At 43.9% G+C, this 72,089-nt stretch overlaps 1 protein-coding gene across 13 annotated transcripts; it reads right to left on the bottom strand.

Annotated features, from left to right (window-relative positions):
* Positions 1–9,318: 9,318 nt before the first annotated feature.
* On the bottom strand, positions 9,319–49,565 carry Aqp9 (aquaporin 9). Of its 13 annotated transcripts, none has more exons than XM_039082097.2 (10): positions 49,456–49,565; positions 48,350–48,484; positions 45,395–45,507; positions 44,307–44,482; positions 43,880–44,053; positions 22,964–23,090; positions 18,496–18,633; positions 16,314–16,432; positions 12,732–12,949; positions 9,319–9,860 (listed from the first exon to the last, which is right to left on the bottom strand). In XM_039082097.2, the coding sequence occupies exons 5-10, from the start codon at positions 43,988–43,990 to the stop codon at positions 9,686–9,688; spliced, it is 888 nt and encodes a 295-aa protein (XP_038938025.1). In that variant the 5' UTR covers positions 43,991–44,053; positions 44,307–44,482; positions 45,395–45,507; positions 48,350–48,484; positions 49,456–49,565; the 3' UTR covers positions 9,319–9,685. The 13 variants fall into 13 exon arrangements, with proteins under 13 accessions (XP_038938025.1, XP_006243424.1, XP_063122154.1 ...); XM_006243362.3 differs by having other exon boundaries at positions 44,307–44,581; XM_063266084.1 differs by having other exon boundaries at positions 44,307–44,581; positions 45,395–45,436; positions 48,328–48,484.
* Positions 49,566–72,089: the final 22,524 nt, after the last annotated feature.

Here is a 72,089-nt window from a genome sequence, read left to right on the forward strand (position 1 = left end):
CTAGTTATCCTCTGACCTCCTTACATGTGCTATGGCATGGGCACACTCATACCAGTTTCCTAAGGTTATCTGTGTTGCATGTATACCCATGCTTCATTCATTTTACAGCTGAGTAATATTCCGTTGTGTGAAGACATTAATTGTATGACTATCAGTTGATGGTTGTTTGAACTGCTTTCAGAGTTTCGTTTAAATATTTATTTATTATATATACGTAGCTGTCTTCAGACACACCAGAAGAGGGCATCAAATTTCATTACAGATGGTTGTGAGCCACCATGTGGCTGCTGGGATTTGAACTCAGGACCAGTGCTCTTAACCTCTGAGCCATCTCTCCAGTCCTGCTTTTGGGCTTTTTTGTGACTATGAATAATGTTATTTCTCAACTATCATGCTACGGTGCCACACATCTGCACATAACATGTGTTTTGGAGTCCCTTGGTCTAAACATAGGAATAGAATTGGAAGGCACTATGCTGTGCTGAATTGTTGAACTGTGGTTGGAGTCTCACTGTTTCAGACTAACTGTGCCTTGTTTTGTGACCTGGCATGTGGTCTCTTCCAGGGTTCTGTGTTCATTTTAATCCTTTTAGCCATTTTACCTTGCTGTTGTTGGCTTTGGAGCTCCAGAAAAGTTTGTTACCATGGCCTATTCACCGAGTTCTCCAAATCTTGAATTTCCTTGTTGATATTCTGTGTGATTGATCTACTTGCCATTAATGAAATAGTTCCTCTTTCGTGGCATGGTCTCTGGTAGCTCAGCCAAGCCTCAGTGAAGGGCCCTGCATCCCTGCATATATGGGTAGAGAAATTGAGCTCAGTAACTATAAAGAACAAAAGGGTGGGTATGAGGTTGGGAATGGGAAGGAGTGGAGGGTAAATATGATCAGAAAACATCTGTGTGTATGTGTGTATGTGTGAGTTGTGTGTATGTGTAATTCTCAAAGAAAATATATTGTAAATGAAATGTTAAGCCTTCAACTACCATTACTGAATGTTTTTATTTTTCCTTCGATTCTGCCATGCTTTCCTTCATGTATTTTGAGGGTCTGTTCTTAGGAACATATATGTTCTTCCTTATCTCAGCGTTTTTCAAAGGCCTGTTTCATGACACAAACTCGAACATGTCAGTTTTCTTTTGACACTGCATGCATGCCCTCTACCTTTTACCCCGTCTATCTGTGACTTCCAGCCAATAGCATGTGACCTGTATAACCTATAGAAAGCATGGTGTTGATGGTATTTATCTATCATTCTATAGATTGATCTATTTGGGGGCAGAGTCTTGCTGGGGAGTTCGGAATCGTCTTGAATGTTGGATCCTCTTTCTTTTGCCTTCCAGCTGCTGAGATTTCTACAGCTGTGGGACAGCACACCCAGCAGTTCCCAGTGCTGGGTGAGAGAGCAGCCTTACCATTTAGAAGATATTCTACATAATCTATTTCAAGTACAAGTTTTGATGTTTTGACATATGTGCACATCCATTAAAAACTCCAACCCAATCAAAATATATAACATTCCCCTCTTCCCAAGCCCCATCATAAATGGTGCACCCTCCCATCTCTGACACTTTAATTTGCTGCAATTTCTGTCACCGTGGGGCACTTTATTGTTCTCGAACACTGTAATAGTTGAATCATGATGCACTTCTTATATCCGACTCATTTTGCTCAGCATGTTTTAATATTTTTCATGCTGTGATTTTAATAGCATGTTATTTTCTATTACTAAGTCTTCTCTTGTCAATGTACATCAAGAATTGTGTATCCTCTTCCCTGTTCATGGACACGTGTAGTCTGTCCACGAACAGAGGTTGGAGCTTTGATGAATAAAGATGCCATGAACATTTTGTACAACGATGCTTATGTGTCAATATTATGACCCCTCCTGGATCCTGTGAGTAGAATTTAGAGATCACAGAGCAGACCTGTGTTTAAATTTATAAGATATTTTTAAAAACTCACTTGGACCATGGGACACCTCTCCTAGCAGTGGGTTACAGTTACTGTGTCCCAGATCTTGCCATTTGGAGTGACCTATGAGTTTTGGAGGAAATCACCTTAGTTCTTGACACAGTCTTTCAGGATTAAAATTACAGGATAGAGAACTGTTAGTTTAATGTGAACTTCTTTGATATGTCTGGTAAATATTTAAATACCTATTCTAATGAGATGTCAAGTCCATGGTCCATTTTAAAAGTCAGTTTGTTGCAGCTGTAGCTACTCATAAGTGTGTATGCACATGCATGCACGCACTCATGTATGCACTCACGCACGTGTATACGCCTGTGCATGAACCTGGGTTTTTTGCTTGCCTATATACATGTCCACTTTAATGTGCAATGCCTAGGAAGACTGGAAGAGTGCATTGGACCCCCTGGAACAGGAGTTACAAATGATTGCAAGCTGCCATGTGGGTGCCATTTATTTTCATAATATTTTTTAATGGTTAGAAGCTTTACATTTTACCAAAGTCCAACTGTCCTGTTTTTATAGCATCACATTAAGTGCAAAACCCAAGCTGTACTGTAGTTTGTTCTAGATGCTTTACAGATCGAGCTTCTGTACTTGGGCCCGTGACCCATATTGCATCGTATGTTGTGGACTTTGTTTTCGTGTGCTCCTCTCTTTGTAGCTAGTTAATGGCATTTGGTGATAGCACCTGACTTTCCCAGGAGGGTACCTTTGGCTCCCTCATTGAAAATCAGTAGTTACACAAGTGTGGGTCAAATTCTGATCCCTTTGTATCCACTAATCTATTTGTCCTGTCTCATACCTACAGATGCCTGTCCTGGTTAGCATGACTTTACAGAACTGAAAGTTTCAGACTTTACGTCTGAAAATTAGACGGTGAAAATTCTCCGATTTTGTGCCTCTCTTTTCAAGTCTTTTGGAGAGTAGCATCTTGAGATACGGGCTCACTCTGCAGCCCAGGCTGACCTCAAACTCATGATCCTCTTGTTTCAGTCTCTGCAGTGTCTGACATCAGGCCGGGTTCTATATAGTTATACACAGCCTTCAGCCTTTGACTCCTTTTTAAAGACCTACTGAATATTTTACTAGTATTCAATTATCTCTGTGAATAATTTTTACAATTTAAACAATTTTTAATGTTTAAATAATTAGGTAAGCAGGAACTGGGTTGATTTCTTATCGATATTGAGCTCTGTAATGAACTGGGTGCAGGTGCCAAACCTCATCCAGCCTTGTGCGCCAGGTAATGTTAGCAAACACACACTCTTGGGGATACTGTGGGGGAGGGGAGCTTCAAATTCTTACATGTCAGAATGTGAAATAATAGAATTAGGAGACACTAAGATGGTAACGAACTCTAGGGAAGGTTTAAGGGCTCCATGGTTTTTCAACATCCTATAGGACATCATCCCATTTACTAGATAAAGAGGGGTTAGAGGTTCTCGTAGTGAGGCCACTGGAGACAACCTCTTTCAAGTCTGACCTCTTAAGCACCACTCCCTACAGTCTCCGGATGTGAGCACTCAGAGACCCTCGTGGTCTTATTTGAAGATCACTCGTTTGGCCCTTGGCTTCGTGCTGAGAACAGGTTACAGGGGAGATGAGGTATGGTCCTCCCTGCTCTCCAGATCCACAGAACAGATTTTGGGCTGTGACAATATTGTTTGTAAGTCAGAATCTCATCTGAGGACATCACCAGGCAAGAGCCAATTGAGGCTTAGCAAGATCCTTGCTTTCCTTTGCACCAAGCTTTGGGATTGGAAGCAGGGTGCTACTTTTGCAATGTCTTGGTTTGCAAGATCTGAAGTCCTAAGAATAAATGTGTAAATGACTATCAGATAAAAAGCTGTGGTGACTTGAGAGTTTCTAGGTTCTCATTATAATAAGCTATAGTGTCTCACAAAGGGATAGATTCAGGGCATGCTTTTAAAGTTTAAGCATTTCATGAAATACAGACTTGTAACGAAAATTACTGAAGACATTATTGGGGCTGGAGGGGCGTCAGCAGATAAGACCACAGCTTGCTTCTTAGCATGTTCATCTGGTGGCTCATGGTTGCCTTAACTCCAGTTCCAGGGGTCTGACACCCCCTTTTGGCCTCCATGACCACTGGAACACATGAACAAACACATACATACACACAAATAGCATACACACACCACACATACACACATATCACATACCACATGCATGCACACATACACACATACTAGACACACATACCACACACACACACACACATCACATACCACATGTACCACATACATGCACACATACACCCATACTAGACACACATATACACCACATACACACACATCACATACCACATGTACCATATGGATATACATAAACACCCCATACTACACACCATCCACATGGATATACACACAGACACACCACATACCATATACACCACACACTACATGCATACACACACACACACCATACTACACACACACACACACACACACACACACACACACACACACCACATACACATAAGTACCACACAAGTATAATGGTTGATATTATCAACTTGGCTGGGCCTAGAATTACCTAGGAGTCAAATCCCTAGACATAGCTGTGAGGTGGTTTCCAGATTGGGCTGAGGTAGGAAGACCTACCCTCAAGAGGAGTGGCATCTTTCCACGAGGACAAGGCTCAGACTTGAGAAAGCAAGGTGGGTATAGCATTCACCACCTTCTCCTTCCTGACCGTGGCTGCAGCATGACCAGTTAACTCCAACAGCTGTGCCTCCTTCACCGTCACGGACTGTAGCCCTCAAACTGTGAACAAAGTGCAGCCTTAAATTGCTTCTGTCAGGGGTTTCATCCCAGTGACCCAAAGAGACTGATACAAATACATCACAGGCTCTCTGAGGTAATGGTGTGGGACTTTGCCGCTGTCTTTGCCCTGGTGAGAGGCCCTGCCATGAGCATATCACTGTGACTGAGGACCTGAACTCTAAAGTGTCCTTCTCAACCTCCAGACATCCAAAGGCGCCCACCCACTCCCAGCAAGCACGGGTGCTGAATGTCAAGAAGGATTGCAGTGCGACCAGGCTAGAAATGCCTTCGGGTGCTCAACTGGGGAGGAAGCAAGAGGCCACACCACTGAGCCATCTCTCCAGTACCCCTCCCCCCACACCTCTCCCATGGATTTTTCTTAGGATACAACAAATCATATCCCTAAAATCATATGTGAAGAATATAACCCACCATGTCACCTGCGATCTTCAAACACTTATTTTCATTTTTTTATTTTCTGTGGCTGCTGTCTAGTCAAAACAAAATGTAGCCCTTGAGGGAGCCCAGACGACTCGTCTGCTCATAGCTTGGTGGAGTCTCTCGATGCCTGCGGTTTATTTGTGCTCACTAGGTATGAGCCCTCTCTCACAGAAGAGATGCCTTTCATGAGCTACTCCATCCATGATACCAGGGGTTAGACCTTGGTTGCTTGGTTATCTATCTGCAATAATCTGTCTTCAGTTATCTTTTATTTTTATGCAGACATAGAGGGTCCACACAGTGATTCTGATTAGGACGATCATGATTTATGTACACGGGCTATAATTAGTAAACCTGTTACCCCAGAGAATTCCCAGTTTGAGAGTTGACATACAGCATTTTGTTGTGATGCTCGGGGGGGGGGGGGGGGTGCGGTGGGGGTGGGGAGATGGTCAATTCTGTTTGTCCAAATTCATATTTTAAGAAATCTGTGCAAAGTGGCCTGAGTTTGAATTAATGCAGCCTGTTTCTGTTCTTGAAACTTTCATTAAGTTTTTATCAGTAACACGAACCATGACAGGGTGTTCAGAAGATGGCCCATCTCCCTTGTAGAATTTTTCTTTTCCTTAACACCTTCTCCCCTCTGTATTCACAGCAGCCCCACTTCGTTTTTGGATACCACACAAGATTCTTTTGAACATTTGCTTTTTATGGCTAAATGAAGCTTCTAAATCATTCTCCGTAATCAGAAATTACAATTCTTTTCCCATGATGATATCACCAGATGCATATGAGCAACTTAAGTTGTAATTTAATGTCTTAAGGATTAAATTAAAAAGTGTTTTAGTTCTACTTATCCTGTCCAACGGTGGGGTAAGTGGGCAGTCCAGACAGAAGAGCTGGCAAGGTTGAGTGAGTTCAGACTCCAGGAACCTCAGAGATTTGAGGTCAGCAGGGGTCGAACCATTCCCTACCCATTTTTGTGGTTCCATTGCTCTGGAACATGGTAATCATGACACTGAGAGGACCGTGGCAGTCAGTCTGGTGGAAAACTGTAGTCCTTCCCCATGCAAATAGAGTACCACTAGCATCTCAGACTGAGCCAATAGGAAACGCCCACCCCGTAATTCCCACCCTACTCCTCAGTGTTTATATAGTCCCTGTCCACATGGAATAGACCATAAAAGTTATTTCACCAAGAATCATCTGAGAGCGGCTGTTTTACTGAGCTGTAACCCCGGGAAGAGTTCTGTCTTTCTAAGCATTTATTGCTGGGCCTTGGACCTGCCCGGCTGGCTGAGCTCACGCTGCTGCTCCTGCAGTAGCAGGATCTCGGCTACCTGCCCCACATGAGCTGTCCAAACCTCCTCACGTCTCTTTTGAGAGCTGTAAGGCTTCCAGCACTCCTGTCTGGACCCCAGCCCTGTGGTACCTATTCATCTAGGCTCCACTTTGCCCCTCTTGGCAGACAACGAATGACATCCAACAACTAAATATTGGCTGAGGTATTTGCTGGATAAGAACCAAGCTCTGAGACCTCAATGGTTGGGGAAATCACAGAAAAATTCTAGTTTTGACATTAAATGCTCCTAGGAACTTGGCTCTGCTCCTGACTTCTGATGTAGACTCTGTGGCTTCATAGACATTTTCTTGGTGAAGAACCCTACAGAGGTCAACCTTATCCACGGTAGACCTGGGACAGGAGTGGACCTGAGTGTACAACAATGGAGTTTTTTTTCCACTGAAGAAATAAAGTTCATAGATATGAGAAACAATGCTATAAAAACAAGGTTTTAAGAAATACATCTGGTGGTCAGGATGCCTATGACAAACTTGTGACCTTTCTGAGAGATACATTTAATGTCAGGAAGACGATAAAGTTTTGGTGATCAAGATTCTGACTAAGCTAATTAAGACAAAAACAAACAAACAAACAAACAAACAAAAAACTGTTCTCGGAAAGACCCCCTACTCCTCCCTGTGGTAAATTCCGAGAACAACCGCAAAATGTCATACTGACCCTGCCTGACCACCCTGTTCACCCCCCCTCCAAGAGATGTGCCAACTTAGCCCTTCTCAGTAATTCACCAAGGCCAGGTACAGGGCTGGATGAGGAAAGTGACCAATTGAGCCAAGAACAGCCCCTTGAGCAGGCCAGCCAATACCTGACCGGATCCTTTGTCCTGTGTTCCACCAATGAGAATAGGCCAGCTAATCCTGTTGCTGAAGTCTGCCCTCTGTAAGGAATAAAAGTTGTGTGTTTTTTGGGTTTGGGTTGCCTCTCCCTGCATGGATGAGCAACCCCATGTATGTGGATTAAAAACCTTATACCCTCATGCAATTGCAGCAGTCACTTTGTCAACCTGTGCTCTGTGGGTGGCACTCCTGAGGTAAGGCCACCATGGGGTCTTACACCATCATCAAGATAGCCTTCCCGGGATAGAGTCCCAATAGTGTACACATCCACTTCATAATCTTGGGTCATTAGTCATCCAGTGATATCTAGTGAGCACCTGCCTGGGTCATCATATACTCCACAATCTACCCTGAAAGCTCTAATTTTAAATAACCTTTTGCTCTGAGAGTTAAATCCCACCCCAAGGGCCTATTCTGGCTTGTTTAGCATCTCTATTCCTTAAAGAACTTGACTCCAGAGCACAGGGCCTCAGGGTCTCCTGATTTTCTCTCCTCACCCTTTCCAACTCCAGGGTCTCTCAGCCTGGGCATAACCGACATGAGTTTGATACTGTCTTGCTGTGATGACACCTCTAGCCATTAGCATTCTTCCCCATTTCTAGTTGTGAAAACTACCAACATCTCCAGGTGTTCCAAGACATCTGAGTAGAAGGAAGAAATCAAAGTTGCCACTAGTGAGAACCATGATGCTGTCATCCAGTAGGAACCTATGGCACAGAGAACACCAACAAGCCCGTTGTGACAATTACACATGGCTTTCAAGGAAGACTTAGGTTCATTAGGTTCCACCCAGTCTATGTTTCCAGTCCTTAATGCATGCTGGAGTCACCTGAGCTAACTGGGAATAAATATTTTCTAAACTTCCCATGGGATATTCAATTCCTAGACAGTAACCAACAAACGCTGAGCTAAGTATGTTTGGTAGCCATCAAATGGGGGGGAAAAATGACCTTAAACACAATAATATCCCGCCCCAAATTTTTTTAAACTAGAAAATATCTAGGTAATTTCAGACTCAGAAAATGAATCTATATGCCCACAGGTTGTACAGCACAGGGTATCAGAGAGGCTTCTCATTCATTTCTTGTTGGTCTTTGCAAAGCACCTGGGAAAACTTGCTGTGTTTAGGAACACCGGGCCTTAAATGGTTTCAGTGAAAGCACACGCGTGCTGGAAGCTGCCGTGCCCCTTTCACAGAAGCCTGAGCGGGCTGTCAAACACCCTCAGTCAACCAGCAGGCTTCAGGAGGGCATGCGGCACCGTTCAAAGTACCCTGCGAGGAAGGGGCAGCTTGCTCAACTCAATTTACGTGAGATTCTCATTTGAAAAGAATGCTGTGGTCATTTACCTCAGACCATTGCTGTTGGGGTCAAATTGGATAACATGTGTGAAAGTGTCTGGGAGTCTGAAAGCCTGAGCTCATCCTTTTGTCCTAGGGACTTTGTCTACCTCCAACTTTAGTCCACCAGGCTGGCTTCCACTGGCTTTTATCTTGGGCTTCTGAGGACAGGGGCAAGTGTAGCCACAGACTATTAAAAAGGTCTCTCCTCGAGTGAGCCATTAGGGAAACACATTTGTGCTAAAAGACAGAGCGATGTATTTTTCCCGACCAAGGTTACAATCATATTTTAGGTTATTATAGACTTAAAGACCTGGAAATTAATTGATACCATCTAAAATGCAGAGGAGCAAGAGATTAATCTGACAAATGGTTTCCATTAAAAAGAAAGCCATTTAGCTCCCCAAATTTATCTTGTGTCCTGAGGTTTCTAAATGCCACCGTGTTCTTCCCAGCTGCCTTCTGCTGCTTTCTATAGCCCTAGGTTGGGAGAATATCAGTATTTATGTAGTGATGGTGCCCAGCTCGGTAGAGTGTTAACCCTTTGCTCCTGTTTCATAGGTGTTAAGCACAACCACGGGCCTTTCAGTTTTAGAATGTTGTATTTATAGATTGTGAAGACAGAGCCTTTGATGACACAATTTCATACAGGGTAAAAAAAGGTCTCTGAGGCTATCCAGCCAAGCACATGGTCAAGTTTCAAAATTCTTAGCAATCACCTAGGAGTAAGGACTTCCATCAAATACCCATCATAAACAGTCAGTGCTATTCTGGGGAGGGGTGACTGGTGGAGTTTTCCACGGATGCCTTTGTAATTTTTTTGTCCCAGTTGGCTAGAGAAAACTAGCAGACAGGTAGATTCCCCCGCCCCAAGTCTGCATAGGCACACAGGTGACATCTTCTCTGAAGAAAGAACTGGATGAACGGTAACTGCAGATCTGGCCATCCCACTACATGATGACACTGAGCTCGTGTTTCTCTAGGTTGTTCTCAGATGGCTCTGCCTTCATGTCTGGGTCGAGCTTCGAGTGATGCATTTGGATAAAAAGAATGTAGATAAGACCTCCCAGGAAAGCACCAATCATAGGACCCACGACAGGTATCCACCAGAAGTTATTTCCAACTCTGAAAGCAAACAAGAAACCAGTGAGACATGTCTTAGTCACCTTTGTATCTCCATCCTGTTTTTCACTCTTGTGTCCATACCTCTCCTGACTTGATAATTGACTATAAGCCCATCCACTGCAGCATGGCCAATACCATCCTGGACTACACAGTATACCTGATAACAGGGACCATTCCTGTGTCCTAATGACACCAGGGAATGATTGTACCCTATTTATTTTCCTTTTAGAAAACATGGTACTTGGGCAAATGAGATAGTTCAGTGGGTAAAGTGCTTCCTGCCAAGCCTGATGACCTGCCTTCTATCCCCAGAACTCATATGTTGTTGGAAGGAGAGGACCAACTCTTGCAAGCTGTCTTTGGACTGCCACATACATGCATAGTGGTATGTGGACCCACATAGGTGCATAGTGGTGTGTGGACCCACATAGGTACATAGTGGTGTGTGTACACCCGCCACCCATCCTATACACCCCCTCCAGTAAAATGTAATGCATTAAAAATATATATGATTTCATGAATCCGTGGCCAAAATTTGAGGGCCTCTAGAGAGGCTATTCTGTAACTGTCTTTCCTATATTGTGAGATATGAAGCTTGGGGGTTATGAATGAAACAAAAGGGAGGAACTCAGAATGTGAGAAAATTCCCAGAACTCTTGAGTTAATGCTGACCAAATAGTGAGTTCAACCAAATAGTGAATGAAGGAAGTCTAAAGCAGTATGTGAATTATCTCCTAAATTACCTATGAACTATGGCTAAAACCATGCATATCTTTCATGGCATAGCCCACAGGTGCACTCTGTAAGGTTTCACTCTGTAAAATAGTGTGTTGTGTTCACCCTTTTCCTGCAGAACCCCACTACCACCACCACCACCTCCACCACCTCCACCACCACCATCACCACCACCTCCTCCACCTCCACCACCACCTCCACCTCCACCTCCACCTCCACCACCACCACCATGAGGGTGTGCACATGCTAGCAAAGATGTGGCTCCAGGAGATAGTGGTGGCCTTGTAAGATTTGTTTCAAAAAAGAAGGAAAATCTATTTAAGCAATTCCACAGGAGCGGCTTCTACGATCACTCGGGAAAAACAAAGCATACAAAGTATATTATTTAAAGACGTATATGTCAGGGAAAACTATTTCTAAAAATCAGGAGAGTGACAAACATTTGTAATAGTCCAGGGAAAGCAGGAGGGCAGGAGGTGCAGACGGGTGCCGTTGAGGATTTCACAGCATTCTCACTAGATTCTGGAGTCCTAGTGAGGCCATGATTGAGCTTGATAACCAGACTGTCCCTTGTGGCTGTTTTGTTTAGAGCAGATTTTGTCTGTTTCACATAGGGTCAAACTCTGCAGTCCAGGGTGTCCTGGAACTTATGTAGCTCAAGCTTCCCTCAAACTTGGATGGATTACAGCCTTCATACCTGGTTTGTTTACAGCAGCAGACTTTGACCAGAGGGGACAATAGAGGATATAAACAGAAAGCAAGAGCTCGGTCCTGGTCTCCAGAAGAGCTGGTCTCAATCCCGGGCAGTCTAGAAGGTGTCTGAGCTCCAGTGCCTTTCATCACTAGGAGCCTGTCACTAGTGGGGGACACTGTCCTGTCTTTGGTTACCAATGTAGATTGGATGGGAGAGCACAGCAGCCACCAGATGCCACTCTTTATTTTGTGCAAGATGTAGCTGGACCCACCACTGTCTCAGGGTCCACCCCACCCCCACTCCATCCCCAAATCACAAATTCAGATGTGTCCTGCTGTGAGAAGTAGGTAAAAGGTGGCTGCTTTCTCCTCAGGGTTTAAGAGACCTTTCCAGAAGGTCTGGAGGTAAGAATGCTATCCCTGTAGCAGCCTTTTTTAGTAAGGCTCAGTAAGTCTAAGATATTTGCAAAGATACAACCCTTCCTGTCATCGGTGGGATCCTGTCTGCTTTATCTCGAGCTGGACACATCATGTCAGAAGCACAAGTCCTAAGTGGAGGTGCTCAGATGTTGGTCCTGTCTCTGCACACACACACACACACACACACACACACACACACACACACACACACACAGACACAGACACAGACACACACACACACACACACACACACACACACACACACACACACACACACGGTACCCATTATTTACACTATGTTCCTAGACTGCCAGGAATGTACACATGTACACAAGTGTGTGTGTGTGTGTGTGTGTGTGTGTCTTTGTGTCTTTGTGTCTTTGTGTCTGTGGGTGTGTATACTCAAGTGTGAGGGTATGTCTGGAGCCCATATTAGGTACCCATGTATAGATTCTCTCCCTATATTCTCTGCTTTATTTTTCTTAAGAAGGGACTCTCACTGAAGTAGAAGCTTCCCTTTCAGCTAGGCTGGCTGTCCAGAGGCCAGCAAGCTCTCTGGATATCCCACTGCTGGAATTACAGGCACACGCAGCCATGCCTTGGGGCATGGATTTTATCCTTCTAATCTCTGTCTTCAACTCATCTTATATGGTATGCCCAGTTAATTTTGACCAGTTGCCCTTGTAAACACACCAAACATGTTTCCCAAATCCTAGTGTGCCTGCTGATTTGGAAATGTCCTTCTCTATCACAGTGACTTCTGCATAGTTAGTGCCCAATAAAACTCTGCTGAGAGAACTCTCAGGAGTCCCTGGGCAACATCAGATATTGATTCTAGACTTGACTCGGTCACAAAGTCAATCTGTAGCCAAGTTGTATAACAAAAATGGTTCACGTTTAACCAGAGTGTCCATAGCCTCTGCTCTCTGGTCCACATGCTCCTACGTCTCCAAGTCATAGCTCAGTCCTCTTTCCTGAAACACTCGTCCATCCTTTTCTCTCTGCTCTGCCATTGGTACTTACGTGAAGACCTCAAACCCCCATCCTGCCAGTGCAGTGAAGAGCCTGGGACTGAGGTCTCGAGCTGGGTTCATGGCACAGCCAGAGTTGAGTCCGAGAGAACAGGAAAGGACAATGATCAGGAGGCCAATGACAACAGGCTCCAGGCCTCTGGGGACACCCAGGTTTCTGGAGTCAAACATGGCAAAGACGATCAGAAGGAGGAACATGGTAGACACCACCTGGAGTGGGGGGAAAATGTTCCATGGTTCAGTCTGTCTTCTGCTCACTCAAAGTCACCTGTTCTATTATGAGATGAAAATGACAGGGGTCTGAAACCCAGAGCCAGCACCACAGTTAAGAGCAGTGGCTGCTCCTGCAGAGGGCATGGGCTCAGTTCTCAGCACCTATACGGCAGCCCACAGCCATCTGTAACTTCAGTTTCCAGGGACCTGACGCCCTCTTCTGACCTCCACAAGCATTGTAAGCATGTAGTGCACAGATTCATCCACCTAAAATAAATAAACCTTAAAAAAAAAATAAAAAGTGAAACTAGAGACAACCAACAGAGTGGACAGCCGTGTGGCTCTTCCTTCCACAGACAGCTAGAAGCAGACACTGACAGAGTCGTCCACTGCAGATTTGGTACCTGCCAAAGGTCGTGCGGTTGTCTCAGCTGCAGAGGAGACTGGTCCTCAGCTACCACACTGTCTGTCAAGCTGCTAGTCAGCAACACTGAGAGACAAGGGGCTGGTTTAGACTGGCTGTAAAGACAGCAAGTGGGAAAGCGACGGACGAACAAGCAAAGCGGATGGACAGAAGTTTCTTAATGGGAAAATCACAGTGATGAAAGGAGAAGGGAAATCTGCTTTGTAACAAAGAAACACACACAAACAGTAGCAGAGTTAGAGGACACACATTCTTCCGGGTTTTTCTAGTGAAGCTTAACACATGCCATGCCCCTGAAAGGTAAGCCTGTGGTAACGTATCCAAGTTCACGCATACAATTCAATAGGTCCGACTCATTCCACAGAAATAATCCAAACTATGGAAAATTATTTTTAAAATGTATCTATGGTTTCTCATGATGGAAACTGGAAGCCATTTAAGCAAACATTGGTAATGGAAAAGGCGGCTACATTACAGGGTGTCTATCACTAAACTTACTACAGAGACACAGAAATCTCTAAACAGCACCAGTAGGATGGCCCAGGATGTGTGCTCTGAATCAGTGGTAGGAATAATAAGCTTTTCCCATGAGGCAAGGTGGTTTGACCTGCAGCAAAGTATGCCTGCTATTGTGTAAGGGGCATTCTTGTTATAGACCAAGGAAAACTGGAGAGACAAAACAAGTCTGTTCAGGGTGCATCGTAGGTGCTGGAGGGAGTGTTTGTCAGTTGGTTATTGTGAAAAAGGAGATAAGAATGTTTCTGGGCTGACAGATACTACTGTGCCTTGACTGTTAGATCCCAAAAGAAGAGCTAGCAGAACCTGAAAGCTTTTCAATTTTTCTAAAGAAGGCAGTGTCCACCAATATGTCATCAGAAAGCCCTTAAAGAAGGGAAGAAGTCCGGGATCAAAGCGCCTAAGATTCAGCATCCTGTTGCTAGCAGTGTACGCCCTGCAACACAAATGCAAACACACTGCTCTGAGGAAACAACCCATCAAGAAAGCTCAGGAGGAGGCTACAGAATGTGCCAACGCTATGACTGAGAGAGTGGGGACAGAGTTCCAGGAACAGATGGCCGAGAGAGTGGAGCTGGCCTCACTCGGTGCTTCTGCTTCTAGGTCAGAGCCCAGTCAAACGTACGTCTTCAAGAGTAACAGGCGCCTACACTTCCGTCAAGTTTCTCTGTAGGGAAAATGGCTGTGCTCATCGCACTGGTTCTGTTTTTCCACTTGATTGGTTCGTGAGCTCCTTGAAGGATTCTCTCATGTCTTTCTCCCACTACCGTATCCCCAAACCTTATCTCGGCCCAGGGTCTCTGACTTCCCTTACTGCATGTGTAATAGAGATGGCTTTGGCTTCCCTTCACAGAAGCATGTGTGACACCCGGAAAGGACTGGAGGAATCTCAAACTCAATTACTTCCTTGCCTACCATGCCTACACCATTGCACATGGCGGCAACATTCCTTCTTTAAGCAGCTTTATCTCTCGCTGTCTTTCCCACTACAGCTCTTTCTCCAGTCCTAGGACACACAGGGTCCCTGCAGGCTACCAATGGGATGCCATAGCCTTGTGTTAATATTAATTATTTACATTGCTCTTTAAAAAAAACTCCTCAGGAGGGGGCTGGGATTACAGGCGTGCTCCACCACATCTGGCTGTCTCTTTGTTCTGTGGACACTGTTCAACTACATTCTACATTTCTTCACAGACACTGCTAACAACATATATTTCTCATGTTATTATTTTAACTCTTACAATGAGCCTGACAAAAGCCGATGTTCATCCATATGATATTTATCCAAATGGAATGGAATGGATATATATATATATATTATACAAGTGCCTACATGCATGTAGTACCTGTGGAGTCCAGAAGAGGGCATCAGATCACCTGGAACTGGAATTATACAGATGGTCAGGAGCCCTCATGCAGATGCTCTGTGAGCGGCCAGCACTCTTATCCATTAAGCCATGTCTCCAGCCCCAGAATCAGAAACTTAAAAAAAAAAAAAATTCAGTAACTTGCTGAAACCACTCAGGGAGTCTGCGACAGGAATGTTGTTTCAGTTTAAGGACTCGGACTCTGGATCTTGGAACTTTGCCGTTTTCATTCAGTATCAAATTCTTCAGGCTCCGGACATGGGGCTGATTACCCAGGGAAAGATCAGTAAATGTTTGTGTCCTGATTTACTTTGTGATCAGAGTGGAAAAGAAAATGATGAGGATATGTGGTTCTTCTCACAAACCAACCAATACAGCTGTAGCTCTTCGTGCAGCCCTGGTTGACCTGGAACTTTCCATATTAACCAGGCTGGCTTGAAAACTGTGGTGATGTTGCTGCCTCTGCTTCCCAGAGGCTGGGATTACAAGTGTGCGGCCACCAAACCCAGCAGGCGCTACTTCAGATACTGATCTAGTCAAGACACTTAGCCCCCTTGAGAGTCAGGTGAAACTAGGGCTTACAGAGAGACAGGGCAGATTCCTGACTCCACCCTGGCTCCCCGCCATATTTCACAGTCCTCCAGTGTAGATACAGATGCCATCTCTGGTAGTCAACACCCTTAGACCATGAGCACTAAAGAGACACTAGAAGTGAAGTGAACCTCATTCGCCCCTGGACCCGCATTGACCGTCCTGCAGGATGGGACACAGGCAGACACTCTTTTTCTGGACCTCAACTAATATGAAGCAACTATGTGTGTTAAAAAGGAAACTGAGAACCCTTCTGGTGGCATCAGCATCTTCAAGGGCAAATCACCGCCCAGAAAGTTCAGGTCATAGAAACACCTCTGACTGGAAAATGCAACCTTTCCCTTTTGACAGGCACACAACGCTCCAGCAGTACACACCCTATTCCTGTTCATGCCCAACCCCCCATCCCCACTTCTATCACGTGCTTCCACCAAAATCAGATCCTCATTGGCTCTTCACTTACTTGGTCTACAAAGGCACCTGGCGTGGATATGAATGGAGCTGGATATGTTGCAAAAATGAATGCTGTTGCATTTTCTCCTACGACGAGCAGTTTTCCGCCAGCAAAGGCCATGAGTCCATCTGTAGAAGACAGAGCTCAGGGACATTAGTGTTTTCTGGAAAGGACTAGAGGAAGGTGTCCTAGTCAGCTTTAACTGCCAACATGGCGTCGCCTAGGGTGACCTGAGAGGGGACTCTCACCTGGGAGACGACCAGGTCAGGCTGGCCTGTGGACATGTCTATGAGGGAGTATCCTGCTCGTTAATTGACAAAGGAGGGTCCGTCCCACTGGGGTGGGGGCACCGTGTTCTTCAAGGAGTTCATTCTAGGCTGTATAAGAAAGCTTTCTCTAAATGAGCCTGTGAGAAAGCCAGCACGCACCATCCCTCCATATTTCCTGTTTCAAGTTCTTGCTTTGAGTTCCTGCCTTGACTTCCCTCGGCGAGGCAGCGCGCTCTGCGAGTTGAAAGGAATGCTCTCCTCTATCACAGTAACAGAAATCAAGGGAGAAGAGAGACCCATGCTTGGGCTTGAGCAAATCCGTAGAAGCCAAGCAGTCTTTAGATAGTCTTAGAGACCCCGCCCCCAGGAGAACCCCGGGATGATGAATCAGAAGCAGAAAGCCCATGGGTGGCCTGGTGCTTCATCCTAACTTGGGCAGAATCCTTAGAGTGTTCTGGAAACCAATCTTCTTTGGGCGAGTGGCTGTGGGGGATTCTTGGAATTTTCAGACTAAAGATTTTGATCTAAAACCAAAGTGTGACTTTAACTTGTGCTAAGAGGAGGTCATAGCTCCTCGGATACTCTTTATTGCTCCTTATAGACAGTGTGCCCGGATAGTGAAGATGCTATGGACGGGCCGTAGAGCCCTCAGAGCCAGGGAACCAGCATACACTGATACAGGCGGCACCCGCCCAGGCTTCTCTGTTGGCTGCTGGTTCCCTGGGTTTCTGGTCTGACATTGAATCTCCCTTAGACATTTAATTCTCTGACAGACACGGGAGAGAAGCCCCTATGTAGAACCTGTTTCCCTAGGGTTTGGATTATCAGTGTCTTCAGTTTGCCACTCAGAATTCTCTGAGGCTCCTCTCGGGTTGAATAGTTGGTGCTGCAGAACACTGAGATTTCTTAGCCCTGAGGACTTTGGGAGTCCCTCGTTTTCCAGAGGAGGAAACTGAGACCTACCTGGTCTGATGCCTTATTTATTTACTTACTCATTATTTATTCTGAGACAAGGTTTCATGCTGGCCTGGAATTTGTTTTATAGCTGAGAATGACCTTGAACCCCTGACCATCCATCCTTCCTCAACCACTAGGGCGATGGGACTACAAGCATGTGCCACCTTGCTTCATTCCAAAATGATTTAAGTCACTGAGCTAGTAACTGTCATGGCCGTAGCTCAGTCCTGGGCCTGTGATTGCGGGGGGGGGGGGGGGGCATTTTCCTGAGGGATCCTGGGCAGACACCCTGGCTGTTTGCTCCCATTCAGCCTGTCTCTGGCTGTTCTTCTCCAAAAGCATCTTCCCTAATGCCTACTCTAGATATTTACAGGGCCACAGCTTTCACAACTGCCTATGTTCATATTGCAGTACAGGGTGGACCTGAAATTAGTCTCTATAAGAGGTGCCATCCCTCCTTAAGATTTATAGTTTGGCATCTAGAGAGGTGGCTCAGCAGTTAAGAACTGAGGCTGCTCTTCCAGAGAGGATCTGAGTTCGGATCCCACACCCTCATGGTATCTGTCTCACAATGGTCTATAACTCCAGTCTGATTCCTTTCTCCTGGCCTCTGTGAGCAGCAGACTCTCGAGTGGTGCGCAGACATATGCACAAGTTAAAAAAAACAAACCCAACATACACGAACATCTTTAGATTAAAAAAAACAACAGTTTCACAGATTTTATTAAAGGGCTTTATAGGGGTTGGGGATTTAACTCAGTGGTAGAGCACTTGCCTAGCAAGCGAAAGGCCCTGGGTTCGGTCCTCAGCTCTGGACAGAAAAAGAAAAAGGGCTTCATAAAGTGGCCCCATTGTCACGATGCTTCCTGTCCTTGCTCTGTCTCACAGCCGGCTGCCAAGAGTTCAGACTCTCACAGGATGCCCCACCAGCCCTCCAAATCTTTGGACTCAGGTTCAGGACTCACCATAATAAATGCCAAAGACCGTTGCAGCCCCAACAAAGGCTCCCAAAAACTGGGCTCCCACATAAAATGGGAACTTGAACCACTCCATCCTTCCAAAGGCGCACATTGCAAAAGACACAGCTGGGTTGATGTGGCCCCCTGCAAGGAAGAGGAGACAGTCAGGCCAGAGAGTGGGCGTGGGGAGAGGGAAACAGAGACACGGGTGAGTGTTGGGCGAGGGAGAACTAATAATCTGCGGCATCATTAAACACAGTTTCAGCTATTTATCTGTATGAGAAGGAACTCGGACATTTAAACACTTGGCGTAAGTAGATCATTTTCCTAGAAGTGGAGTTTTAGCTGTCAGTTAAAGAACACAAGTAACTTGTCATAAACTATGACTGTGAATATACAGTAAGGTGGATGAGGTTTAAATACACATCTAACAAATTCTCTAGCACATGCCTAGAGGCTGTAAAGCCACTCTTAGCGCTGGGAAAAGCTGCTGTCCTGGTGGGTCCCCTTGTGCCTGTTCTAGAGGTGACTGCCATGTCACAATGCATCCTTCTAGGTCCCTCTGTGTGAACAGTGTGTTTCTTCTCACGCAGAAATGTGGCAACGGCTCCTTTAACACAACCCAAGCCATGGGTAACGAAATCAACTTCCTGATTCCCAGCTACTTATAAGATCAGAGAGAAGGTTTGCTCTGTGCAATGCCACAGATGTTCCCATGTGGCTTTGGACTCAGCTGCGATATTTACTGGGTGATTTGCCAGATCTTGTCGCTGTGGTATTATTTAGACGTATGAACCTAATGGGGCAGACTCTGCTGTAGTTAACTGGTGAACAAACAGAGAAACGGGAGCTTTCTCCAGTCAGTGAGTAGTGGAGCCAAAATTCAAGTCCAACTTTACCTGAATTTAAAAGCCAAGTCCCATTAATTCACATGTAGACTTCCTTTAGCTCGTTTATAAAGATTTCTCTGCCTTGGGGCTGGAGGGATAGCTCAGTGGTTGGGAACTCATATTGCAGAGGATTCGGGTTTGATCCCCAGTACCCACTCGGTGGGTAGCTCAAAACATCTGTAACTCAGCTCCAATGTCTCCAGTGTCCTGTTCTGGACTCTGCATGTGTGTGCACTTACACACACATCCTCCTCCTCTCCCCACATACATAGTTAAAAATAAATCTAAAAGCAAAAGTATCTGCCTTGAAAATTAAGTGCATTCACATTTAAGCATGTCAGAGCATGCATGTGGGGGTATATACACACACACACACAGACACACACACACACACAGACACACACATGCACGCGCGCACACACACATGCACGCGCACACACACACACATTTAAAAAATAGTTACCACCAGGCAGCCTACATACTTTGAGTAGCATGCTACATAATTAGGTGTGGTAAGCTCTGATTGGTTGGTTGGCACATTCACAATGGAGCAGGATGCTAACACTCCCTTATAACAGACTGATAGGGAAGCATTAATTAGGTGAACCTGAAGAACATGGATGGCATTTCCTGTGGAAGAGGGACCGAATTCACTTTCAAAGTGAGCACATTGAAATGTGGATGCTCCGGTTGGATGTGAACAAGAAAGATACCAGCTCCTGATGATGGCAACGGTGATGATGAGGAAGGTGATAATCCTGAACCCTGGCCCTCATCAGAACCATGGTCAAGCATAGCTCGAGAAGCCCAGCCCCAATAGAGTCTCTAGCCCAAGGCAACAATGGATTTTGACGGCTAAGCCACAAAGGTAGCCACAAGTACTTCATCTATGGGGTCTGCTTTTATGGGCTCCAGAAGCCAGCTTAGTAGGAAGGTTGGAAAGAGGAATTTGGACAAACACAGAGGCTGATGGGAAATTCCTGGAACCAGGCTGTATCTGTTCCTTTTCTTCCCGTGGCTGCATGGAGAGTCATTTAGTTAACACAGGGCAGGCGAGGGAAGATGGGCAGAGGATCCAATAACAGCCTACAGACCAAATGAAACGCCTTCCATTTCTAGACTTCAGAGGAGAGGAAGTTCCAAGCCTGGAGGAGTCTCTGAGCTTAGAGGAGTTGAATCTCTGACCATAGCAGATGAGTGAAGGCACCAGACAGGACAAAGGACATGGCTGATCCTCACTGATGGGGTAGACCCTATGATCTAAGGCAGACAGCCTGGAGGCACTCACTGTAGAAGGACAGGGATACTTAAAAAATCACCTCTGATGAAAACCATCCCTCAGGAGTGCCTTGCCAAATGAGGCTTCTAGAACAAGCTCTCTTCTAAGATAAAATTTCCTGCAGATAGGTTTACACTGTGCAATCTCTGGCAAGCACTCTGAAGACCTAATTAGCCTCCGGTCTCAAGTGATGTCAGCCACTTGGTAGGCATCTTATATAAGGAAAGCATCAAGGGGCTTTGTTAAGACGATGCAGATGGCAGATATCTAGGGTCGGATGGTTGGATGTCAGAGAGGGTAGATCTAGGAGGAAGCTTTGAAAACTAGTGAGAAGAAGGGGATAAGGGGCAACCAGAGGTTCAGAAATGGAGGAGGAGCAATGGCTGGAGTCCAGATGGGCTATAGAACTTCCTCCCTCCAGACCAGAGAGGCCAAGGCCAGAGCAGTGTAGTGGAAAGAACATGAGGCACCAGGGTCAGAGAGTCCTGCCCTCAAATACTGGTTCTGGCAAGGCTGCTTTAATGATCATATTCTCTACGTCAAACCCCACTCCCAGAAGGACAGCTGGAGTCCAACAGTCCCACCATGTGGATCTTGAGTGAGCTAAGTGAACTCTTCTAAGATTCTGTTCAAGGCAAACTCCTTCTCACCATCCTTGCACAATTCCACGATAGATATCTTACCCTTATCCTGTCTTCTAGCAAGGCTATTCTGCTTTTCTAATTAATTTGTTTACAAAATGTGCATCAAAAGTAGTTACTGGGCTAGAGAAATGGCTCAGTGGTTAAGAGCACTGACTGCTCTTCCAGAGGTTCTGAATTCAATTCCCAGCAACCACATGGTGGCTCACAACCATCTGTAAGAGAATCTGATGTCCTCTTCTGCTGTGTCTGAAGACAGCTGCAGTGTACTCATATACATTAAGTAAATAAATAAATAAATAAATATATTTTTTTAAAAAGTAGTTACCAATGTGATCCACTGAGATGCCTAAGTGGATAAAGTAAAGGCACTTGCCACCAACCCAAGTTCAAGTCCCTGAAACCCATATGGTAAAAGGAGAGAACTTTTGGCCTCAATGACATGTGTGTGTGTGTGTGTGTGTGTGTGTGTGTGCAACCTACATACTTTGAGTAGCATGCTACATAATTAGGTATGGTTGGCATGTTCACAATGGAGCAAGATGCTAAAACTCCTTTATAGTAGAAGAATTTTTATACTTAAAAGTGAGAGGCCACTGACTCTATCAGTCAATGACCCCAAGATGGGATCACATTTATATTCATGTCCAGCATGCACTGGTCATTCTTGAGTCTTCAAAAGGGTCTGTAACGTGCATGCTGTCATCCAGTAAAGGATCATTGGCAGTATCACACCCCACAAGGCTTCAGGGAGTCTGGGCGTCATTCTTCAGCATTCCAGTGGCATATTTACCACAAGACCAGCCAGCTCCCCTTAAGGATCCTTTTCTCAGAGTAATTTTGCCCCTAATAGACCACTGAGGGTCAATGTTGCTCTGTCCCTTTGCCAAACGCAGGACTTATAGCAATTTAAGGACACTGTCGGCCCCATCTCTCTCTGTGGGATATGAAGACAATAACACATTCCAACAGACTGTCGTTATAAGGGAGAGAGAGATGACTAAGGATGTCCCAGGCCCAGCATAGTGCCTAACATGCATTGAGCACAGTGTCTCAATGCCCTCTTCTGACCAGTTTTGCTTTAGTGCTTGGTACCCACCTGGGAATCTCCGTGACTCAAAACACTGGATACTACCTCCAGTCTCTAAGTTTCCAGACTACATTCAATAGCCTCCCAGCATTTTGCCTTGCAAAACCCTGCAGGTGGCCATTATCAACCTAGCCATTAGGGAAGAACTAGGTTAACGTTTTCTAGCTCAGATACACACTGTCAGGAAGATCGAGCAAGCGGATCTTGCACAAGACCTGGCCTCTCTGATTGTAGCTGATAAAAGGTTCAGGGACATGCCTCTGCTGGTGTGACCTTTGCTTAGCTATCCACAAGCGTATCTGGGAAATGGCTTCCAAGCATGAGATTCATAAAGTAAAAAATACTGATTTCTGGACAATATACTGCAGCTGCCAAGGATGGCTTAGGTGTGAGTGCTAACCCTGCCTTTGCGTAAGCCACTCACCATTTGTTGGTATTAAAGTTTATCTCTAAAAAAGAGACCAATACATATTCTTGCAGGATTGTTGATATGTAATAAATAAAGCATGCAAAGTGGCCAATCCTGCTAGCACATTGGTTGTTAATAGTTGTGATAAGAAGTTCTACTGCATACCAGAGATACCAAATGTCACATAGAGAGCCATCACGACTGCCGATGCAAATCCAATATTGATAGTGATGATCCCGCCAAAACGTTCTCGACTGAGGACCGCTTGGGCAATAGAGCTACATCCAAGGACCTAGAAGGAAAGGACAAAACAACTCATTAAGGAAGTGGGCATGAGCACTGCCTAATGCAATATGCATTCACGATAACAAGGAGTTGTGTATGCATGTACGATTTAAGTCAAGTCCTGAGTTAAACTTCCTTAGATACCAAACAGTTCCAAGTATAATGCTCTGGCTGCCCGCAAGGCTACATCCAGGTTACAGATGAACGAATCTTACTAGGTGTGTACAATGTAAACATTTTGCCTATAATTTATTTATTTATTTATTTTTGGTTCTTTTTTTCGGAACTGGGGACCGAACCCAGGGCCTTGCACTTCCTAGGCAAGCGCTCTACCACTGAGCTAAATCCCCAACCCCGAAAATTTATATATCAGGTAAGCTCATACCATGGTCTAGACTCCTCAAAGGGATGAAAAAAAGAAGATTCCAAATTTGGGAGTGTAAAAATTATATACAAATAACTTCTTCATAGTGATGAACTGGTTCTATCAAACTTCTGTGAGGTTGTCTTAGGAGGCCCATTGGAGAAATAGAATTTATACATGAGACATTCAGCACACACAGGGTGATTTCAGCTTACCCCTCCTCAAAGGCAGAAGACAGAGTATAAACTGGTGGTCTTTGAGTACCACTGTCCACCCATCTTGTTTGCAAATTACTGGACTTAGGAGAAGCACAAGTGCTTGGCCTCTGGAGGGAAGCCCTTGACATGCACATCGAAAGTGAGACTTTGACTTGATCCACAGCCTTAGTGCCACAGTCTATATTAAATGGTAAATCAAGCCACAATAGCAGTGTATTAATTCCCTTTCCGAGCTCCATTCCACAGCCTAACTTTCCCCCCTAGGATCCACATCATTGCTACTGTCCAAACTAAACTCACATTTGTGCCTTTGTCTTTGTAATCGAATGCCAAGTATAACTTCTGAACTAAGTGAACAGCATCAGCGTCATCCTCAGAAAGTAGGGTTGGATATTACTGTCATCTGAGATGAGCGACTCCAGACAACCAGGGCAGAAGCGGCTGCTACCCTCCAAACAAGAGTCCTTCCCTGCTACATATGCAGCTGGAGCCATGGGTCCCTCCATGTGCATTTGTACCAGAAGATGACCTTGTTGGGCATCAGTGGGAGGGGAGGCCCTTGGTCCTGTGAAGGCTTGATGCCCCAGTGTAGAGGAATGCTAGGACAATGATGCGGGAGTGGGTGGGTGGTGGGTGGGTAGGGGAGTGGGTGGGTAGGGGAGAACCATTGTAGAAGTATGGGGGAGGGGGTGGGTTAGGGGGTTTTCTGAGAGGAAACCAGGAAGGGGGATAATATTTGAAATGTAAATAAACAAAATAACCAATAAAAATAAATAAATAAATAAAATGAGTCTTTCCCTGGTTATGATTCTGCTGCACAACTCCTAGTGTAGGTCCAGCGGGAACAGAAAAAGTGTGGACTGGCTTGAATGTGTCCAGAGAGACCTCTGACCTGTCTGATTTCACTCTGGTAAGCATTCTGTCCTAGATGTTGAAATTGTCTTGGAGGAAGCAACAGGAAGGGACATTGTGAATCACACTACAGGCTGAGGGAGAGGGACAGAGGGAAAGGTGAGCTCTTAGTGGCTTCTGGGACCCTCACCCTGCTGTGCCCCCAAGCCCTCTTTCACCTTTTACTCATATTCAGAAGTGTCCTCGCCAGGCATCCTCTCATCATCCTAACCCACTCACTGCCTGCTGGACTCAGTCCATAATCGACTGGAAGGTCAGAAGACCATGCGGGCATTGAGTTTCACCTCTGCAGAGCTACCTAAGACGTAAGATCATATTTGTGTTGTGGATGAATCCTAGGTTCAGGCAGGTTTGGCAGGGCACTTCGTTTCTGCTCCACTGGAAGTAACTGGAGCATTCACATGTCTGCCTTGTGGGTGGTACTGGCTGCTCACTGAGGCTGTCACTGGAGTGCAGAGCAGAGTGCCTACGATTGTCTTCTGCACGGTGGCTTGGCTTGTTCATAGCATGCCGGTTGGGTTAAAAAGGTGAGCGTCGTGCAGCCCCAGAGTCTATGATCTTAATTTCTGTACCACGTGCCTGGCAGTCTGTCCCATTTTGATAATTCTGAACTGGATAGCAGACAGAAGGAATCTATTGTAGGTATTTTTATTTTCTTCCTACACTACACATACATGGAGAAAGGAAACATACACACATTAAATACGTTGGCCTCTGTATCTATTAGTGTCTAATATGTTTGTGTCAAATCATCAGACTGTTGCTTTTTCTGTTGGGTGTGAAAGCTCTTTTCATGGTTGTGTAAGTGAACACATTGCTTCTCAAACTCAACTCCCCCCCTCCACTGAACAACAACAATCATTCCTCAGGCTTGCTTCATGGGGCTTTTCAATAAAGGTTTAGACGCTAATGAAAGCGCCATTCAAACAGCAAAGGGAGATCATAAATGCAAATGCAGGAACTGTTTTCAATGTAAACGCAAAAGGGAAGCTAAGAGCCAGTGATTTCGAATAATTGAGTCCACAAACTTAACCATGAACTCACTTCCTGGCAATAACAAGCAGGGGCTGGGGGAAATGCTTAGGTCAGGCCTTGGAAATAGTTTTTTGTGTTGTTGCTTCTACCATAGCAGCAAATGTGGGGGAGGGGCAGTTGCAAAGCTTCAAGTCGGTTTGGTTTGTTTTCCTTGTCTTTCCAAAGTTCATTTTTATGTGTGTGCTACTGCTCTGGGTAGGACTGTGACAATAACAGAGCGAGTCCTGGTTTCATTAGCAGATTTTTTTTTTTTTATGCCTTTGAGGGAAAGAGAAAGTTTCAATAGAAAAGATAGAAACCATTCAAAAGGGCAGACTGGTGGTTATTTGGAGTGTGAGGTGGGTCCCTCTATTACTAAGCCACTAAGCCAAACATTCTGGAGTTAGCTTGCCCTCCTCGAGCATCCACAGCAATGTTCTTAGACTTTCCTGAACCTTCTGTCTATAGCCTCTGCCCAGAGTCCCCGTGATCCTCCAGCTATTTAATGGAGCTAGATGCCCGGCTACGGTTGTACTCCAAAGTCTCTCTACTGCCCAAGAAAATCACTGCATATCCGGGCTCTCCATTGCTTTGTCCCATGGAGTCCCCGCCCCCCACTTCTGCCCCAAACAGGTCTACAGTGTTGCATGCCAGCATCTTTGAGTTCTTGGAACTGGAACCTGCCACTCCAACCTCCACATACCTGCTCACAATGTGCCTTTCGCTTCATTTGCTTCTCCAAGCCCCATCTGTTCTTAATTCTGAACTAAAATTCTGCCTGCTTCGAGCACCCACCGCCCCTCACTGAGCCCCATTGCCCTTTCAAATACTTCCAAATGCTGCAGTCCTTACACATCACACTATGTTGAGACGCTCCATCAAGACCAGTGGTTTTCAACCTACGGGTTGCAACCCCTTTCACAGGGGTCGCCTAAGAACATCGGAAAACACAGATATTTACATTATGATTCATAACAGTAGCAAAATTAGTTATAAAGTGGCAATGAGATAATTTTATAGTTGAGGGGTGCACCACAAGGATCTGTATTCAAGAGTGTGGCATTAGGAAGGCTGAGAACCACTGCTCAAGATTATTGTCCCCTGGATATAGAGTTCAGTTGGTAGTAGAGTGATTACTTAATATACAGAAGTCCTGGGTCCAGCCTTCAGCACCTCGCAAAGGCATGGTGGTGCCTACCTGTGATCCCAGGATCCCGTGAGAGTCACATGGAGGCAGAGACCATGAAGAGATTCTCATCTACCTGTCTGGTCCTGTGAGACAATGTCTCTACACTCTCCCCAAAAGGCCGTAATGCTATTATGTCTGCCAGCTCTGTTTATTCTTCTAATACTCATGCTAAAATAATTCTTGATGAAAGAATACGATAGCCAAGCACAAACAAAACTTTTTCTTGCAATCATGATTGCAAAAGTGGGGGAAAAGTAAGCTTAGGGTAGGATGATTAAAAAAAAAAAAAAAACAACAACAACAACAAAGAGGTGTGATTTCTAAGGAAGATTATTTGGAAGTTCCAAAAGTCACAGTTTGAGTCACAAGCTTGTGACAAACCATTTCCCGAACACAACATGATGAGATGAATTTTATGAATCGCTGAGGGCAGTAAGAAGGAAGAAGGAAGGCTGAGCCCTCATTGTCTTGTTGTTGTTGTCATTGCTGCTGCTGCTGCTGCTGCGACCCTTCTGGAGGGTCTCATCTATCTATCATTTCCTTTAAAGTATCAAACAAGATGTCCCAGGGCTGGCGAGATGGCTCAGTGTTTGAAGCACCCACAGCTCAAGTGAGAGGACCTGATCCCTAGAACCCACAGAAAGCTGGGTTTGGTACCACATACCTGTACCCAGGCTCCTGTCTCCAGGTGGGAGGTAGAGACAGGAGAATCTCGAAACCTGAAGCTTGGTGACCAGCTAGCCTGGCATATACCAGGAAGAGTAACAGAGAGACCCTGCCTCAAACAAATGGGATGGTGAGGGCCTACATCTGAGACTGTCGTGTGCTCCCCACACCAACGCACCACAGAACCAGCTGTGTCATAAGCTATGCCCAGTACTGGCCAGCATTTGGGGGAGCTATGCAGGATTAATATCTGTATTAATTCCTTTTTGTTGCTATAAGATAACATGACCAACAGCAAGTTATGGAAGGCCACAAAGGGGGACTCCACAGCAACGAGACTTTTTTTGTGTGTGAGTTAAGTACTTTCCATACATTAGCTCCTTGGTCCTCCCTGGGGCTGCGTATTGGATCACTTGTCACCATTTACAGATGTGGAAGCCATAGGTGAGAGGGGATAGGAGAGCTCCTCGGGTTCACACAAACAGGGAGAGGCTGGACCAAGGTTTGACTTCTTACTGCTTTGACTGTGTGATGGGTATAAGAGGAACACTTTAGAACCCATGTAGTGTGGGCCACACAAGGCCAGGTACTTGGCTTCCTCCCTGTAATTAATTCTGGTTTAAGAAAAGAGTCTGGGGGCTGGGGATTTAGCTCAGTGGTAGAGCGCTTGCCTAGCAAGCACAAGGCCCTGGGTTCAGTCCTCAGCTCAAAAAAAGAAAAAGAAAAGAAAAGAGAAGAGAAGAGAAGAGAAGAGAAGAAAAGAAAAGAAAAGAAAAGAAAAGAAAAGAAAAGAAAAGAAAAGAAAAGAGTCTGTGGCTGGAGAGAGAGCTGAGCAGAACACACGCTGTTCTTGCAGAAGACCAGGGTTCAATTCCCAGCAACGAGGCTGAAGAGCTCACAATCACCCGTGACTCCTTCTTCGGTAGATCTGAGGCCCTCTTCTGGCCTCCAAGGCAACCTACACTAATGTACACATTCACACACACACACACACACACACACACACACACACACACACACACACACACACACTTTAAATAGCTAACTGTAGTCTGAGTGTCTGAGCCAGAGCCAGGTCCTCTGGTCCCCCAGGTGCTTTGTGGGACAGAACCGCTGTTTCTCTCGTTCTCTGGGTTCTCCTTAGGAGAACACGATGAGTATTTACACCCATCTTTCTAGACAGTAAGTTTTTCAACTGCAAAAATAAAGCTTTTACAGTTGCAGCAAAAAAAGAAAAAAAAGTCATAAAGAGCTAGAACTTTCATCTGGACATTCTGGTTAAAAGGGAAGCTTTCTGGAGGCTCAGACCTGAGAGAACAGGCCTCATTGAGAAGCCCCTATGTTAAGACAGACTTGTACAGAGAGTGAAATCTTCAACTTGGGAGTTGGTTAGAGAGCCAAATGGCCAACCCCAGTGACCTCAAAGTAGAAAAGATGTTTATCAACTAACTCGGGCCCCAGAAATCAGAGATGATTCAACTCCTTTATCATGGCAACTGGGCTGAGAAGCAAAACGTGCTCCCATTCTGATTCACAGAGGACACCTACATCCCTCTCCTCTGTCCAGAGGTTCAGCATGATGAGAATTTGATCCTGATTTCAGAGGCCAGAATAATGAGCTGATTGGGCACTGGTTTGTAAAGGCCGCGTCATTAGGATAAGCTTCGGCCCCTGTGCTATGTGAGACGCCATGTAAGATGCCCGCTGCTGAGAATGGTTCTCCCTATCCGCGCAGCCCCCTTGCATCCACCGCAACCTCTGTCGCTTTCAATCTGGAAGCTCCACCAAGCCAGAGGAGCCTGGGGACCGGTGTGTCTCCTAGGTTTATTCCAGGGTCCGTGATTCTCAGGGCACTACTCTCTACAAAGCACCTGACCACGAGGTGTTCCTCAAACATGTCCCAGCTCCCCTTAACATATTCTATTTCCCCCTTTACAGTCAGCCTGGAGGCTTCTGCCAATTCCTGCTTGAGCTGGTTTAACCCCCAATCTCACAAGTGCATCTAGAAAGGCCAGCATGCTCTCCTCCCCCCATGAACCACTGTTACTCACAGCACAGCACTTCACAATGTTCTTCAACATCCGGAAGAGACACATTTCACTGGGGCCAGTGCTTTCATGGGGGAGATTTGGTTAAGAGAGTATACAGGGGCATACAAAGAGTTTCAAACATAAGAGATATGCCTCCTTCCTTGCCCACACTTCATATTTTATTCTCCAGAGTAACGATAATGTTATGTTTGGGGTCAGTGAAATAGCATAGCAGGTACAGGTGCAGGATGCCAAACCTGATGATGGACTGAGCTCAGTCCCAGGCACCCATGATAGAAGCTGACACAAGCTAGAATTATCACAGAGAAAGGAGGCTCTCCTGAGGAAATGCCTCTGTGAGATCCAGGGTGGTGCCATCCCTGGGCTGGCATACGGGGCTCTATAAGAAAGCAGGCTGTGCAAGCCAGTAAACAGCACCTCGATATGGCCTCTGCATCAGCTCCTGCCTCCAAGTTCCTACCCTGTATGAGTTTCTATCCTGACTTCCTTTGGTGAGGAATAGCAATGTAGAAGTGTAAGCTGAATAAACCCTTTTCTCCCAACTTGCTTCCTGGCTATGATGCTTTGTGCAGGAATAGAAACCCTGGTTAAGGGGCCTAGAGAGATGGCTCAGTGGTTAAGAGCACTGACTGCTCTTCCAGAGGTCCTGAGTCAAAATCCAAGCAAGCATATGGTGGCTTACATCATCTGTAATGGGATCTGATGCCCTCTTCTGGTGTGTCTGAAGACAGCTACAGTGTACTCATATAGATAAAATAAGTAAATTGAAAAGCAAAAGAAAAGAAAAGAAACCCTGGCTAGGACAGAAGGAAAGAATCAAGTTGTTCTCTCATCCCACACAAGCTCACTACGTGTAGCATGCTTCCACACTCACCTGAGCATGTGCACACGTATGCACTCATACTTAAAACATATCTTTAAAAAATAAAAACTGCCCCAGCTCCAAAAAGAAAAAAAAAAACTGTCTTTATACACGCTGCATCTTCCCCAAGTCTGAGGGTGTGGAGAAGCCAGCCAGCATCTCGGTAATCCCTGGCTTCTCCTTTCTTAGCAGGTAATGGGAACCCTGTCACCAAAGAAAAATCAGGTGAGCTCACTTCCGGAAACTAGAAAGAAAAAGAAGTAGCTCCCTTTCGAGAGTCAACAATAACAACAACAACAACAGGCTTTCTGAGTCCAAAAGAAAAGATGATATTCCCAAGCAGGGTCTTTTTGCTGGACTCCAGGTGGCTCCAGAGACTGCAGCTTCTAGATCTGTGTCCCATGCACAGCCACCCTCCCACCCGCCTGCCTGCCTGCCTGCCTGCCCGCCTGGCAGATCTTCTTGGAAACTAAAACCTTCCAGGGAAGAAGCCTGTCCCTTCACGCTAGTGGCTGGCAGAAAAAAAAAACAAGAGCAGTTGCTGCCTGAGGGCCAAGGACCTGAACAGAACCAGTTTTGAGCAGAGGAAACATGAGGTGGCTTCCCATCCGTGGTCGCCCATCCCATCTTGAGAAGAAACAAACACAGAGCTGTTTCTTAGGGGTTCTTAGGGGATAGTGTTCTGCAGCAGGTTTCCTTCTGTTCATCTTCTGTTTTTTTCTACTTCACAAAAATATATAATGAATTAGCTTTCGAGAGGCTGAGGTAGCCTGGGCTGACCTTGAACACAATGCTAAACCAGGGTTGACCTTGAACTGCTGATCATCCTGCCTCCACAAGGCTCAAATCACAGGTGTGGACCGCCGCGCCCAGTTTGCATGGTTAGGAGTGGAGTAGAATTGGGATTCACACCCAGTTTATGTGGTGCTAGGAATGCAATGCCGGATTCCTGTCTGCTAGGCACCCACTCCACTGACGGAGCCCTAGCTCCAGGCCATGATAATCTCTCAGTAGCAAAAGAAAATCTGCGTCAGAGGAAACACTCCACAAGGCCCAACGTAAGAAAACCTCAGGAAGCTCAGCATGAAGGGAGTGGCTATGAGAAATACAAAGCAATACCAGCACCAGCACGTGGGTGCAAAGGCAGGTCTCCATGAGTTCGAGGCCAGCCTGGTCTAGAGAAACGCCCCCTCAACAAAACAAATAAATGCAAAGATGGAGAAAGTCACGCAGTCCATTTCCAAAAACAGACCACAAGAAAGACAAGGTGACAAAGGTAATAACTGTCTATGACTGGCAAAAATGGCAGGTCTTTATACTGAAGATGAAGAATGAATATATATTCAGTCATGTAATAGAAAAAAATCTTAGAATTAATTTTTTTGAATTCTAATATTATCTACCAAAGACATATAGTTTTTTAAGGACCTCAAGGCTGATAACAGACCTGAAACAGAAACAAGAGAAACCTGGAAGACGGCTGCCTATTATAAAGTCACTAGTTGGTCACTTAGCAAGGAGCAAAGCACATCCACACAGAGGTGGAGGCACGTTTGTCCCATGTCTACTTTTCCAGCAGGAGCAAGGAGCAGACAAAGATTTCACTTGTGTGGCGGTTTCTCATACCAGGTGAAAATGTAGGGGGGAGTGGCTCTTTGACATGTGCACACAAGACAGTCCTGAGGCTTGGGACGCTCTGGCCACCACGCGCTCAACACACCTGGTGTCAGCAAATCCCAAACAGGTACAATTGGTCACTCAAGTGAGAAATGGCATCCAATAACATAAACTGTATCCAGAGAGTGAGGGCAGAGCAGGAAGAGCTTAGCAAAAGCACTCGGTGGCCTAGGGCTTCAGGAACACTGTCAAGCTGTAGATAGTTAACAGCAGCACACTGGACAGGTTGATATTGAGAACTTAATCCTAATTAATATTGTAATAAAATAGGAAGTAACAACTCATTTTTTCTTTTTTCTTTTTTTTAAAGATCTATTTATTTATTATATATGAGTACCCTGTAGCTATCAGACACACCAGAGAAGAGGCATCAGATCTCATTACAGATGGTTGTGAACCACCATGTGGTGGCTGAGATTTGAACTCAGGACCTCTGGAAGAGCAGTCAGTGCTCTTAACCACTGAGCCATCTCTCCAGCCCCTACTGTTTTTTAAATTAGAAAATGAGTCAGTAGTTGAGAGTAAGTTTTGACTGATAGAATCAACAAAATAAAAGGAGAGAGGGTTTGAAGGGATGTGCCCGTGGGAGGAGGTGGGAAACTGGAATGTGTGGGGTTGTTTCCTTGAAGGGAATTATCAAAGGAGAAATAAAAGTTGTTCTGTCTTTTTAAAATCACTAAAAATGATACTGATGGGGAATTGCGATATGAAACAAGATTAATGGGAGGGAACGGGCAATCAGAGTTAGGACCTTAAAGAGCTTCAAAAACACCAGGCAAAGCACTCAAAGCACACAAAGGCCCCACGAGGGAGGCAGACGGGGGTGGAGGAGCCTGTAAAGGCAGTGGGAAGACGGAACGGTCAGAACAGATACTACCAGAGCGGAAAGCAAAGAAGCCGGTGTGAAAGCTGTAAAGCATGCTTGGCCACAAGGCTCAGGAGAGATTGTAAGAGCCAGAGAAAGCTATGTAGATTCGTTTCAAAATTGTTGCTTTCAAAAATGATAGTTTTGAAAGTATTAGCCACATTGAAATCTATATGTAAGACAGCAAATGAGACACAATGTCTTTATCTTTCCCTTTCTTTTCTAATTTATTGGGGGCTGTTTGTTTGTTTGTTTGTTTGTTGAGAAGGGTCTCCTATGGCCCTGGTTGGCTTCACGCTAACCATGGAGCCGAGAATAACCTGAAATCCTGAACCTCCTTGACTTCACCTCCCAAGAACTAGGAGCGTGGGTGTGTGCCCCACACTTGGCTGAATTCCTTAGATAAAGATACTGATTTCCATCAAGAACAAAAATCTAAACTGAACCTCTGACTTTCAAAGACATCTTCCCTCTCCTCATGTCTCCTCTTTCTCTCTCCCCCAGTGTATGTATATGTGTGTATGTGTGTATGTGTGTGTATGTGTATGTGTGTATGTGTGTATGTGTATGTGTGTATGTGTATGTGTGTATGTGTATGTGTGTATGTGTGTGTATGTGTGTATGTGTGTATGTGTGTATGTGTGTGTATGTGTATGTGTGTATATGTGTGTGCATGTGTATGTGTGTATGTGTGTATGTGTGTATGTGTGTGTATGTGTATGTGTGTATATGTGTGTGCATGTGTATGTGTGCGTATGTGTGTGTATGTGTGTGTGTGCGTGCGTGTGTGTGTGTGTGTGTGTGTGTGTGTGTGTAGAAGGTAAAGGCACTTGCTGCCAAATCTGACAACATAAGTTCAATTTCTGGGACCCCCACGGTGGAAGGCAAGAACTGGCAAAATTTACTCTGGTTTCCACATGTGTGCATGACCACACATATAAAAGATAAAGAAATAAAATACAATAAAAATCAAGCATTTTGCAAAATAGGAGAGAAAGAATTCCAACCCATTTCAGGGGCCTAAAGCAACCTTAGTATTAAAAGTAGACAAGGACAATATACATAAAATATGATGTTGGGGATAGTGAGATGCTCTGTGGTTGAGAGCACTGGCTGCTCTTCCAGAGGAAGGTTTGGTTCCCAGCATCCACATGGCGGCTGACAACCACCTGCAACCCTGGCTCCAGGGAATTCAATGCCCTCTTCTGGAAACACCATGCATGCACATGATACACATACATTTATGCAGGCAAAACAGTCGTATTCATACATATATAAAAAAACCAAATCTTTTAAAATTATGATCCTAACTTTAATAAAACAGTTAATTAGGGATTAGTATCAAGAATGTAGGACTTATTTGGTGCTAAAATTGTTTATCAACAGAATTGACCGTATGAACAGATAAAGTGGACTCACTTGTTTATCTCAAAGACTTACATAAATTTGTGTGCTTAATAACTGTAGAAATTGTACTCTTAAAAAGTTTTAAAATCAGTCCTAAGTAAGAATTCTTTTGAAGTTACTGTATTCTCCAGCATCCCCCAGGGATTATTATATTTAATAACCAAAGATCATGAAGTTGACAATAGAATGATAAATAACATTATTAAGGCTTCTACTGACATCACACAAGAAGCTCAAACTGCAAAAATGTGACAGAAGAAACCAAGTGTTTAAGGAACAGAAAGTAGCAAAGACTTCCTTAGCCTCTGAGGGAAAAATACTTGACAATAGGAAAAAAAAACTAACCCTATTTTAGAATGTATATGACTAATTCAAAGTATAAAATTCTAGTGAAAATCCAACTAATGATAGATCCACTTCCATGTTCACAGATGAGAAAACTCAGCATTCTGAACGTGTCAGTTGTATCTAGAGTGATGCATGACTTTAACTCATATTTTCTCTTAAGGAACTCAATAAGTTGATTCTGCAGTTCATACAGAGAAATAAAAGGTTGACAATGTTGACAGTGACAATTTAAAAAGTTGTCAGAAATATGTAATTTGTAACAAAAATATGTGGCATTTGTGCAAGTCTGGACATTAGTCACATTGTTCGATCTGATTGTCTATACACAGAAATGAAACACACACATATGTGACCTGGGATATGACAGAGATGACATCTGGGTCCATGAAGAACAGAAAGTCTGCTCAGAAATGAGGCTGGGCCAGCACTCTGTCTTTCCAGACAGGGATAACAGACACCTATTGTACAACACACATCAAAATAAAGAAGACTGACTCAGAGCTCTAAATATGAGTAAAAGAAGCAGTTGACCTTGATAAGCCATAGGATATCTTTAGTGTCTGATTCTAAAATATCCACATCCTATAACTGGGAAGAAAATATTTGAAATCCCAAAGAGAATTGGTCAGAAGACAAGAGCAGGGAGCATGCATTGTCCTGAAATACATGTGTCTTCACAAGGAGAGAAAAACCTGATGGTTCAGTGTGTGAAAATGAGCATCATACCAGGCTAGATGAAAATTACTACTGAAGTTCTCTGTCCTATCTTTCAAGTGAGTGAGGGGGAAAAAAGGAGGAAAACAGGACATTAGCACCTGCTAGCATTCTGTCTAAGCTCCACCTCCTGGCAATAGCCAGGTGTGCCTGACACTATAAAAGGGGCTACTTGCCCCCTCCTCACTCTCTTGCTCTTGCTCTCTTGCTCTTCCCCTCTTCCCCCTTGACCCTTCTCTCCCCATTCCCCTCCCCCTTCTCTCTGTGTGCTCATGGCCTGCCTCTACTCCTCTACTCCTCTTCTCTCCTTCTCTACTCTTCTATTTCTCTTCTCCCCTCCCCTCTCTCTCTGCCCTACTATTCTCTTAACTCCCCTCCCCATGCCCTGAATAAATTCTATTCTATACTATACGGTCAGTTGGTGGTGTGGCCGGTCCCTCAGGGGGAAGGGATGTCTCAGCATGGGCCTGGTGAGGCACCCCCTTCCCCAGACCTCCATAGAACATAATCCCCGCTCGCCTTTATCCTTTTATTAACAACAGTGCCCATACTTGAAAAAAAAGGAAAATGAAAAAGTATCATAGGTTGCAACTGGAAGCACAAATCTGAAATCACTTTGTCGAGAAACCTTAAAAACACACATCAAGTTTCAGAAGCTGGTACTGTAGAAGCCAACAGACCTAGACACAGAGAAACGCTTGCACGCGTGTACAGGAGACTTGTACAAAGACGCCCACTACAGGAATGTGGCCTGTATGTAGAGAGCAGCTCATGAGTTCTTGGCACAGGTGAAGTAACACCCTCAAATTCCATTACCTAAACACAAAGGGCAGGAAGACTACAAAGTCATGTATAAAGCTGCCAGAGCGGTAACATGACTGCACGGACAAATGGCAGCCCAAATCCAAACGCATCTCCAGGAATGTTCACTTACTACAGTGGAGGGAAAGCAGAGATTCTAATCCTGGCTCTGCATCTTACATGCTTGGGCAAGTAACTTAAGCCCTGACTGAAAGTCACCCACACTAAGTCTTAATAGCATGAAAACAACACCCTCGCCTCAAGAGACTTTTTAAAAGTGTGTCTGGTTGTAAAAATTGTGTTTAATGAGTGATGACCACTCACCCCACCCTTTCTTGCCCTTATTCTATTTAATGGAGGAAGGCCTGCTATCTTTTGTATCTACAGCCTCTGTGAAATATGTCTGACTGGGGTGGGGGAAAGAGTTAGCTCTTCTACGGGATCGGAGCTCAGGCCTTAGGCTTCCTTAAAGATACCCGAGGGCAGAAACACAAAGGACTACACACGTCACACACAAATCACAAATAATTAAATACAAATGAGGAGGAGTCGGCAGAACTGACTTTGAGAGTTCAGATGTCTTGCTGTGCTGGGAGGAGAACACAGCAGAGCTCTGTGAGACTGTGAGTCTCTAGTCCCTCATCTGAAAGATGGTGGCATCCGACCCCAGACCCCACACCCCACACCAGACTGAAGCCTCCACGTGGGAGCCTGAGGACAGAGGATCCTGACAGCTCAGACAAACCCTTCGTGTGGGTTAGCTTTGTGCCGCTCTAACAAAATACCTAGGAGAAACAAATGTAAGGAGTCAACATTTGCCAGTCATGGGGACACAAGCCTATAATACCAACAGCAAAAGCTGTAAAGCAGAAAGATCAGCTCGAGGCCAATTCATTTACAGAGCAAGATGGAGGCCATCTTGGCCTATGTGAAGGAAACCTTGTCTCAAAAGCAAAACAAGAAAGGAAGCAGAGGGAGAGAGGGGAAGATAAAGAAAGGTTGGCTTTGTTGGCTCATAGCTCTAAGGGGTTTAAGTTGAGGGTTTGTTTGGCCCACTTGTCTTCAGGCTTTTGGTGTAGTTCGTCGAGGAGGGACATGTGAAGGAAGCAAAATGAGGAAGGAAAGGATCTGAGTCCTCAGTGACCTCTAACTTCCTCCATGGGACCTGTGTCTCTCAATAGCGTCACAGCCTTTACCACACCGGCTTGGACAGATTTGAGATCTACACTGTAGCACTATCTTTGGCCTGAATGAGTTAGGGCACTGCTGGCTGTAGGCACTTCTGACACACTATTCCACAGGCCTACAGGAAGCTCTATCTTCCTGTAACCCTCAGTCTTCATCATTCAAGGCTTCAAGTGGTTTTGCAAAACCATAAGCTAGAAGAGTATATGGAAAGGAAACAACGGCCCTGAGTGAGCCATAAAGAGCGAAGAGTCAAGGAAGGGGTCTTTTGAGGTCCAGTTCTCAGTAGGTTCTTTGTCACGAGACAAAAGGAGGGTCTAAGGCTGATTCATGACCCATACTTTTAATCTCAACCCTCGAGGGGCAGAGGCAGGCAGATCTCTGTGAGTTCAAGACCAGTCTGGTCTGCATAGCAAGTTCCAGGCCAGCTAGAACTACATAGTGAGACCCTGTCCTTGCTGTCTGGAGTAGAGGTCTCAAGGGGAAACCAGAAAACAGAAAACCTAAAAGGAAGTTGTTGTACTACATGGTCAGAGGGCTCTAAGAGCCATGAACGGATGGACAGGTGGCTGAATCACCCCAGGACCCAAGTGTTGCAAGAGCTTTAGAGTATGTTGGTAGAAAACAAAGACATCCCCATACTGCTAGTAGACCTTCTAGTAAATGTCACAGCCACAATCATATTATCTACTCTGAGTTGTGATCATGTGACATCTCTGGTGTTTAATAATGGTGGTGTATTAGGAATGGCTGCAGTCAGAATGTCAAGGCCTGCCCTTGTATCCAAGGACTTGGGGAATCGTGGATGAAAGACTTAAGGGTGCTATTCCCGTTTCTTTATCTGGACAAACTGATCTGGTTGGTTTCCTTCCTCTGTCTTCCAGGAATGGTTGAAACAAGGCAGAGTCCAAATGGGAACGCTCTGTGCTTATAGGAGGAAAAAGCACAGGGGGAGCCCACGGGCCTAAGGCAGGGCTGCTGGCTCTAGGTGGATTCAAAGAACACAGAATTGCATCAGCTCCTCTTTCAACAAAAAAGGATCAATCGACACGTGCCTATTCACCCTTATCTTAGTACCCAGTGTTTCTGAGTAACTTAGTAGACCAGAATTTCATTGGATTATGCCCGATGAAATGGATGTCTCCTTTAATCAGGAGGCTGAATTTTTAAGACCTTGACTATTTCATTTGAAATGCTGACCACATACTCTTTGAAAAATCTCCTTGATAGGAAGTCTGCACTTGCAGACTAGAACACATGCACTTTATGGTAACAACCTCTCTGACCAGTATGTCTGACCAAGAATCTACCTAGAGTAGAACTTGAAACCTGCTCTCAGAGAGGGGCCAGTCATGGAGGAGAGCAACAACAAGGATCCGTGGGATCTGTGATGTCTGCAGTCTATGCTGCCCACATCCCTACCCCTCTGTATTCTGTGTTCCAGGACAATTGCTTTTCATTTCCTTCCAGGGCACAGATCAAGGGCATTGTGTTTATTTAAAGCAGTTATGCTTTCTTTTCACTCATGAGATGCCAAAAGATAGGTCTCCAACATGGGAGAAACTTTGGTAATTAGAAAAAAATTACCAGTCTTCCCCACTGCCCATAGCTTCCAACTCAGAAAAATACCCTTCTTGAGGAGGAAGCTTTCTGGAACATTTTCCTCAGCATCAAGGGTAAGAGGAGCTTTGCATCAAAAAATCCTAAAAATTATGGAAAGAGAGTGGAGTACACAGAAGAGTGTAAGGTAACCATAGCCTCTAGGAGAAATAGTGCCAAACTGTGACGGGTCCTAGGAAGTTTGGTGGAGGAAGAGATTTTCATTTTTTTGTGGGTCCCATTTGTGTTTGTGCAGAGCTCTGTGGAAGATGCAGAGAAAAGCCATTGGAAGATGCCCAGGGGGAGACAGAGGGGGGAGCCCCAGGTAAGAAAGGGGGAAGAGGAGCCAGAATTCTATTACCATTTCGGGTGCCAGGGACTTTATGTCTCCAGTACATTCAGTTCTCACCTCTGTGACAGCGTTAGCCCCTTTTGAGACTCAGGGAGACTAAACTCATTGTTTGAGACCATAACTGCAGCTGAGAAGTGCAGCCAGAGGCAGGGGGACATTGTAGCTCCCCTGGGAATCTTAGGACTAAAGCAGCTTCTGCAGTTTGCTAGTCCCATGCTGCAAGCCCAGCTGCAAACAATTCCCGTCTTTGGTTCCCTCCTTCTTGCGTGTCATGTGTGCCCACTCACATAAACAGTCGTTTTTGTTTTTGTTGCTGTTGTTGTTGGAACGCAGGAGAGGTGAAGACACTGTGTGTCCTGGGTGCCATGTCTAGTACCATCAGCCTGGCCATCCATTTACCATCCAATTCTTATGGCCATGAGCACATTCCAGCTTCTGTCTATGAAATGCTGACGAAGGTAGTGGGGTGGGAGGGGTAGGGATGTCTAATCTACCGTACAGTTTCCCTAGCCTTGGTTAAGAAGGGAAATGGTAAGCTTAAGACCCCAAATTAGAAAGAACTCCTTTTTAATGCCTTTCAGGTGGGCATTTTGCTCGTTGAGGCCTCAACCTTCCCCTTGCTTAACAGTTTATGAAAGATAAAAAAGAAACTGTTAGCTACAACAGGTTATTACTGGTATAACTATGAACTCATGTCAGTAATAAATATGGCCATCTTGGTAATTAACTGGCTAAGCAACCTGATACACCTGGGGAACTTACCGCATGCTCTTTTCCTCAGAACTGTCTTACACGGATAGTTAAGCTCAAAATGCTTAACCCTTCCCTCTGCAAGAGGGAGACAGATTGGCAACCTTCCCCTAACGTCACTAAGGATAAAAGGCCTCTACCTGAAAGGTCCCAGTGTCTAACAGGCCAGATTCTGCCTCATTCCTTAGCTTATGACTTGCTTGGTTTTGCTTGGAGCCACAGTTGACAAAGAGCCTTTTCTTTCCTGAGGACTACTGTACCAGGCCTCCTTGGTCATTTCAATTATGGTGTGAAAGAGTGTGAAGGGGCCCCTCAAGAAGCAGATTCTGAGATGGCTTCAGACCCCAGGGATCAGGCAAGGTGGGAGTGATGTGTCTAGCCTCTTCCATTTTTTCCAGTGTTCTCCTCCCAGGCCTTGTCAGTGGGCAAATCTTTACTAGAAAAAGCCAGGCAAGATTTGCATTTGCTGATAGATCCGAAATAACGTACTGGGGTGACCCTAAGCAGAAGTGTGTGTTTCCAATAGCGAGGACTCTGTCCAGGTTTAATGGAAAAATGAGCTGAGATGAATCTCAGTGAAATATCTCCTCATAGGGTTGTCCACTAAGTGGGGAAGCTGGGACTGAAGATCTAGTAACAACCCTCAGAACTACACGAACTTCAGAGAGAAGGGCTATCTGGGCTGGGAGGGAGGGGCGCCTGACTTTAGCACATCAGTGAATGTAATAGACAGCTCGTGAGTGTAATTTAGGAGGCTAATCCACTGCACCACTCTACCATGGGGCTGCTACATGCTGGGAGCTTAGTAATTTAGGAAGAGTAGTAGTTAGACTCTCTGAATGAGGCTGGTCCCCTCTCCAAGGTGGCATCTAGCTTCCAACTCTCAGGGGATTTGTTGTTTAAAAACTTACACTTCTTATTTGCACTTCCTTTTCAGGCTTACACAAAACAGAACACAACAACCAAAGTTCTAGATTATACCAACTTTTACTTTGGCAAATAACTATAGGATGTCAATTGGAATTCATGACAGAATTGCCTTTGGCTAGAATTAGGCTCAGTTTTCTACCATGCAGCATTTGGATAGCCTGTGTCTAGCTTCTGCCTGGAATCGTTGGTCTGTGTGGGTGACACTGTTCTCATTCCATGGAAGTCAACACAGAACACAGTGACCACAGATCCATGGAGTTGTTCCCAGTCAGCAATCAGTCTAGTCTGTAGTAGGCATCAATGATATTCAGCAGTGACACCGCTTGTATGGAGATATATAGCATCAGGATCTACCTGGTGAGTGTTCAAGCCTCAAGAGTGACCTTCCCCCACTGCAGATACCTTTGGTAAGGTACCTGCAGGTTGTTTGACCTGTGTTTCTGACTGATTGATTCGATTCTAATTTGAAATTCCTACAAGTCTCTCCTTGGGTTACCATTCATTGACTTGTACATTTCACAGAACTCAGGGGAATCCTGAGTTTACGGGTTTATTCTAAAGGATTCTGTGAGGAGGTACAAAGGAAAAAAGATTGAGGAATAAGAGAAGAAATGCAGGTTCTACATCCACCCTCTAGGACCCTCCATGTTTGGCTGTCTTTTCAACTTTATGTGGAGATTTTACTACATAGACCAAGACTGAAGCATGAAGGCCAAGTGAAGAAGCATCTAAGGCTATATAACCAGGTTAGGGCTAGAAGGCATAGCTCAGAGGGAAAGTATCTGAATGTCATTTACACAAGGCCTTGGGGTTGACTCCAATCATCCAAAAACAAGTTAATAAAAGTCCCTGAGTGGGAAGCCGGCAAGCTTGTCTATCCAGATTCTTCTCTGCCCCTCTATAATGACATTCCTTCTTTCAGACTATGAGGCTGGGTCTTTCTGAAATGAGGGTCTTATGACCTATTATCACACGGGCTAGATCTGGCAAATTCTTTTACAGCAAGCCTAAAAAGGGCAGGGGAGGGTGGAGATTGAGAATTTCTAGCCTTGGGGAAGGCAACCTCAAGTATCTGGGGCCAGCCTTAGGGAAGGAAGCAGGACAATAGTACCGTGGGGGAAGATGGCACAGGGCTTCATGATCTCAAGGGTGACGGGCTAAAGTAGCTTTCATCGCCTTAGTGTGTAATGGGATTATGAAACTGATTCTTAAGAAACAAGGAAGGGCTTTAAAATGTTTTCAGTTATAGAAAAGGAAGTCGAGCTCCCTTCCTCTTCTGCACTGAGGTGACACAGGCATTGCTTTGCTTCTCTTCGTAAGTCACTGTAGGCTCAGGGCAGACTGCAGACAACTCTTTTTATAAGCTCAGATTTTCAAACACCTTGACCCAGGATGGGCGTGGTGATGTGCACCTCTTATCCTAGCATTCTGAAAGCAGAAGCTCTTTGCGTTTGAAGCCAGCCCGACCTATAGAGCGAATTCTAGGCCCACTGGAACTAAATAATGAGACCCTATTTAAGAACAAACAGCAACAACAACAACAATCGCGAGTATCTCCATATCTGGCTGGCGGCAATTTTCCAGGAAGCTCTGACTGAAAAGACGTCTTGGGAGCTTTTGTTTTTTCCCTCTTTTTCCCTTCTAAACAACCAGGCCTAAGTCCTGACCTTGACCACAGTGAGAAAAATAAGGAGCTTCCAGACAGGGAAAGGTAAGAAGGAAAAAACAGTTTTTATTTCTCCCAGTCCCGACTGTATACATCCAACCCTTCCCTTCTCAGTGATCCAAAGCCTAGGACTTTTTTTTTTCTTATATGCACAATTTAAAGACAGTCTTCTAGAATCTTGAGAAGCTGAAATTATGCCTGGAATAGTTCTCTCTCTCTCTCTCTCTCTCTCTCTCTCTCTCTCTCTCTCTCACACACACACACACACACATTCTAAAAAATTAAATCGAAATAATTGTCCCATGACAATAATCTTCTCTTTACAAATGGCCCGGAGAACGGTAGAACTTAGAAAGCCTGCGGCCGGCGCTCATGCCACTTCAGTAACTTTCTGGTCTCCATTCTATTTTGTTTGTTTGTTTGTTTGTTTGTTTGTTTTGTTTTGTTTAACGGCTGAGCAAATCTCCTTCAGAGATTTGCCTGTCCACATCTACCTCTATGAAGTTCTTATAACGTCTATTTAAAGATCTTGAGAGATTTGCTGAAGCCAAGTTAAGTCAAAGGAGGGACATTATATGAAACCGACACAGGGTTACCCACACCACACCAACCCCGAGTTCTGATTGACTTAAGTAGGTCCAGAGATGGCTCAGTAGACAAAATGCCTGCCGCCAAGTCTGAGGACTCGAGCTCCATCCATCCCCGGAGTCCACGTGGCGGAAGGAGAGCTGACCCCAGCAGGCTGTTCTCAGATGCACACATAAATAAATCATAAATGAAACAAGCAAAACTTCCAGGCACCTCTCTTGGCAGCCTGCTCCACGTTCTCCGTATTTATTGGCCGTCAATGCCTTGTTTCAGGTGAGTCAGCCACCAATTGGAAGCAAGCTGGGGCACACGGATTACTTCTTCAACTCGAAGAAATATCTAGCAACTCCCTCTTTCATCATAAAAGCCACTTTAAGACACTTTAAAATGAAGAAGTACCCCGCCTCCCCCATCTCCACTCCTAGCAACTGTTTTGGATACACGTTAAGAGCAAACGAAGTTCTTACGGCGCGGTCACCAAATAGCCAAGCAACCTAGAAAGTAACTTGCTACCTCCTAGAAGGGACTGGATCTGATAATCAGAGAAAACAAAAACAAATGCCCTGCTCCAGAAGCTTGGCAACCAGGAAGGCGGGGTTAGGTCAGAATTGGGGAAATGGAAATCGGGAAATACTCACAATCATTATAAAGGTGCCCAGGAACTCGGAGAGTGTCTCCTTCGCTATCCGGCTCTTCAGGGCCAGCCTCTGCATGAGGCTCTTCTTGGCACCGTCCTTCTCAGAAGGCATCTTGGGGTTTCTGCCAGAGGTACACTTTCCACCAAGGTCTGCTTGCTCGGTTCCCTGCCTTCACTACCACATTAAAACCAAACCAAACCAAAAACAAACAAACAAACAAAAACCTGATTAGCCCCACACGGATCTCTGGAGGTGACTAGAGAGATACTTGACTGTGTGAGGGCCTGTCCCAATTGGAGCTGTGACTTAATCTTTGTCTGCCTCTGCTGTCGGCCCCTCCCTCCCTGCTCACTGCTAATTGTTTGAATGAGCTATAATCCCAAATCCTCAAAATGATCCTTTTTGTACCCAATAGATTAATCATTACCTTTATTCTCTGGTCTCTGGCTACTTTTTCTCTGTTGCCTTTCTTTTTTTTTTTTTTTTCCCAGGAGATGAGAAAAGAGATGCTGCTTTGGTTGTGTTGCCAAACCAGAGATGGGCCTCGGTCCAGAAGAGATTTTCGTGTTACACAATTCCAGCCTTCTGATGATTTGTTTTCTCCTATTCGGAAGTGGGCAGTTTGGGTGTAATTTAGAATGGTTAAATCGGATATGGATGCCTTCACTGTGAACGCTCTCTGCTGAAGGCTTTCTTCCAAACCTAGAGAGTATAAGACATTATCCCCCTACTAGTAGTGACTCAGGGAATTCAGGTGACTACTGAAGTCTCTAAGAAGGGCTCTAGGAAAAAAAAAAAAAAAAAGAAGGACTCTAGAGATAATTAAATTAACATATGGAAGGCAGTTTAAAGGCTCTGCAATATAAGTTTATGGGACAACTGGTTAGTACTGCCTTTAATCCCAGTGCTGTGAGGCGGAAACTGGTTAATCTCTGTGAGTTCAAGGCCCCAGACTGGTGAAAACGAGCTCCAGGATAATCAGGAATACACAGAGAAACCCTGCCTTGAAAGGAAGAGAGAAAGAAAGAAAAGAAAGAAAAAAAGAAAGAAAGAAAGGAGAGAGAAAGAGAGAGAGAGAGAAAGAGAGAGAGAGGTTAAGGTGTTTATGGGACAAGATGGAAACTCACTGTCTGCTAAGCAAAATTTAGGATTCAAGAACCAGAAGGACAGAGAAAGCAGCAATACACACCAGAGGGCTGGAATTCTAGCCCCCTGGCAGTCAATCCCATCCCAATTAAAGAAGAAAGGGGTGACTATGCCCCACTAAGGTGTCTAGTTTAAATCCGATGAATTAACAGCCTTACAGGCAGCAGACTACATTTTATAGTAGCTTCTTATCCTGACCAATAGGCAAGCCCTGATTTCCAAGGCTGGTTTGTCTGAAAAGATGGGATTCAAGGCAGTAGTCTCTAAACACCTCCAGGCGGCCCACTGACTGGAACCCATGCTATGCCCCCTCCCTCCCTCCCTCCCACAGAGCAGCCTGCCCTGTTCCCTTTCCGGGCCCTCCCCTACCTTTGCAGGAGGTCCTCAATCATTTCCAGCTGAGGAGGCAGGCTGGAGAGGGGGAGGAGAGGATGTGAGGAGAGCTGCTGGGAAGAGCCCAGTGGCAGGATCAAACACCCAAGCTGTAGGAAAGTTTACAATTCAAACCCAAGAGGTCACATTATTTAAAGAAAAAAAAATCTAGCATTTTGGCTTTAACTCCTGATTAAATGATCATGGTGAGGTTGTGGATAAAAAAAAAAAAAAACACAACAAAAAACCAGAAGTTTGCTCTCACTCCTGGTTAGGTGATTATGGATATAGCTTTGTCTTGGAGAGTTTCCTATGACCACATTATGTCCAAGTCCCGGTGGCTAGACCAGAGGAACAGGACTTTATTGCTCTGACTTCAGCTAATAAGACACAAAGCATGTTCTTCAGAGTCCACGCTCACTCACCTGACAAATATTTATGGCACACTTCTGTGTGCCAAGCACTGCCTGTAGCGAAAGCACAGGGCGGTCTTGCTTGTCACAGGGTCAGGTATGAGGAAGACCAACATAGGAAATAACCACACAGGCACGAATAGACAACTGCAGCCGAGGGCACATGCTTTGCCGATGGCGGCTGTATTTCTATGTGCAAATACATAGTCCCCCTTGTTGGAGAGATCTCTGCAGTGTCTCCCAGGAAATTATGTCTGAGCTGATCAGGAAGCACAGGGGTTACTCATAAAATGGGGAAGGAAGTGGGTGTGAAGGGCTCTGAGGGCGGGGGGGGGGGGGGGGCAGCATGACACCTACCAAAGAACCAGAGAAACACCTACTGTAGTTAGTCTCCAGGGCGAAGGAAAGAACAGTGTGAAGAAGGAAGGAACTGTAGTGGGGAAAACAAGACTCCACTGAGCCTTGTACATTGTGTGTCAGGTTAAAAGCGCCATAAATCACTGGAGTAGATCAGGTGGGGCCAATGAGGTCATCAGATCTTTGGGTTTTTAAAAAGATCATCCTCCCCTAGCTGTCCCTGACAAACTACTAGCCACCAGTGGTTAGCCACCAGTGGTTGCCCATCAGGCTCTAGGGCACAGCCCTAAACCATTGGCCACACAGACGGTCCCTGTTAAAATCAATGGGTCACAAGTTGGCCTGGCTCACACACCTGTGATCCCAGCACTTAGGAGGCAGAGGCAGGCAGATCTATGAATTCAAGGCCAGCCCTGGCTGCAAGAGCAAGTTCCAGGACAGTCAGGGCACAGAGAAACCCTGTCCTGAAACAAAACAACAAATGAATGGGTCACAAACAAGACAAAGATGTTGGGGTGCTATGGGGAGGAAGAAGAATGGCAGGGGTGATGGTGAGTAAGCAGAATGCCCTAAATTCTTACATTAAACTATTAGTGATCAAACTTAACCAATTAAAAAGACAATCTGACTGTGAGTTGGGAGGGGATTAAAGGAAGTCCTAAATTGCCACATGTAGATTCATGTAGGGGTGTTCCAGGATTCTAAAGCTGAGTGGCAGTTTGCATAATGAAGAAGTAGAAGAAGCCGTTTAAGAGTTCCTTGTGTCCTGAAATGGAGGGGGTGGTGGGTTAGACGTAGAAAATAAAAGAAACTGTCAAAGTTCCTTGCTAGGTCCTTAGCCGCTGGGAGAGGTGGCACACAGTGCTAGCCCTGGAGAAGCCCAGGACTGCAGTGGAGATTGTGTGATGTGGAACCGCACATGCCTGGGAGAGATATGAAGTAGGAAGCAGTGTGAGCCCACACGCAAAGGGTGCCTGTGTTCAGAGAGGTGATTGATGAAGCCATTAGGACTGATCGGGTGGGGGAGTGAAGAGCCCAGAAGTAGAGATTGGGCGGTCTATGTCACGCTCAGGTGAAGGGGGTTAGTTATCGTCTATTATTCCCTATCACCGTAACTCATTCATCAAACAGAACTCCTCACTTCTGTCTCCAGCCTCCAGGCAAACCGCCCAAGTACCCTAAGAGGGAAAGCAGTGACCATCACTCTGCCCTTCACCTTAGGAGGGATCTTTACAGAAACACTCTCCCCTTTAATGTTCTAAATGGATACATGGGGCTATGGTAATTTCCATCCATGTAGTCATTAGTCAATCAGTCCCATTCCATCCACCTGTCAATCCATCTGTCCATCTGTCTGACCATCCATCTATGATATCTATCCATCAGTCGATCCATACCATCCCAGCCATCTGATTGCATCGTATCCCATCCATCCATTTTCCATTCTGTGCATCCCTCTTGACATCCGTTCATGCATCTATCTATCTATCCATCCAACCCTCTCTCATCCATTCAGGAACACATTTCACTAAATACTGGCCATGCATTAGGCACTGGGGATTAAAATCCAGATCTATTCTGCTAAGGAATAATAGTCTAAGTGAAAAGTTCCTGCAAAGGACTATCCCATCCAAGAAAATACAGGTACACTGAGCCAAAACCCTGGAAGGCTGTTCTACACTTGCCAACACCTTGCCCCATTCGGCTATCAACAGTCCTAACTCTGTGCCATACTGAATGTCAAAGCCTAGCCCCTGGAGCACATTTAATTCTATCTGGATGTGACCTTCTCTGGCTCCAGCATTCTCTTCTGTGTACCTAACTTTGCCCACTCATGAGATGGTCAATTGTTCACGAATCGGACCACCTCATACCCTGACCTCATCTTTTTGACTTCCCCTGCATTGTTTAGCTCTAGCTCTATTCTAGGGCCGCCTGTTCACACTTGGAAATGATGTCACATCCCAGGACCATTCCTCTCACACAATCTTTAACACTGCGATTCATCTCACCGATGATTGAAAGGTCCATTCCTAGTTTTGGTTTGTTTTTCATCTATACTGCTTCTGAAATCTGCTGGCATCATTCTCGAAAAGCCAGCCTCCCTCCCCACCTAGTTGTTAGTGAGTGAGCCTGGCTCTGTGACACAGGTGCACTTACCTGCATCTTGAGTTCCACTGACCTGCTGGCTCTTGTCTATACCCTTGATACCCAAGCCCAACTCTGGGTACGCTTGGCCATGGGTTTTTCCTCAAGTCTTCTCTCCTCAGACAGCTGGATGATATGAGGGAAACTCATATAATTGTATTGACTTCCCCTGTGATGGGTAGTTACGATACAGCATTAGTATTACTGCTGTGTCTCCAGTTAACCTTTGATGTTGATGGCTCTGGGTTTTGCCAGGAGGTATAATCAACCGTCTCTGTGGGGCCGGACCCCAGGGAGTCTTGAGTACACTTGACCATCCAGATCCCACCCTGCTTCCTTCTCCACAGCGGGCACTGCCTCCCCAAGGCCCCTCAGTTCCTATTGCTTGTTCTCTGAGCGCAGCTGATTTTTGCCCCTGAGATCCCATAGAAGAAGAAATAGGGTTCATTGGTTATAATTCCTTTCATGTTCCTCCTCAAAAATGTGCCCCAGTTTTGTTTCTGTCTTCTCCTTTGTCCTCTTCTTGCAGTGAGCCCTCATTCTGGCTCCTAACCCTGCCTCCTCTGTGGGACAGCCAGTTAACAGTTGCCTCACCCCCTTCCTAAACTGGCTTCTATCCCAGGCCCAAAACAAGCCCAAGTTTCTCTTATGCTGAAAACATTCTTTCAAAGCCGTTTTACTTCAAATTACCATTGCATCTTGCTGTTCCACTTTCTCCCTCATTTTGGAGGCTAGAAGTGGTAACCTTTTTTTTCTGAATATAAAATCATATTAATTTTAAAAGTCATAACATTTAGATGAAATGTCAAAATCCCATAACTCTTGGCCTCAGAGATAACTAGAGTTGGAACACACTCCTCTAGGAGTCTCATGAGTAGATGTGTATATGTTTTTCCCCCTAAAAGTGAGGTATTTACTAGGTCAAACTAGTTTTGCTCTCCAGAATCAATTCTGCTCCTTCTATGCCAGTGTATAATTCATTTTTCTGACTGCAATACTCCCTTGTGCAAACGTGCCATAGTTCAAGCAAGCTCCTTTTAGCAGACAGTTGGTTATTTTCTAGTTCTCCCATTAAAACAGAGCCCTGGACCTCCCAGCTATTTGGGACATCATGGTGAAATGTCAATGGTAGGCCCTTACCAGGCAACTGTGGGGACTTCCTAAGTGCCCATAGTGCCCCAGGACTAGGAAGAACAGGAGGCTGTTAACAGTTACTACCTGACATCACACACATCCTCCCCTCCCCCACCTATGCTGACTGTGGAGCCTTGCCATCCTGGCCAGGACAGGAAGGGCAGGATTCCAGCCATCCTTCTTTATCCTGAGGAAGACACATTGGATGCAGGTGCTCTGCACACAGCTGCCGGTCTCCTTTTCCACTCACTGTCCAGATACCCTGTCCTCTCTACAATAAGATAATAGCAACTCATCTGACCTACAACACTGAAGCCCTCAGCGGAGACTACCCTGCTCCGGCTGCAGGGCTCTCCCGGGTACCCGCAGGAAGTCACCCATCACTCAGCCATTCTGTGGGAGATTGTGCTTGATGGACTCATCACTCTGGGAAGAACTCCATTTTTCTTTCATCTTTGCAAGGAGAAATGTCACCCAATCCCCAGATATTGCTATCTTGATCTGGGCACCGGGCATGCCAGGATGTTGACTGCTAGTTCAAAGTCGCTACCTCAAGAAACCTCCTGTTTTATCCTGGCAGCTTCCCCCTTTTTCCCTGTCCTACGTCAGTGACCTTTCTGGAAGTGGGCTCTACCTGAGAAGCCCCAGTTCGCCCCCTTTTTGAGACTCTATTTCTTCCCTCTTGTGAGGGCCAAACTCTTCCCTTGAGGACTGGGGCTCAGTGCTCATGGTCTGTGATCGCAGACCCCACACTCAAGTTCACTTGAATTTCTCACTCTTCCTGAAGAGCAAAGGTGCTGTGAGGGTGTCCACACATTACCTGGCCTCTGCATGGCCATCTTGTAAAATAAATTTTGGGCTGGATTTTACCATTGTCCTGTCTTCCTTATTCCTTCACATCAGATCTTCCCCACCACTTTATATAGAAAGGTTTTTGGGGTTTGGTTGGTTGGTTGGTTGGTTGAATTTTTCTTATAGCACAATGATGTCCACACTGCTTATAACCGCCTTTTGGCCTTAAATAATTTTCTTGAACAAAGGAGTGATTTATGGAAATGTTGTTTCTTGGTGTGTGGGTGTAATTTTCAGTCTGTGTCAGTGTGTCACCTACCCCTATCCCACCCCCAATATTCTGCACTCCTGATCCTCCTACTCCCAGCCCCCCAAGTAGCTTGATGTTCTCTCTCTCTCTCTCTCTCTCTCTCTCTCTCTCTCTCTCCTTCTCCCTCTCTCTCTTCCTCGCTCCCTCCTTTCCTGACCATCTCCTTTTCTCCTCTTACCCTCCGTTTCAGTCTTCTTCAAAGAAAAATCAGTGGACAATTTATTCCACTACACTTACATTGTATTAATGTATTTTTTAAAAGAACTTCTATACCTTGAACTCCCAAGGTTGCCACTCCCTTAATTCAATTTAATATCCTTTAACACAGGATTTGCTCTATTTCACTTCCCTGGTGCCCCTTTAATACTCTAACCACATATTTTATATATAATTTTTCTTTCTCAGCTTGCTATGCTTGTTCAAAATGCTCTTCATGAGACTTAACCAGAGAACAAAGTTTCTGCTGGGCTTTTTTGGGACTTCCTTTGTCAATTCGATTAATTAGTATGATGGTTTGTATATGCTTGGCTCGGGGAATGGCAACCTTGGGCAAGATCCTGCTCAGCTAAATTTAGATCCAGGCAGGTGGTAAAACCTTTAATCCTGGGAGATATGCATGCAGATCTCTGAGTTTAAGGTCAACCTACAGAGCAAGTTCCGGGACAGTCAAGGTTAGGCAGTGAGGGAGTTGGAAAACAGAAAGCTGATAAGATAATAAGGGGGATTACGTTCCAGTATCATCAAGGCAGGAACATGGCAGTTTCCAGGCAAGCATGGTTCAGGAGCAGCTGAGAGTTCTACGTCTTCATCTGAAGGCTGCTAGTGGAAGACTCACTTCGAGGCAGCTATGTCCACAATGAGACAGTCCCTCCAAAAAGGCCACACCTCCTAAAAGTGCGGTTCCCTGAGCCAAGCCTATACAAACCCTCACCGGCTCGTTTGGGATTAGGTGCAAAGGTGCTAAGCACTTGGGAGATAGAACTGTCTCAAAGGAAATGAAAGCCCGATTTTACTTCAGCAGTGTTTCACGTACTTGCTGGCATGGTTTCTGACTTTAGAGACCCAGGACTGTGACGGCAAGCCAGAGCTCCGGGTTAGCCACCCTGAGTGTCATCCCTGAAGCTACTACTGAGGCTGGCCTTACCACGCAGAGGCCTATTCCTTCCTAAAGTGATACTCCTCTGAAAAACACGTGTTGACATCACAGCAGACACAGAGCTCCAGCTTAGAGTGAAATGCAAAGAGAATGATGAGATCGTGTCCCAGTTCCAAAGAAATATGTGCAGAGAAATATCTAGAAAAGAGAAGTTTGAAGAGCTTTGTGGCCCTTGTACTTGAAGACACAAAGAAGGATATATGGAAAGATTGTCTGGTTTCTGATGAGGATTGCACTTTGAGTCTAAAGTTTATTTAGCTAATAAATTGTTAAAAATAATGGGAAAAACTATGCTAGAAAGACATTTATATTTTATAAAAATATAAAATGTGCAATTAAATTACAGTTTTAATTGTAGGATTTGTGTGAGTGTGTGTGTGTGTGTGTGTGTGTGTGTGTGTGTGTGTGTGTGTGTCAGAAGGCAACGATCAAGGCAAGGACAGAAGGCAAGAAAGAAGGAGGCTTTCTTCTGCCCTCCCTATGTGTGCTTTGGGTACAGGTACATACACACATATTTAAAAACAAAGAAACACTTTGTGCATATGCATATTAGCCAACAATACGACCTTAAGAAAGGGCTATAAAGATAGATAGGTATGTATTATGGTATTTCCTTGTAGTGTTATCTTACTTTTCTACAGAGTGAACCAGACTATTAATAAAAACAATTGGCCAAAGTACGGTGGGTAGCCACAACTCTTTGCAAACACAATAATTGATGGTTTTGAGGGAGCCGATGAATAAGGCCTAAATAAAACCCGGTATACCTCTTCTCTTACAGTAGGAATATGTTCCTTATTTCCTTCTCTTACTGTTTTATTTGAAGTCACTACAGTCACAATAAATCAAAAATAATAGAAACAAGCATCCTTATATGGTTCTTCAATGTAAATACAATGTCTCTGGTACATTCACCATCCACAATTCATCATTTCATATTTCTATCAGCATGCTAAAAAGTTTTTGTTGTTAATTTCTTTTTTGTTTAAAGATCTATTTATTTATTTTGTATATGAGTACACAGTGGCTGTCTTCAGACACACCAGAAGAGGGCATCGGATCCCATTACAGATGGTTGTGAGCCACCATGTGGTTGCTGGGATTTGAACTCAGGACCTCTGGAAGAGCAGTCGGTGCTCTTAACCACTGAGCCATCTCTCCAGCCCTGTTGTTAATTTCTAAGGCATACATTTATTTACCCAGAACGAATCTCACCATTTAGTTTTGACTAGCTTGGATCTTGATATACAGGCTAGCCAGGAATTCTCAGAGATCTCCTTGCCTCAGCCTCTGGAGTGTTATGATTAAGACTGTGTTGTTCACCAGCATACATGAAATCTAAGACATTTAAAACTACACACACACACACACACACACACACACACACACACACTTCATCTCTCTTTCTCTATCTGAATGTGTGTGTGCGTGTGTGTGTGTGTGTGTGTGTGTGTACATGCATGTGTGCTCGCACATACATGCCACATGTATAAGGATACCCTGGAGGTCAGAAGAAAGTGTCAGGTAGTCACAGGCAGTTGTGAACTGACTGCAAAAACAAAACAAACTTTTTTTAAAAACATATTTTATATCCTTTATAATTTAAAAACACTTGTGATTTTGCAAGTTAGCAGTAAAGTATTGGCCTCAATATTTTACTAATTAGCTAACTGGAACATTGTTTCACTATGAATGATTATAAAATAAGACGATCATTTCAAATGTCAAATCAGTCTCGACATATGGTCACTACTTAAATTAAGTCATTATTTTTGACTCTAGGTACTAATGTCCATTTTAAAAACGAATTTAACTACATTAACATATTTGTCACTCTAACAAAAATCAAAGTACCAAATTTAAAGCAGCATTTAATCTCTGAAATTGTTCTAAAAGCAAGGCACGTAAAAGAAGTTGAGAAATCAGGTATAGAGCAAATGACAACTTATTTACATTTTAGGAACCTAATTATTTTATTATTCTTCCAGAATGAACTCTTAACCTCCAAGCCATGGCTCCAGCCCTCATAGGATATAATTTTAAAATGTAGATGTTAGATGTTACATATAATATAATTTAAATATATATAAATTATATTATATGTATATATACATATAATAAAATTTATATATATATATATATATATATATGAATACACTGTAGCTATCTTCATGCACACACATCAGATCTCATTATAGATGGTTGTGAGCCACCATGTGACTGCTGGGATTTGAACTCAGGACCTCTGGAAGAGCAGTCAGTGCTCTTAACCACTGAGTCATCTCTTCAGCTCCCCCAAAGTCTATTTTCTTTTTTTTTTTTCTTTTTTTTTTCCCTTTTTTTCGGAGCTGGGGACTGAACCCAGGGCCTTGCGCTAGCTAGGCAAGCGCTCTACCACTGAGCTAAATCCCCAACCCCCAAAGTCTATTTTCTTGCATTGCACAAAGTGATATATTCATATAGTCAAGGTTAATGATTATTTATATTTGTGCCACTTTATTATAATTAGTATGGTAGTTTCTTTGTTGCATAACAAAATTATCTGTCATCAAATATTCTCTCAAGTTTCATTCTGATCTACACCAACATATGGCACAGATTCAGGTCAGTAATCCAGCCTGGTGTAGCTCTGCTCAGGACCTTAGGAGGCTGAGATCAAGGTGTTGCCAGCTATATCTTTATCTGAAGGCTTGAACAGAGAAAGGTCAGTGGGTGGGCACCCTCAGGGTGTTGTCACTTTCTTCTTTGTTGTTGAAAGACTAAGGTTTTCATCGTGTGGCCAGCAATTGATTATGGGTTGCTAACAGGTGCCCTTTGGTTCTTAAAATGTGACCCCTCCATAGATCTTTTCAGACCACGATCACTTACTTTCAGAAGATTCCAGTCTACTCTAGGGGCTCATCTAATTAGCTAGAGCCATTGGGAATAATTATCAACTCATAGTCAACAGATTTGGTTACCTTGCATATGATTGCCCCTGTGCCTTTGCCTATAACGTAACCACGGGAAAGCTCTCATTCTATTCACCAAGTCAGGCTCAGTCCCAGTTGGACTATAGTGTGTATGAACACTAGGTTGGGAAACCCAGGGGCCATCCTTGAATTCTGCTTGCTCCTCTTTATCAGTCCAATTCTGGGGAAAGAATGCTCAAAGCTTGCAAGATGGTAGCTTTGCTTCAGTGAGGATGGTATGAAGGCTTCAGTGGAAACTCTTTCTGTCTATGTCGATGCTTTGTTGACTGTGACTCTGGTAAGCCCAGTGTAAATTCTCCTTCCCTATATCTCTTCTTAGGGTGGGTCCCAAGAGAGATGCTTGCAACAGGATAGAAGCACCACCTGTTTGCAGCTCTTGTGTTGTCACTCACCTGATGGCTCACCTTGCTGGTATGAGGCCAGATCCACACCTGTAGCCTCTTGCCTGGATCTTTCTTCAGCTTTCCCAACTCCCACATGAGGTGTGAGCATATGGAACTCCACAATGAAGCCTTCTACCTTCCGTAGGCCAGCCATGTCATCAAGGTCAGAGGCAATTGCGACTGATGATTTTCTGTGGGTATCAGTCTGTTCTCATAAACCTCAAGTGACAACGGCAGGTCCCAGAGTACTCTCGATGTGCCCCACCCCCCACGCATCTCCTCTTCCTGATCTTTCTACGAACTTCAAGTTTCAGGTATGAAGTAATCTACCTGTCAGGGGCAGCTTAACTAGCTTCTAAAACTGTGTAAGACCAATTTCTGAAATATATTCCTTCATATATAAGAATAGATATGCACACATATGTCCATGTGTATAAATATATACACACCAATATATCTATATATCTGTAGCTATATACATAAGAAACTGCTGTATGTAGCTTTGCTTCACTACACTCTAAGCTGTCTTTGTATGAATTTTCATCATCATAACAACTTCCCAGTAAGCTATGCTTTTTGTCAAAGTAAAATTTCCCCTTCGAACATTAAATATTTTATGTCTTCTACTTTACATAATAATTATGTTTTTGTGTTTGTTTGCTATATTTCTGCCTGTCCCTCAATCTTCAATATGTTGAATAAAATTTAGATCCACATTATATGTTTATTGGTCAGTCTTGTAGAGTTATTTACTTTACAAGTACAAGGTCATTTTACAAGCATAGATGGATTTAAAATCTTCCAGACTCGGTGAATCTTTGCAGTGAGCTTAGTTTAAATAGAGGTAGGTGCATGAGTTCTGGTAAGGTGGTTGATCAGCATAGAGTAAACAAGCCCCTCTTTTGCCATTATAATTACAGCCTTCATGTGTGAATACAGTTTTACACACATACACAAAACCATTTTAATCAATTCTTACTCTTACAATGGCTCATGTTATCGATGTTACAAGCCAACAGATCTTGACACGTAAGTGGCTTCTCAACGTTACAAGGAAGGTCTTGTCCTTTTTACTGAACAGAACCTACCCTTTAAATGTCAATATTTAGAGAAATAATTTCTTAAAATGGATTTATTTTTATAATTTTTAATTTATGTACATATGTGCATCTCTCTCTGTCTCTCTGTGTGTGTGTGTGTGTGTGCGTGTGTGTGTGTGTGTGTGTGTGTGCATATTATATTCATGCAGGTGCTCATGGAGTCAGCAGAGCATCAGATTCCCCTGTAGCTAGAGTTACAGGTGATTGTGAGGCGAGCATTGTGAGTGCTGGAAGACAAACTCTGATCCTCTGGAAGGGCAGCATGTGCTCTTAAAAACTGAGTCATCCCTCTAGCCCCTTAGTTTTTAATTGAAAAGAAGAAATAATATTGAGAAGGACTAAATGGGCTCTTTCCCTCTCCTGCTCAGAGTCACCTTGTAGATCTTTAAAAGGACAGCTCCTTTAAAACACTGTTATTTATATTCTTTCCTTTTATAAAATTCAGCAGTTCCCCATGACACATAAAGACCGGAATCCCTACATCCATACTGACAACGTCCCACTGTGACAGTCCCTATAAAGCTCATTTGCTGGAAATGTGGTCCCCAGCAGCAGTGCTGAGAGCTGAGACTAGCATCTGCTTCATGGAAAATCTTCCCTGGTGAATGAATGAATCCATCTATGGACTAATGGGCTATGGGGAACGTGGCATACTTGCTCTGTCTGATCATGCAAAATACAGCATCTTGTAGCAAGGAGCCTCTTACCAGTAACATGAGCTAAATATACCCCCTTTCTTTATATATCATTCATTTACAGATATTTTGTAATAGCAGAATAAAAAAGGGTCAAGGCGCCCAGCAAGTCTAAGTCTTCTGAAACTTCACTTCACAAAATAAGCACCTCAATATTCTCAACATGAAATCTGATTTCACCTGAGAGGACTCCTCGATTTCACAATACGCCTTGCTCACTTCTGCCCACAAGCCCCGCCTGCACTATATCTTTTCATCTAGAACCATCTTCCTGCTGGTCTTCCTGTCCAAACCCTAGTCACTTCCCCTTTTGAGAAATAAAGCCATTTGCTACCTTTTAAAAAATATAATTTTATCTTTAATTATGTCTCCCTGAGTGCTGGGATGTGTGTGTATGTGAGTGTGGTGCCCATGGAGGACAAAACAGAGGATCCAGTGACCTGGAGCTGGAGTTACAGAGGGTTGTGAGGGTTGGGGGCTGAGACCTGAACGTGGGACCGCTACAAGGGCAACAGTGCCTTTTGCCACTAGGCCATCCACCTCTCCAGTCTCCCAAACCTATCTGTGAGTCCTGGCCTCACCAGTGCATTACCCACAGTGGATTTTAAGTTGTATTATTCATGTGGCCCTTAGGTCCAGCCCCTTATCGCCCCCTTTGTGCCCAAGTACAGAGTTTCTGCCAAAATAACAGTATCGTTTCTATATATTTCTTGGTATGGCCTAGAGAGCAGACCTGTTCTGTGTGAGCTCATGAACTTTACCACCACAATGGCATGAGATATTTTCACACTAGCTGGGACCCAAATCAGACTTGGGGAGAGTTTTCCAACCCAACTCTATGGCTAAGATTTTGGAGTGTATCTGGCTCATAACAGATGCTGTAATGTTCCCATCTCTTTTTAAAGGTTTATTTATTGATTTATTATATATAAGTACACTTAGACATACCAGGAGAAGGCATCAGATCCCATTACAGATGGTTGTGAGCCACCATGTGGTTGCTGGGATTTGAACTCGGGACCTCTGGAAGAGCAGTCAGTGCTCTTAACCACTGAGCCATCTCTCCAGTCCTCTCTGGAACCATCTTAACTGTAGGGCAATATGACGTAGCCTTGGTTTACCCAAGAACCACTTACACCATCCCAGAATACAGGCTTTTAAACATTAGCACACCACTGACAGCAAAGCCTTTGTTCCTGAGAGAGACAGCCAAAGGTGTGCCTTTAAACGCCGTATCTCTGATGAACAGATGCTGTATGACGCACCCCTGTTAACTTCCCATTTAGTCCACAGAATCCGGAGACTCCAGTTCTGTCTGTTCTGATAGTTTTTTCTTTCATCTCTTCTTCTAACATTTTATTTATTTAGTGTGCATGTGTACATGAGTGTGTGAGCCGTGATACTCATGTGAAGGTCAGAGGTCAACGTTCAGTGTCAGGTTTTTTTTTTTTTTTCCCTTCTATCACGTGGTTCCTGGGGATTGAACTTGGGTCTTGGGCTTGAGGATTTTAGCTGCGGGAGGTTTTATCTGTTGACCCGAAATAGATTTATTTCTAAATAATTAATCAAATCCCCCACTTAGCTGATTTCCCCAGCTGTATTGGTGAGGAGAAAGGTCACCGATTAATGATCATATAAGCAGTAAAGAAGCTATTTAAAGTCAAATCATTCTGACTGAGGCATCTGGGTGGAATACAGTCAGAGCTGCTGTGCACACAGATGGGACATCCTCAATCCAGGCCTCTCACGTCCTCCCCAAGCTTCAATTATTGATCTTTTGGGTCCAAAGATGATGACTATTTGCCCAGTGAAAATTTGTTTAAGGGAAAGAGTGTTGACTAAATGAAGCAAGGTTCTCCAGTGCATGTTTGTTCCACGATATCAAAGCCTTTTGACTATTGACATTTGACGTGTTTTTGAAAGACAGCAAGGAAAACACTATAATTGATTTGCTTCAAAATGGTGACAAAATATCCTTGCATGAGTATTCTGCCTACGACTTTAGGTATGCTTTCTATTCTGTACATGGAAAACTGCAAAAAATACCTTGGAAGTTGTTTGACCCTCTATCTCCAAACAGGTTGACTAGACATATTACCTACATTATTCGTATAGCGTGATTTGTTATTTTTCCTTTCTCTATTGATTTTGCCCAGTTCAGCAAACATATGATAAACATTGTAATGGAGAGTTTGATTACATGGCCCAGCCTTGCCTCAATTAAAAAATCCTCGGGGTTGGGGATTTAGCTCAGTGGGGTTGGGGATTTAGCTCAGTGGTAGAGCGCTTGCCTAGGAAGCGCAAGGCCCTGGGTTCGGTCCCCAGCTCCGGAAAAAAAAAATCCTCCTGCCTCAGCTTCCCTAATGCTAAGATTACAGATGTGTGCCACCACACTGGACTTCCTAATGTTTTTTGAGTGACTGTGAACTTAGCACTGGGTCCCAGGCACAAGAAGAATGAGGAAAGCAGCCCTGGAGGCCAAGACACTCTCTTTCCAGTTAAGAAGCCAAGGAAGATGACACATTATTTTTCTCCTACCACTTAGCATCTTCCTGAATGTGGCCTTGACACATTTGATGAATGTGCAGAATTTCTATCTTATCAAGTAACCCAGGGTGAATGGAAGCAGAGTGAGGGACTAGCTGGTTGGTGAGTACCAATCACTTCATTAGCAAGTTGTTGTCAAAAGAAATTAACTTAGTAACAGTCCTACTTTTTTGAAGATAAACTAATAAGGTCACAGAGTTGGGGGTTGGTGGGAAATGTGGTTGTGTGTATAAGTAACCTAATTGCTTTGCCATAATAAGGCCCAAAGGGCCCTCTGGCTCTCCATCGTCATCTTGTGGCAAGGTCAGGATCAGAATACAAATCCTTGATCTATCTCTTCATGCTAGCATGTGCTGTCCATCGATTACATTCAAGTACAGTAGGCAGGTCAGAGCCAAAGTCTAGTTGAAAGAAGACCTGTGAGGTTTGCTTCGGATTTGTATTGTACTAGAGAAAAATAGAGGCAGGCATTTTTGTCAGGATATTTTACATCAAAGTTAGAGTCCACTTATAGTAAAACTTGGGGGAGACTTGAAGGTGAAGGAAATTAGGAGATTCATAGAATAATACAGAATACCATATCATTAAGTTATGAGTGAATGAAATAAGTCTATATATACAAGTCCTGTAAGTTTAGGCTGATATAAAGATAGTAAAGAAAGTCTGAGAAAACTCTCTTGTAGAATAAGTTACAAACAGCTCTCAGTCCTAAGTAGGACCAATAGAATCCCATACAAAACAAGCTGAGCAAAACGTCAGGAAAGAGTTCCAGAGGGCAGAAGAATGTAAGAGGCAAAGGATGGAGAGGTGTATTGAGTGAAACTCGGGCTTCTGCACATGCACAGCTACAAAACCCATTAACTCAGAGCAGCATATTTACTCCCACACGGTAGAGGCAGTCAACATTCCAGCATGAGCTGGAATGGGGGCTCACAGGGCTCCAACCCAGCTATTGGCAGTTGATGGCTGCTGGGGAAGGAAGAGTGTGGCCGGTGTTAGGTGGCCCAAGCTCTCATAGATGGCTCTCACATACAAGCAGCACTAATTGGACTCCATGGGTAAAGAAGAAGGAGGTCTAGAGGTGAAGTTGAGAGGGCATTTGTAAGGGAGGGTTTGGAGAAGGATAGGAAAGGTTGGATGTTATCAAAATACATTGATGATTGTATGAAATTTTGATTTACATCAAACAAAATTAAACTTACATAAAAGAATAAATAGAAATACTCCATACCAAATACGACTCTTCTCTGAAAGTAGATCTTTAATTGAGTGGAATTGATTGAGACTCAATATGTTGTCTTCTTGCTTGGCAAGATGGCACTTCATTAATCCTGACTCTCAAAAGTCTGGGACAGGAAGGTTGAAAGTTCAAGGTTAACCTGGTCTACAGAGTAAGTACAGCTTGGGGTCCATAGTGAGACCCTGACTCAAAGTAAAAGTAAGAAAGGAGGGAGGGGAAGAGAAGGGAATGGATGGGAAAGCAAGAGAAGGGGAGTGGAGGGGAGAGAGAAGAAAAGAGAAGAGGAAAAAGAGAAAGAGGAGGAGAGGGAGGGAGGGAGGGAGGAAGGGGAAAAGGGAAGAAAAGAAACAAAGGTCCTGGAAGATGCCTCACATTCCAAATTCACTCTGGCTTATAACCAAGATGGCAGCTTTCCAGTTTACAGTGTGAAAGGTGGCTGTTTTACTCCTGTTGGCACTTGTACATGCCTCTGTGGCAGGAAATTCTACACATGTGGAATTTTAGAATCTTAGAAAACGTGGACTGGAACAAGGAACTGGTTACCTTTATCAACTCTTCAAAACCTTATAATGAAACTTCTCCTATACCTAAAGGCCACTCCCTCCACGCAGGAGTTACTTCATATTCCAACCTGTGGTTCTCCTTCCTGGTCCCAACGTTGATGCCTTCCATCTTGGGGTTCTATTTTATACTCTTCTTTCCTAAACCAGGTTTTGACCCTATGAATCTTCTCTTACGTGAGAGCAGTGGTTAACACTTTTCCTAGTGCTGCGACCCTTAATACAGTTCCTCACGTTGTGATGATCCCCAACCATAAAGTTATTTCATTGCTACTTCACAACTGTAATTTTTTTGCTACTGTTATGGGTCATAATGTAAGCAGCTGATATGTAGGATATCTGATATTCGACCTCTGTTAAAAAATCACTCAACACCACCCCCCAAAGGGGTTGTGACCCACAGATTGAGAACCATTGCTTTAGACAGTCTTGTTCCTCATACTGGACTGTCTTCCAGATAAACCTTGGCAGTTATTATGCCTTTCCATATCTAAGCCAGAAACCCTTTGTAACTCCTTTGTAACCCTTTGTAAGTTCAACATCTTCCCCCTCATCACTTTGCCTTGGAGGGGATCCAGAGCTTGACTCAAGTGAGGTACTCGCATTAATTTGGGGGAGCTACCAAAGAAAGGGACCAGTTCCCTGGTCATGACTTGGCACTCAGGACAAGCAGTGGAGATCTTTTCCCTTCTTTTGAGAGAGATTAGAGCTCAGGATTGATTTTAAAGACCCCAGAGTTAGAGACCATGGTTTTCTATTTCTCTTCTAGCGCTTGGCGGTTATGAAACTTTCAATGCCAGCTTTGCCCCTCAGTTTCCCCATTTGCACAAAAGAGATCATCATAATGCAAACCTTATGGGTCTGCTCTGCGTAGTAAATTAATTATACATTCACCATTCATAAGATACTCAGTACCTACCACATGATCGTGTTCATTTCCGTCAATACTTTTTCTAGATTCCAAGCAGCTCCCTGTGTTATCATGAATGACAACATTGTGACCTCACATGTTTCAACACACAATGAGTGCTTATAGTTTCAGAATAACGCCCTCTTGATACACAATGAAGGGCAGGTGAGACTAGATAGGATAAGCTTGTTTTATCTTAGCCCCATGCAGACACCACTCAGTGTGACAAGGCACCACAGAAATAATTTCATGAATATCATTCTGTGTTCCTTTATATCATAGTCAGGTAAATCATGCCATGAAAGGAGATTTTAAAGAGACCCCCCTCCTAAAGTACTAAGTGTATTATGTACACAGCTCCTAAAAACCAGAGACATGCCTTGCCATGTTATCACAAAAAGATCTACATTCAAATTCATGTCCTCTGGGTTTTTAACAGCTGAGGCCTGTTTCCAGCCTTGTCACTATATTTAAAGACTTGGAAAGGGGCTTCCTGGTGCCTGCCTGGAATGAAGAGCACTGGAGGAGTCCTGCTCTGTGCCAAGATTTTTCAGGTCCTGAATCCACACTCTCCTTTAGAATGCTTGCTACACCCTCTTCTGATGGATCTGTTGAAATGCAACCTCAGGCCCTTTGGCTCCACTTTCTTCCTTGCTAGTTCCTGACATTTTGGCCACACTCATAGATGACTGCCAGAGGACTGATAAAACTTCTACTACTATTTCTAAGACATTATGCACTTATACAATTCAATTTTCATTAAAATAATAGTTTTCATCAGTATCTTTAAGTATTCTGTGAAGCTGGTCCTTTGGCTTCTTTGGCTACTCTCAAGTTTCTCTTTGAGTCTCACATCTGGTCTCTGCGTTTCTTCATATTCAACCGCACCCTCACCCTGCCTTTGAGATCTTGAGGGCTGGAAGGTTCTGGAATTTGATTCCAGTCTCACATAGCAACTGCCAAACCATATGCCATAGCAGGGATTCTAACCCATCTCCTCCCTGAAAGCTTGCCTGTCTGTCTTTCTGTCTTCTCCATTTGTGTGTGTGTGTGTGTGTGTGTGTGTGTGGTGTTCCTTGTGAGTGTGAGTGCACATATATGGAGGTGTGCATTTGTGTAAAAGTACATATTTGCATGTGGAAGGCAGTGTTGTCCTTCAAGCATTGTTCCCAATAAGCTGTCCATCATCTTCCACTTATTTACTTATCTATTTACTTATTTGTTTATGTATTTATTTATGTATTTATTTATAGTCAGGGTTCCTTACTATCACAGACCTTGTCAAGTAGCTAAGCTAGCTGGCCAGTGAACTCCAGTAATCTGTCTGTCTCTGCCTTGCTAGTGTTTGGGTCATAAGCACACTCCACCACGTTCAGCCTTTTCTTTTTGTGTGTGCATTCTGGGGATCTGAACTCAGGTCCTTGTGCTTCTCTTTTCTGACTGAGCCTTCTCCCCAGCCCTCCCTCATCGTATCCAATTTCTTGCTGACAATTCTGTTCTCTTGTTCTCCTGGGTTTAAAATTTGGAGTTAATACTGAGAACTTTGTTCTCATGTTGCATATTAATATATGCATATATATCATATATATGATAAATGCTATATATCTGCCATAATAACTCAGATTCACACCATTTCCCCTTCTGTATCAATACAGTCTAGACTTATTTGTAATGAGCATTAAGTATACATTAAAAATAACCTATCAGTTCCAAGGCATTTTAAACATGGGATCCAAATATCCTCTAGAAGGCCCATAGATGACTGCTAATCAGATGACTGCCAAACTTCAACTATTATTTCTAAGACATTATGCATTTATACAATACAATTTCTTCTAAACTAATTATTTTCACCAGTATCTTCAAGTATCCTGGTTCTTTGCTGGGTTCTTCTTTCTTCCACCCTTCACCCCTTTTCTGACCTTTCAACTAACACTGGATAAGAGAGAAGAAAAGATATAGAAGAAAACAAAGAAATCCCTGAATAAAGTCAGGGGTCAGAAAGGCGGCAACATTATCATAAGACAACGTCCTGCTGATTAGAGGCTTGAGTTCCTTGGGGCAAGTTCGATCTTTGCCATCACGGTATCTAATTTCTTCTTGTTGTTTCTTCTTTGCACATGACTACTTAACAAACCATGACCAACAACAACCAACAACCAACCAACAACCCACCACACCTCTCAGGGTCCTAGCATTTCTATACCCTCTGAAAACTCCTCAGATTTCCAAATGTCACACATTCACAGACGCTATCCGCAGCTGGCAAAATCACGTCCCTGTTAGAGCACAAGGCGAATCGTAGTCAGCTGCTGCGGACAATCTCAAGCAGCCCCATACTCCATACCTGAGATTAAACAAAAGCCCATTCTTACAATATTTTTGTGTTTTTAAGAAAACCAAGATCCTAAAATTGTCACACATTCCCCCTCCCTTCTGTTTAAGCCACTAATCATGCCGGAGGTAGCAGGAAGCTATAAACAGAGACCTTTTCAGTGAGGTAAGCACTGTCTGGATCAGTGGCCAAGGTTTTTAGGAGACCTGTCCTGCTCTGTCTACTGGTGTGACTTTGGCTTTGATGTAGGGAAACAGTAGCAGCTGAGCTACCCCATCACCTGCATTAAATTGCATCTCTCTTCTTACACAGGCCATAATTTTAATTGCTCCTTTGAAATCTAAATCTATAACTGCGGGATACACACTGAATCTTTGGGAAGCCAATCCACCCTTTCCCAAGACAATGCCTACTGTCCCTGTGAGCACAGGACCATAAACTCCGGTTCTTTTACAACACTGGATTTCTGTGGATCGTGTAGGGCATTTATTGATGGTCAAGTCTAGAGCAGAACTGTCTGCAGTAGCAAGTGTTATATCTCCAATATTTCATTGAGGTTTTTCTGCTGCTTGTTATTTCCTGGCTGACAAGAGGTAATCAGCTCATATTTTTTGCTCTGGGGCCTCAAGCAAGGCCTCCAAGGCTGTTTCCTGAGGGTAAGAAACTGCCTCTGTTGTCTCTCTTGGACCCACATTCATTGGTCCAGTGGCAACCCTTGCTGTACCACCTTCACACTCCTGGAAGACTAGGTCTTATTTCTGAGTTAGAAAAAGATGCTGTATTTGCAATTTTGTGGCAAATGACCACATTCCCCACAATTATAGCAACAAGCATTTTGAGATCTGAGACCTTTAGTGACTTGGTTACGGTTTTTCCGCAATTGCCATATTTCCCAAAACTGAAGTAATAGAAAATTTGATATTGGAGACCTCTTGCTATAGCTTGACCTATGATATTTGCGGTACAAGCTAGAACCAATATTGGCCATATCCCCTATCCACTCATACATAGGTACTGCCTGTGCCTTTAATGGCCTAATAACTTTTTTACATTTGATATTCAAATTTTCATATGCCACTGTCTCTAGCGACACCCATCTTGTGTCAGGTTCTGATATCCCTCTGTTCCCTGCCGAGAGTAATCTTTGTTAAAAAAAAAAAAAAAGTCAGTGAATGCTTCTCCAGAGTTTTGTATAATCTTCATAAACAAGGTGGATTTTTTTTTCTGGACTCCTCAACTCTGTCCCAAGCTGTAAAAGTTGCTGAGCAACATTGCTCTAAAGTAGTGTTATCAAATTGAATCTGTTCTCATATATCAGAGTACTAATGCCTTTTACCCAGCAACTGACCTTTTACTGTATTCATTCCCCTTACTCTATTTCACTGTCCTCTATCTGTGGCTTCTTCTCTCCATCATGTTAACCATTGCAATTGTGGACTGTTATCAGTCCCTTCCAGTCTTGAGAAATAATTATTTTGAGTAGCCCAGTTATTTAGAATTTGTTTTACATAAGGCAAGTGCATTCCATATGAGATCATGGCCTCTTTAAAATGCCTTAGACCTATCATTTCTATAGAATGCCATCCTTCATAACTCAGTTCCATGCCTTTAGCAGGCTGTACAACTCCTGGGAAAGTTGTTGGTAGTGATCTTATTACTCTGGGCCACCTCTCATCCCACTCTGGCATTGTGGTTAGTTTGAGATTAATCTGTTTCATCAGATTGTCCTCCTGCTTCCTCAATTTTTCTCTGATCTGACTGCTCTCCAGCAAAGTTTCTTACTCTCTTCCTTCAAGAAACTCCTGTTCTGGGCTGGAGAGGTGGCTCAGTGGTTAAGAGCACCGACTGCTCTTCCCGAGGTCCTGAGTTCAAATCCCAGCAACCACATGGTGGCTCACAACCATCTGAAATGAGATCTGATGCCCTCTTCTGGTGTGTCTGAAGATAGTGACAGTGTAATCATAATATATAATAAATAAATACAATATTTAAAAAAAGAAACTCCTGTCCTCTTATTCTGTCATAGATGGAGTCTTCTCTTCTCCCTTTCCCAGTTCTCCTCACCTGCCCAGTGCTTCCACTGCCACCCACAAAATTTCCAGTTTCACAGTCAATTCTTCAGCTTCTCTTTGAAACAGAATATAGGAAGAAGAACAAGAAAAATACAAAACAGAAAAATCCCTTCTGGCAGCAAAGTGAGGGATATCCCAGCAGTAGCAGCAGCAATGAATGTTTTGCTAGGTCTGGAAAAAAAAATCCATTCCTTCATCCCCTGACATTTTCTATATGGCATTTGAAATCAAATTTCCCACTCTACTTAGCCCCACATCTAGGCACTAATTGTTACTAGTGTTTTTGCTATTTGCTGGGGTTCTTTTTTTCTTTTCCACCCCTTTTCTACCCTTTCAACCCCATAACACCTGATAAGAGAGAAAAAAGAATAGAAAAGGAATAAAGTCAGGGATTGGAAAGGGGGTAACATTATCATTAGACTATTTCCTGATAAAGGGCATTGAGTTCTTTGGGGGAAAGTTTGACCATGGCCATCAGGATATCTAATTTCTTGTTTCTTCAATGTACATAACTATTAACAAACTACGACCAACAACCCACCACACTTCTCTGGGCCCTACCATTAATATACCCTCTGAAACCCCCAGAATTTCAAATGTCACACACTTGCAGAAATTATCTGCAGCTGGCAAAATCATGCCTCTGCTGGAGCATGAGGTAAACCATTATCAGCTGCTGTGGACAATCTGAAGCATCCCCATATCCCACACCTGGTATTAAAACAAACACACATTCTAATGATATTTCTGTGTTTTTTTTAAGGAAGCCAAAATTGCCACTACAGTTCTGAAACCATGTTCTTTAGAAGGCCACACACCCTTGAGTTATTCCAGTTCCTTACCTTTTCAGCCTCCCGCCGGCCAGCTACATTCATTGACTTAGGTCCTATCTCCTACAGGACTTGAGCCTTCTGTCTTCATAACTCTCATGACTCAGTACTCTATCCTGGGAACCCTTGAGATCTCTCTGGCCTCTCTCAGGTAATCCAGGACACTCTCCCAACCCCAGCTTCCTTCATTTAACCATATTTGCAACTCCCCCTCTATTTTTTATTATTGTTATTATTATTATTTAGCATTTATGGACTCTATAAATTAGAAGCTGAGATCTTTGAGGGGCCATTGTTCAATTTACCATGACAATTCGTGCCCCAAATTTGTGATGAGCCTCTGTCTTAACAGTCTTCCCCAACAATCCAGGCAATTCTTAGTCAGCACTCTTACCTAGCCAATCTCCTGCTAAATTTATGAGGACTTCCTCCTGCTTATCAGTTCAGTGCATTATCTGCACCCAGCCTTGAAGGTTGTCAGCCAACAAAATTTCAGTTTATCTCTCTGATCTCATCTCTATTCTCTCCTGGCTTGGGCTCCCAAGTCACTACTAGTTCACTGCACTTCCTAACTCTACATTCTTCACCCTGCTGCCAGGTCAAGAATAACCTCTTACCTCACCTCACTCCTCTCTATTGCTGGAGTCCCCTCCTTAGTATTGAAGTGAGGGATAATCTTCTTGTGCACTGTGTAAAGATTGTCTTTGTATTATTCAAATATTGACTTATGTGTGCTCACAGAGAGCTGAGTATAGGCCTGATCCTGTTATTGCTATTTTTATGAACATTTGGCTTGGTGTTTTGTAAACATTCTTCTCCATCATCTTCAGATTGATTCAATAAAGAGCTAAAGATCTAGAGCAGGGCAGGAGAAGAAAAGTGGGATGTCTTGGCATAGATAGGAATTCTGGGAAAGAATCAGGTGTGGGAGATTCACCAGCCAAACACAGAGAAAGGAACAGGTGCCGGGGCTGAAGAAGAGGTAACAGGCCATGTGGCAGACTCAGATTAGAGTAAATGGGTTATTAAGTTATACATGCTAGTCTGGAATAAACCTAAACTATAAGGCCCAGACTTCACAAATAAATAGAAGTCTCTATGTCCTTGATCAGAAGCTGGCAGATGGAGACCGTCCAGTAATACTGAAAACGGGCATCCCCATCATTTATCATCTACAGGGTTTCCTTAAAGAAGACATGAGTCACCTTGAATCAGAGTGTAATTATGCATTATTTCTATTCCTCCTTTGGTAGAAGAGGAATGAACATTCCAAGGACAGTGTTTCTTAGAATAGCTCCCAGTGCTTGATGGAGTTCCTGAATGGATCATTCTCTCTTACATCTTTACTCAGAAACAAATTCTGGGCCTTTTAAATGCACTGTGGCCTTCAGTCCTGTATTTTGTCTGCCAACCAAGAACAGCTGTTCTGGAATGTGTTCTATTGTGTCACGGAAGAAAAATGTGTAGAGGAGAATAATTCTTTTACTTGATTAAAATCTATTTTTATTTCACTTTAAAACAAAAGAGATATTTTCATTTATAGGAGATTAAAAAGAGGAGCAATATGGAAAACCTTTGTATTTGTCAGTGTTGAGTCTTGTGGGCTGATCAAAGAAAGAGGGTTAATCAAGGATGAATTAAGGCCTTGATGAGAGCAGCAACATCCAGCCTCTGAGGACTGAATCTCCAACTGCCATGCCAAAGGCATATTTACTGATTGTTACATAAAAATGGGGTGGGGGGGGGCAAATTCTTCATACCAAAGACCGTAATCTAATCTATGTGTTTTGTGAAGGAAAAACATCCCTGGAGCTCTAGTCCTTATTGCCCACTATTTGCAGTGCCCAATAATGCCAGACATTCCAGGTTGTACCTGGACCATCTTGTGACCAATGTCATGCAAAGGCTGTAAGGCTCCTTTAAAAAAACAGCTCTTCAGGTAACAGAAAACAATCATAGTTTTCTACAATGATTACTTCAAAGTCAAAATACTTGTAGAAAACAACTACTCATTCTGATGTCTACACTATATACAGTGAAAGGCAACCACTTCATTCTAGTGCTTACTCTAGATACAATCATTCTACAAAGATTAATTTCTTTCCTATGTGGATGGATGTTTGTCTGCATGTGTGTATGTGCATCACATATGTGCAATGCCTGCAGAGACAAGAGAGGACATCAAGACCCCTGGAACTAGAGCCTCTTCTGGGTGCTGAAAATCAAACCTGGGCTCTGGAAGAGCAGCCAGTGCTCACAACCATTGAGCCATCTTTCCAAACTCAATGTAGGAATATTTAAAGAGGGAAGAATGCTTATTTACAGGGAAGAGGGTGCTGCTGTTTAGGTGGAGTTAGAAATCTTCTTCCCCTGTATGGGGGATGGCTTTGGTCAAAGTGCTCACAAGTCCTCACAAGTCCTCTTCAGAATCTCCAGTAGAGCTTGTGATTGACAGGGAGCCCTTCCCATAACCCCTTTCTTACCCACATCTCTGTGGCAGGGGGTAAAAAGGGCTAACTTTGCTGAGTCATTGCTACTTCCTGTACTCTGAAATTGCTTCTTATTCTAATTCTTGAGTTGGGTTGGCATGATGGTAGATATCTGTCTTTAATCTCAACATTTGAGAGGCAGAGACAGACAGATCTGAATTCTAGGTCAGCCAAGGCAACACAGAGAGCCAACCCCACTAAAAGAATACCCACTAAATTTTTTATCGGTATCATTTCTATCCCCTACTTTTTACTTCTCTAATACTGTGGTCGCATCCTTACACAAATGTCCTAAGGATGCCTCAACCTCCTTGTCCCAGACTGAGTTCAGCTTCTTAGAGCCTTATCTTCCTCCAGTGCACCCATACTCATAAGTGCTGTCACTAGGGGCCTCAACAGAAACATTGTTAATATCACTCATCTCTCCAGCATACACAGTGTATACTTCCTAGTAATAAGTACTTTAACCATTAATCCATTTCCTCAGACTCCCCAAGTAACTCAGTATTTACTCTCATTACACAATTCTTGATCTTTTTTTTTTTTTTTTTTCGGAGCTGGGGACTGAACCCAGGGTCTTGCGCTTGCTAGGCAAGCGCTCTACCACTGAGCTAAATTCCCAACCCCTTGATCTTTTTAAATTAGTAAAATATGTTCATAGGACTCTTGCTTTTTTAACATTACTTTTGCTTACACTTTAAAATTTTTCAATAAAAAGAGTTATTTTTATTATTTTTATAATGCATGTGGAGTGTGGCAAGTGTCTCCTTTATTTGTCTAGACTCTGTCCTATTCTCTCTAGCTCTGTGGTGAAGGATTAAACCCAGGCTTTCCCACTTTCCTACTTGGACAATTGAGCCTTCTGATGGATCTAGCTTTCTTCTAGTCTTGTCTTACTCCAATCCCATTCTCCACACTGTCTCAAGATTTGATGTCCAGAATTATCTTGTGCCCAGTTCCTCTGACAGCTGATCCCCTCCCAGATACCGACTTCTGGTTGAATTGGTTCATGTCTCCATGTAGAGCAGGGTTACAGAATCAAAGCAGTGCAGTAAACTGAACCTAGTGTGGACAGCTGGACCAGGCTTGCACATAACTACACACACACACTCACACACACACACACCACATACACACACACACACCACATACACATACCACACACACTCACACACACACTCACACACACACACACCACATACACACACACACACACACCACACACACAGACACACACACACACACCACTCCACAGGCATTATTAAAAACAATAAAAATAAATCTTTGTATTGAAAATTTTAAAAGTGTGAGGAAATGTAGGCCTCTCAAGCAAAAGTAATGTTAAAAAAACAGGAGTCCTATGAATATATTTTACTAATTTAAAAAGAACGAGAATTATGTAATTAGAGTGAACACTGATATACTTGGGGAGTCTTAGGAGATAAATTAATAAAGTACTTGTCATGAAGTTTGAAGATCAGGGTCTGAATCATTCCCCAGAACCTATGTAAATGTCAAGTGGGTGTGTGAGCCCACCTATGTATCAACCTCAAAAGGCAGAGAAGGGGGTTCATACCATATGTTCATATCAGTGAGCTCTGAATTTGACTGAAAACCCCTACTTCATTGCATAAGACGGTAGAGTGAGTGAGGATTATTGCCAACATCAAATCTGGGCCTCTACATGCAGAAGCACCCATGTATATACCTATTTATCCACACACACGTAAACATATATAACACATGCATAGCACACACATGTAAAAGTAGAAAAAGAAAATGTAGACTTTTTTCTAAAAATTAATTTTTGGATAATTCTTAATTCATGGTTTCAAAAAGAGAAAAGAACAAAAGAAAAATACTAATTCAAGGGAAAAAAACGTACAATATGGAATTCTGGGTAATTATGACATGAATAAAAAAACGTAGATGGAAGAGTAAAATATTCAATAGTAACAAGTCAGGAAAAAAAAGCATAACCTTGTGTGCTTTAACTTTAAAAACCTGTTTTTTTTTTAATGGTAAGGAAGAAATCACTGACGATTTGAGCCTTGTGCATTCCAGAACGGCACCCAGCCCTGCCCTGCTGCTCAGTAGCTCCCTTCATAGAACCCTGCGTAAAAATCCTCATCAGAGCTATTCGGTGTGTAGGAGACAGAGCAGCAGTGGTGTGCGTGCATTTCTTGTTGCTTTCACACACTCGGTGGTTTGAAAACAGCATAATTTGTTTTCTTACAGTTCTGGGTAAA

Source organism: Rattus norvegicus, chromosome 8 (assembly GCF_036323735.1).
Source record: "Rattus norvegicus strain BN/NHsdMcwi chromosome 8, GRCr8, whole genome shotgun sequence".
Taxonomy (NCBI): Eukaryota; Metazoa; Chordata; class Mammalia; order Rodentia; family Muridae; genus Rattus; species Rattus norvegicus.

Excerpts from the sequence above, each read along its gene's own strand:
- Aqp9 (XM_039082097.2), bottom strand. The coding sequence starts at position 43,990 with ATGCCTTCTGAGAAGGACGGTGCCAAGAAGAGCCTCATGCAGAGGCTG. Across the intron at positions 23,091-43,879 it reads TGGGCACCTTTATAATGATT|GTCCTTGGATGTAGCTCTAT; the intron begins GTGAGTATTTCC and ends CTTTCCTTCTAG. Across the intron at positions 9,861-12,731 it reads TGGGGGTTTGAGGTCTTCAC|AGTTGGAAATAACTTCTGGT; the intron begins GTAAGTACCAAT and ends GTTTGCTTTCAG.